At 35.4% G+C, this 57,106-nt stretch overlaps 2 protein-coding genes across 3 annotated transcripts in view; both read left to right on the top strand.

Annotated features, from left to right (window-relative positions):
- Positions 1–33,700: 33,700 nt before the first annotated feature.
- On the top strand, positions 33,701–43,626 carry LOC142634028 (G-type lectin S-receptor-like serine/threonine-protein kinase At1g11300). 2 transcript variants are annotated; one of them, XM_075808293.1, is made up of 8 exons: positions 33,701–34,191; positions 39,423–40,643; positions 41,809–41,916; positions 42,001–42,209; positions 42,278–42,488; positions 42,738–42,975; positions 43,069–43,219; positions 43,330–43,626. In XM_075808293.1, the coding sequence occupies exons 1-8, from the start codon at positions 34,122–34,124 to the stop codon at positions 43,624–43,626; spliced, it is 2,505 nt and encodes an 834-aa protein (XP_075664408.1). In that variant the 5' UTR covers positions 33,701–34,121. The 2 variants fall into 2 exon arrangements, with proteins under 2 accessions (XP_075664408.1, XP_075664407.1); XM_075808292.1 differs by lacking the exon at positions 33,701–34,191 and having other exon boundaries at positions 39,323–40,643.
- Positions 43,627–56,220: 12,594 nt separating this feature from the next.
- LOC142633908 (G-type lectin S-receptor-like serine/threonine-protein kinase At1g11300) overlaps positions 56,221–57,106 on the top strand; it is a 3,639-nt gene continuing 2,753 nt past the window's right edge. The window contains exon 1 of the mRNA XM_075808167.1: positions 56,221–57,106. This exon is cut by the window's right edge and continues 565 nt beyond it. Within this exon, the coding sequence (XP_075664282.1) occupies positions 56,402–57,106 (705 nt within the window). The 5' untranslated portion in view covers positions 56,221–56,401.

The raw sequence follows: 57,106 nt of genomic DNA, 5'->3' as shown, positions 1-57,106 counted from the left end.
TAACTAACCAAAATGCAATTCTGGCATAAGGATATTGATCCCAACCCCAAAAACAAGAATCCCAAGTGTCTTTCTTGAACTCCAATATGAGTTATTTTAAACATCCCAAGGTATGGATTACACTGTCAATATCCCTTGGATCTTTTAGATTCAGGAAACCTTGCCTTGAAAGAAAACACAAGAAGAACGGTCATATGGGCGAGTTTCCAACTTCCCTCTATTGTGAATGGCTCTTTTGGCTAACTAATCTCTAGGATTAGAATATAGTAACCATCTTCGAGATGGAGGGATTGTGCAATACCCAAAACGGTGTCATTCTATCTTTTTATTAAATCTTCAGCTTTGCTAAAACGATGTCGTTTAGAGACCTGGTGATGAAAAAAGTCACTTACTCGAAACAACACCGTTTAGTTTTTTTTTTTTTTTTTTATCAGAATCTTGTATTTCCTTTGTTACAAACGTCATCGTTTCAAATATAGCCGTTAGGCACAATGCTTCTTCTTTCAAGAAGAAGAGGAACAGAGAAGGGGAAGGAGAGAGCAAAAAAACAGATCTTTTTCAAATTTCAACCCATAGAAATAGAACTTCACCCTCTTTGTTGTGGTGATTTATTCTTGAAAGACAGGTTTTCAGTCGGTGGAGAGAGACTGTATGAAGTAGGAGCTTGTCTCCCTTTTCTCTCTTTTTGTCATTCGGCCTTTTTTTTTTGGAACATTTCATAGAATGTCCGAGTTTTCGGTCTGAGAATGCACACGAAAAAGAAATTGAAAGTGTGACGGTTTTAAAAAATTGTGATTTCAAGTCCCAATTTTAGTTGTTCTTAATTAGTGTGTGTAAACGAGTGAAAGTACGTAATAGCTTTTATCCTTTCAGCTATTGCGATAGATTTCAAATACATGTTTGGGAAAAGAAGCACATATAGCAATAATTGCTCATTGCATTCAAAATGGTGATCCTCACAAACCAGACAGAATCTTTGTTCAGAATTTGACTCTACCACAGACACCATTACATCTTTTCAACCCATCAAAGACTCTGACTACATAATCTCTAATGGGAGTGGACCAGTGGGTAGCTAACAGAGACATTTCTATTAGAAATCAGAAAAGCTTATGAAAATGATAAGAAGAATTTTGGGAGAAATCTCTATTATTTATTGAAAAGTAAACTTGGCTATTTTATAGCCTTACAAAGCTTGAAACAGAAAAGTAACAGCCCACGTTTTACAATCCTAATAACGTGGTAAAGACTGATTCAATCAAACAACTATCCCTTAACAATAGGGATTTATTGACAGAGTGGTAACAAACCACTAAAAACAACCTACCTTCTAGAATAACAGATCTTAACAATTCCTCCCTTAAACTGAATGCTACAATCACTCAGTTTATATCCATCTCAGAACAAACTCCCAATAGCCTTCGCGGGTTCAAGAAAACATCCAACTTAAGTGGTTTAGTCCTCACATCAGCCAAATATTCTCGTGTCCCACAATGCACTAGCTCCACTGTATCAGCCTTTGTGAGATCTCAAAGAAAATGGAAACGTACATCTATGTGCTTACTACGACCATGCATTACTGGGTTCTTTGAGAGTTTGATTGCAGAACTACTATCACAACGAATAATAGTTGACTTGCCTTGATTCTGACCCAGCTCTCCCAACACCCTTTCCAACCATACTACTTGGCATGCACACGAAGCTGCAACAATAAACTCTGCCTCTATGGTAGATAGACTTACTACTGGTCGTTGTCTTGATGACCAAGATACTGCTCCTGAACTCAATAAAAAAACATAGCTTGAAGTACTCTTTATGTCCTCCAAATCTCTAGCATAATCACTATCAATGTACGCAACAAGTTCATCATCTCCTCCCTTCTTATAGAAAATTCCAAAACCAGTTGTTCCTTTCAACTATCTCAGCACCCTTTTTGCTACCTGTAAATGGAACTCAGTAGGATTCTCCATATATCTACTAATAAGACTCACCACAAACATCATGTCAGGACGAGTAGCTGTCAAATACATGAGACTACCCACAATCTGTTTATAGCAAGTATTTTCCACCTTAACTCCACCTTTATCCTTCACAAGCTTAAAGCCAGGAACAATAGGATTATGAACAGAATTACTTTTTTCCGTTCCAAACCGTTGCAGCACCTCCAATGCATACTTCTTTTGACTGATAAAAACACCATAAGATCTTTGCAAGACTTCAAGACCAAGGAAAAACCTCATCTTACCAAGATCTGTCATGTCAAACTCATGCTTCATGGAATTTTGTAACTCTGTAAACATCAATTCATCATTTCCAGTAACAATGAGATCATCAACGTAGAGACTTACAATTAATACTTTGCCTTCTTTGCTTGTCTTGATGAACAAAGTATGCTCGTAGTCACACTTCTCAAAGCCTTCTTTCATGAAATAGGCCTCTATACGGTTGTACCAAGCACGTGGGGCTTGCTTAAGCCCATAAAGTGCCTTCTTTAACTTGTAAACCTTTTGTTCATTTCCCTTTTGCACATAACCACAAGGCTGCTCCACAAAAACCACTTCATTCAACTTACCATGTAAAAATGCAGACTTCACATCTAATTGGTAGATAGTCCATCCTTTTTGAGCTGCAAGTACTATTACCAAATGAATTGTCTCCATGCGTGCCACAGGTGCAAATACTTCAGTATAGTCTACCCCATGTTGCTAAGTATACCCTTTCGCTACAAGCCTAGCCTTCTATTTGTCCACTTCTCCATTTTCATTAAACTTGGTCTTATATATCCATTTCCCTCCAACCTTCTTTGCTCCCTTAGGTAACTCTGTCAATTCCCACGTATCATTGTTGTTTATTGCTTCCATTTCAAATCCATGGCTCTCCTCCATTTGTTACTCTTCACAACTTCTTTAAAGTGAATAGGATCAATAGTTGCAAACATGGCCAAATAAGCTTCATTATCTTCTTCAGAGATACCTTCTCCTGTTTCATAGTCTCTCATCCAGATTGGTGGTCTCCTATTCCTCCCTTCATTCAAGCATGGAAAGTTTTTTTCGGTTAAGGAATCTGAGGGAAAATTCTCTTCGGCTGCATCTACATTAGCTTCAGGATCAGATTCAAATTCGCTCCCCTCTTCATTGTCATCAAACATAGCTACTTCCTCCTCAAGATCACCCCATTCCAAGTCACACACAATGGATTCTTCATATTTCTTATCCCAATCCCAATTCTTGTCTTCTTTGAATACAACATCCCTACTTGTTATGATTCTTTGTGAAACTGGATCATAGAGCCTATAAGCCTTGGACTCCTCACTAACTCCCAACAGAACACAACTCAAGCTGTTATCATCCGACTTAGTTCTTTTACTATCAAGCACATGAACATGGGAGACATATCCAAAAACTCTAAAATGCTCAACCGAAGGCTTAACTCCGCTCTAAGCTTCTTTTGGAGTCTTGTTTTTCACTGCCACTATTGGACTTCGATTCAAGACATGCACTGTCCAATTGACTGCTTCAGGCTAGAAAGTTTTTGGAACTTGCTTTTCGGAAATCATACTATGAACCATATTCATAATAGTTCTATTCTTCCGTTCAGTAACTCCATTATGTTGTGGTGTGTAGGCAACTACCAATTTTCTTTGTATTCCATTTACATCACAAAAATTGATGAACTCTTGTGATGTAAACTCTCCTCCTCAATCAGTACGTAACACTCTAATGAATGAGTTTGTCTCCTTCTCAACATGTATCTTTAAACTCTTTAAATCAACTAAGGCTTCTGATTTTTCTATCAAAAAATAAATCCATGTTTTTCTACTAAAGTCATCAATGAAAGTAATCAAATACTTCTTCTTGCCATTTGAGATGGGCTTGATTGGTCCACAAATATCAGCATGCACTAATTGAAGAATTTGTGAAGCTCTCCAGACACTTTTCCTTGGAAATGAGAACCTCTATTACTTCCCTGCTAAACAAGCCTTACATAGCCTTGAGAGAGACTTAAACTGTGGTAAACCATTCACCATCTACTTTCGCTAAAGAGTCTTTAAGCCCTTAAAGCTTAAGTGTCCATATCTATAATGCCAGAGTTGCACCATATCTTCTGTGATTGTGTTGAAACAAGTAGATGCTATTGGCTGAGATATAGCATGCAGTATGAACATTCGATTTGAAGCCATCTTTGTCTCCATTATTAAACCTTGAAACAGAATGTTAAGCCCTTTTTCTTGCAATTGCCCAATACTTAGTAAATTTTTCTTTAGCTTCGACACATAAAATACTCCTGTGATAATCTGTGATCTTCCATTAACTTGTAGCTGTACATTGCCATTTCCCATTACAACCATACTTGAGTTGTTCCCTAGCTTCACAAAAACTCTGAAACTTCAATCAAAATTCAAGAAGTATTTTTTCTTTCCACACATATAATTGCTACATCCTGAGTCAAGAAATTACATATCTTCTCCATTGGCCTTATTCATATCAACACAAGCCATCAGTAACATCTCTTCTTGAGTCTGAGCATAGTTGGCTTCCTTTTCCTTGCTTGGACACTCCCATTGAAAATGCCCAAGCTTATGATAGTAATAGCACTCTACTGTGGCCTTGTCGAAGTTTTGTCTGCCTCATCCCCTTCCTCTTCCTCTAAAACTTCCACGTCCTTGACCCCTTCCTCCAAATTGATCTCCATGAGTAATCTTCAAAGCATGTTCTTCTTCCACATGAGAACTCATGCGTTGTTCACGCACAAGCAGGCTTCTTTGCAACTCATCAATGGTTAGGGTGTCTATATCCTTAGACTCCTAAATGGAACACAAAACATAATCAAACTTTGGAGTCATGGATCTCAAAATCTTTTCAACTATAGCAAAATCTCCCTTGTCCTCACCATTTGCTTTCATCTTGTTGGCTATGGCAAGAGTCCGAGCAAAATACTCATTCACAGATTCCCCTGCCTTCATGTGAAGAATTTCAAACTCCTTTTAGAGAGCTTGCAAGTGAGCACGCTTTACTAGTGTTGCTTCAAAGAATCCCATATGTTCTTTGTTGTATCCTTGTCTCTAGGACCGAACGATCTATTGCTTGAAATAAATAGTTATTTTCTTTCAAATCTTTCAACTTCTAATCTTCAATATTCTTCCTCTGAGCATCTGTGAGACCTTTTGCTGGTGCAGGAATCCCATTCTCCACCAAGCCCCAATACTCCTTAGAACGCAAGAAGTTTTCCATGAGCATCGCCCAATGATCATAATGCCCATTAAATTTCGGAACTACTAGCTGCTCAAAAGAACTTTCTTCAATCACTACACACGTAGAAGACTGCTGCTTCTAATTTTAACCAGGTCCCATGACAGGGCTCTGATACCAAATGTTAGAAATCAGAAAAGCTTATGAAAATGATAAGAAGAATTTTGGGAGAAATCTCTATTATTTATTGAAAAGCAAACTTGGTTATTTTATAGCCTTACAAAGCTTGAAACAGAAAAGTAACAACCCACATTTTACAATCCTAATAACATGGTAAAGACTAATTCAATCAAACAACTATCCCTTAACAATAGGGATTTATTGACAGAGTGGTAACAAACCACTAAAACAACCTACCTTCTAGAATAACAAATCTCAACAATTTCCCCCTAAACTTGTAGAGCTGAAGAACTGAGGAAGGAAGAAAACTATGTGCAGGGACTGTGCAATACCCAAAACGGTGTCGTTCTGTCTTTTTATTAAATCTCCAGCCTCTTAAAACAATGTCCTTGAGAGACTCAGTGATAAAAGTCACTCGTTCAAAACGACGTTGTTTGGCCTTTGATGTGGTGACCCTCTTCAATGTGGTGATTTATTCATGAATGAGAGATTGTCATTCGGAGATAGCCAAAAGGCCTTTCTTCTTCTTTTTTTATTTTTTATTTTTTTTCTTTTTTCTTTTTCTTTTTCTCTACAGTTTTCTTTTTCTTTTTTTCTTTTTTTTAATTTCCTTACTTCAATTTCACGGAGCCAAAACTTGAAATTAGGAGACGGCTTTGTTATTAGTTATGTGCGGCTAGCGGCTGCTCTAGTCTCTAGCTCTGTTGCTTAACCATTAAGGTTTTTATTTAATTAATTAACTATATAGTTTCGTTTTTTATATGTTCATTTGCTATTGGGTAAGGACAAAATTTTTATGTTTAAAATTTTTTAAAGAGCTAAGTTGTTTGTTTTGGGTAAAATTAGTTGATTGACTTTAATTGTTTTTAAGCTATTAGTGTTTTTTTTTTTTTTTTTGAGTTAATTTTTTTAGGCTTGTATATTTTGTTTTAGATTTTAGGTTTATAAATTTTTTTATGCCCTTTAAAATAAAGAAAATTCTAGAGTTACATGTGAGTCCATATGTAAATTAATAAGAATTTACTATTTCAATAATTTGTAAAAATATTATAGAAAAGTTTGTGACTATAATATTACTCTTAAAAAAATCAATTATATTGTTAAAGGGGCAAAGTATAATTTTATAAAATATAATTATTAAAATTTATACCTATATATATATATATATATATATATATATATATATATATATATATATATATATATACATACTAATATTTTTTTACAAAACAATTAGGGGAGCCACTGCCCCATGGTCAAAGTCTCCCTCCATCCTTCCCTTATTCCACACGCACAAGGAAGAGACGAAGACTAATTGGATTGGTGTGTCTCTCTTCTCTCCTTTTGTCAAGGTCACGAGGGAGTTTGTCTCCCCTCAACAGCTAAGATGCGTCAATAATTGAAAAAAATGTTTGGAACCGTCTATAAACACTAGAAACTGGGAAGTCCAGGTTTTTGGTTCGAGTAATATTTATTACGCAGATTGTATTACATAAAAATAAAATAAATAAATAAATAAATAAACAACTGAAACACTTTCTATTGTTTTTTCTTGTGTAAACGTGTGAAAGAATGTAATAGCTTTTATTCTTGCGAGAGATTTCAAATAAATGTTCGGGAAAACACACAAATAAAAAGCAATAACCGGCCAACGAATTGAAAATTTTGATTCTCAAAAGCCAGAATCTTTGTACAATATGCATGGGAAAAGAAGCAATGACTAGTATTGTTGTGGATCAAATCTCTAACATGCACCAAACATAATTTATTAATTTTTAAAGAACACCCCCACCTACCATGTGCGGCCCGTAGCCATCTATAAACAATGGTTTGGATATATTGGGTATCAGTGTATGTGCATCCCCACAAAACCGCTCAAACAAGAAGCATTGAACAAGTTATGGGACTTGTTCGAAAATATTTTACTAGTAAGCGACCCATAAAAGCAATAAATAAAAGCAACGTATGCAGGTTAGCCAGTATAGGTGAAATTTTCAGACCCAGGAAGGTATATATGGCCAGTTGGAGTTGACCAGTTGACCAAATCTTTTTCTGAATCTCTAATCTATAACCCCTTTGATTACTAAAATTTTCTGACAAGAACTTTCATAATTATTTTTTTTCCTTAAATTTATTTTTCAAAAGTTGTGGGTAGCCTTTGTCTCAGATAACTACCAATCCAAAGTTGCAAACTTTTAGAAGAATTGTATAATTCATGCTTATCAGGAATTAAAATATGAAGACTATCAACAATATTGTCAAAACAGATAAACACTTTACCATTATTTATTACAACATTGTCTTTCAAGATAACACAATATCCATGTTTACCTAAATAAGTTGTAGAAATTAAATTCCTACGAACATTAGGTACATACAAACAGTCTTCCAACATTAAAACTCTAGACTCAAAGCATAAATTAATAACTTCAACAACTACAACCCGAATCCTACTCCCATCAGTCAAAGTAAGAAACAATTCTCCTTCATTAAGTTTTCTGGTCTTCTGGAACTCCTGCAAAGAATTGCAGATATGATTAGTACAACCTGAATCCATACACCAGAAATCTGTGAGATTTTGTACTAAACATATTTAAGGAGGAATGAACTTTTCATACCCTTATTATTGGCAACCTTGAATTTTGGACAATTCCTCTTCCAATGTCCTTTCTTACCACAATGGAAACATTTTCCTTTGATCTTCTTTCCTTTGTCGGCAACTCCTAAGGCAATTTGTTTACCATCTTGCTTGGTGAAGTCCTTCTTCTTATTCTTTTTATCCTTGCGTTTCGATTTAGGTTGAGAAGTAGAAACTTCAACCATATTGGCATTAACACAAGAAGTACCAAGTATGCCTTCCGCCGCTATCAACTCATTCATTAATTCAGACAATGAATAAATCTTTTTGTTCATATTATAATTGAGTCTAAATTCCTTGAATGATTCCAGTAATGACTGGAGTATCACATCCACTTGGGATTCTCAATCAATATCGGCATCTAAAACTTCCAGTGTATTCAGATTAGAGATCATTGTAAGACAATGCTCCCTCACTGAACTGCCTTCAGCCATTTTGGTATTATAAATTTGCCTCATGGTTTCTTGCCTTAAAGAATGGCCTTACTCACCAAACATCTCCTTCAAGCATAATGTCTGAAGCTAGTTCTACATCCTACATTTGATACTGTAGAATATTTGAGATAGAAACTAGGATGTAGCACTTGACCATCTCATTAGATTTATGCCAACGATCATATTGCTGTTTTTCCTTAGAAGGAGCATCTAATTAATGAATTAATGAAGGAAAGTTAGGACAAGGTTGAGTAAGCACATATTTGTACTCTTTAACAGTAAGAACAATGTCCAAATTTCTCTTCCAGTTAACATAGTTGGATCCAATCAGTTTTTTTTTATTAAGAATAGCAACAAGTGGGCTAAATGATGTCATGATTTAAATCTAAAAACAATAAACATGAATATAATAAGTAAACTGGACATTATCAATTTAGCATATAAACATATAGTATGGAACCTTAATAAAACGATAATATAATATATATGCAACGACAATCTAATCTCATATTCAATATCCCTCAGCATAGAGTGAATATTAAATATTATCATTAATTGAGAATTATTTTCATTATTAGTACTATCATGATAACTCTTATCAAATACTAATAACATGCCATTTTACATTTGACCTCTAAATAATAATAGTAAGAACTCAGCATAGAGGATACTATAATATTTAGTCTAGTGTATACCATTGTCTAGAATCATGTGTAGCCACATTTCATCCCCTTAACAAGCTTATTTTGTAGTACCATGACACAAAACACCCTTCGCATGGAATGCAAAGCTCGAGACTAAGACAAGATGTTTGATCAAACTACTATAAACCTGGAAATTCAATCTTGTAGGACCATGAAATAAATACTTTCCGCATGGAATGCTAAGCTCAAAGCAAAGACAAAATATATATTTCACACTACTATGAACCAACAATGGAGGTCATAAGATGCAACCCTTGTATCTCTCTCCCACTAGATGTTTTAAATTAAATATTTTTATTTTGTATGCATGTGTAATCTAATCACACACAGCCTTGCACTTTATACATTTGAAAACACTTAAAAAAAAAATTCAAAATTCCTTTCAGTGGCATTTTCGCGAGAATCTCACAACTAAGCTCTTCCCGCGAAAATGAGTTAAGGAAAATAGTGAAAACACAAAATTCAAATAGAAACTTTTGCGATTGTCTCGCGACTGTTTCGCAATTGTCTCGCGACTATTTCGCAAGTAAAGGTTACCCGCGAAAAGTTTTGTGCTTCAGTGGCATTTTTCGCGAGTAACTTCACGAGAAGGTAACCTGCGAAAAACCTGTGTTTTCAGTTTTTAAACGGTAGATATATACAGTTTTCAACGGTTTTTATGAACAAACAACCACCATATGAACATAATAGATGGGATTTAATATCAAAACTGAATTCCATTGATGCTATAGCCTTAAAGATCAATTTAACATACTTAAATTCAAATTTAAACAATTTCATAACATCAATATCAATTTTTATCAAACCATAGTTTCAACAACCATGCAGAAAATTAAATACATATATAATCTTCTAAAATCATGAAACTATTATTTCTAATTCCAAAATATACAAAATATGTTATACATATTCGAAATTGAAGACCGCTATAATACCATTTGATGGAAAAATACATGTTTGTATTGCATACAAAACATATGCAATGGAAAATTAACGGATCTACCTCATTCGCAATTGTTAACATGTACTATGCAAATTTCAGAATTCAAGAACAAAAGAGCGTACTTTGATGCGGTGAAATTCAAAACAAAAATCAGAAGTACTCGAGAACACTTTTAATCTTCACTTCAATTCCACTTTACGCCCAAGAAGTGTGATCTCTCAATTAGTTTTCAAATGGAGAATAAGAAAGTGTCTCACACTCATATACACACCATTTCATATTCTCTCATCTTAAAATTTTGTATGTTTCTCCCTTATAACTGATTATCTAATTGGGCTAGCTTTTTGGGCCTTCCCAATTGGGTTTTAGTGTGTGGCTTGAAGTGGGACCAAAATAGACCAATAAGACTAGCTCCAATGGGCCTTGGGCTTTTCTGTCAAAACTTGACAAGTCCAAAGTTACCATTAACCATATTTAATACCACTATATAAATATAGTTGCACTCTAGGCCTTATTAATAAATTATATCACAAGACTTTATTATATATGCAACCCCTTCATAAAATATTTGTAGTAATACAAAGTCATAAATGTAGACTGCTACTTTGTAAATAAATACATCTTAATCCTTGAGTATCTGGTTTAATCTTTTAAAGTTATTCATCATATATTTATGAAATCCAATTTCATAAATAAATACTTCAATAACTATTTACTAAAGTAATTAGGCCTAACATTTTGAATAACATATCCATTAAACTTATCTTAAGAGAATATTTTGTATCTCCATTTAGAGACTATAAATTTCATCTTAAGAATATATGTTCCATCAACACTAAATGTGATTGCCCAACATACTGAGGTTTTGACCGTATCTTTAGATCTCACTCCTGATATAGCAAAGCAACTTATACTTCATGATCAGGTCCATTATTCTTTCAGGATTAAAAGTTCATGTAAATATAAGTCGTGAGATTTATTATTCATTTTACAGTCATTAGGAGAATAATAAATCTCACAGCGGTTCAGTTCAATATATTTTAACTCTTAAAACATATCAACATACCAACTAGAAGTCTCCACTTCCATTATTAAGACAAATCATTTTAGTTGATATGTTATAGTCTTCGTAGATGAATGCCCAATTTCATCACCAACTACGAACTAAAATTCTGAGTTTACAAAGAACTTGTGATTTATATCTTCTGTGACTTTTCACATAAATCACATACTATGCATCTCACGGACTATATGATAATGTCCGAATATTCATGTTACCATTATTTTATATAATAATAAACAACGTTATCAATCAGAATATTAAGTCATACATAATGTCATACTTAATATCATACATAACATTATACAATAGGATTTAAAGACACTAATCCTAACAGTAGATACTGAACAAACACATTGATTATAATAAATACTTTTTCTATCATTCTCAGGAATTTTATGTTATTGCTTCATGAAAATAGGTGTTGCAATATTTGTTTTACCTTTTTAAAATTTAAGTAATTTCCGCCAATTGCAAAAAGAGAGTTCCATAAAAGTCATCATGTTTTTCAATAGCCGTCAAATTTAGAAAATTGTTTTGGAAATCAATGCATTGAAATCTCCTTTTGATTGTACATGTGTCTAATTCCTCAAATACAAATGCAACTAAAATTGATATTAACCAGTCCATTCAATTTGCTGCTGCCATGAACATTGGTTGGGTTTACCATTTCAAGTACAAATTATTAAAGATGAAAGTACATGATGAAAGAGTAATTAATTATACATATTCCGATTGACCCTTACCAACCTATAATTATTTGTTAATAAAAATAAAAATGGCTTAAGGTTAAGGGTATTACTTGAAAACCAGAATTACAATCAAGAAGTACTATCATCATTATGATTACCATCATTATTAGTTTTAGTTGTTTATGTTTATATGTATTTTTATTAATAGTAACTAGTGGCTAATATGTGCAATGCATTGAAAAGTTTTATATAAAGATGACAAAACTAATTATGTCATACCAAAACTAAAGACAGTACAATATTTCTCAAGAATGCAAAAGGTAAGTTAGGGAAAATATTAATTTCTTAATAACAATTAGAGTAAATTGCAAATCATACCCCTAAAGTTTGGAGGTGATTGGATTTTACACCTTGAAGTTTCAAAATCTGGGTTTACCCCTTGAAGTTTGGTGATGTTTGACTTTTACACCTTGACATTTCAAACTTTGGATTTTACCTACTATATTTTAAGAGTGTTTGGATTTTACTCCCTAAAATTTTGGGGTATTTGGATTTTATACCCTAAAATTTCAGAATTTGGGGGTATAAAATCCAAACAACCCTAAACTTTAGAGAGTAAAATCCATGTTCTGAAATATCAGAATGTAAAATCCAAAGACCCCAAACTTTAGGAGGTAAAATCCAAATTCTAAAACTTCAGGGTGTAAAATCCAATCACCTCCAAACTTTAGGGGTGTAATTTGCAATTTACCCTAACATTTTGGACATTTTTTTCCTTATTATATACAATCCAAAACATTGAAAATGTATCTCAAAAATTAATAAAACTCAACAAAACTAATGCATAAAACCAAAGTGCAAAAAGATTTACTTCAACACCTTTTATGTGACATTAGGATTGAAGTTGGAATTGGAGACAAGAAGAAAGAATAAGGAAAACAATTTTAGTATATTTCAAAATCCTTATGCTTTTTCTCATTGAGAATATATCATCTATAAGCAACAAATAAAACTGAATTAGGAAATATAATTTATGTCGCACGCAAAATTGCAAGAATGCATAATTAAGTTCAAATTTTTTAATAAGACTTCGAACCCACACACTAGAAATAGATGGTTGAACCCAAGTAGAAGTGTTAGTTGTACAATTGTAACTCTTTTCCCTTAAAAAATTATAAATAAAAGGTAGGGAAAAAATTTAGAAATTTTTTTGTAAATACTATCATAGTCTTATCAAACATGTGAATAATGAATAGATAAGTAAATAATTTTTGTCAAACACAAATGAATTTATTTTCTCAGAAATCTCAAAGAAAACACCAATGAAACAAGGAAGACAAGGACCAAAAAAAAAATTCATAAATACTTTAAACAATCATTCAAACATTTAGTAATATCAAGTGGCAAAGCCATAACAATTTGTAGCTAATTTTTCCAAAAAAAAAAAAGTTAAAAATAGAGAAAGGAAATCACACAAAATTAATTTGTGAAGACCATTTTCTTCAACTAAACAAACTGTTTCTCACCAATTTGTTGTTTTCTAAATAAACTAAAACCTAACAACAGCACAAAATAAAACATATTCCCCAACTCAGATCAACAATAAATACCATTCTCTAAAAGCATTCAAAATTTTAAATAAAATGACAAAACAAAAATGAGGGTGCAAACCTCTTGTAGATCTATAACATGCTTGATAACATGGAGACAAGGTTACTGCGCATGGACCATGCACACAAAGGAAGAGTACCAACAAAGAAATTTACAGCCATGGCTGCAGCATTTTGGAGACTTTTCTAGCGATGAACCGTGGTACACAGGCATATGGTCCTCGATTTAACAAATATATTTACTCATTTCTATCTGAATCAAACTATATTAATTACCCATCTTTTTCTTCTAATGATATTTTATCAGTAAATCGCTTTGCTTGTAATTATAATTATGCATTTATCTTTACAGATTCTAATTTTTCCGTTAAGGACCTAAACACATGGAATACACTTTCCATGGCAAGAGTGGAAATGAAGTCTGTCCTATTTTTTTGGGTCTCCTTCTCCAAGTCTTCTGTTGCGATTTTTTTTAATGCTTTTATTTATTTAATAGTTGCAGATTCACGCATAATAAATAATTATTTTGTAGTTATGGCATAATATATAATTTTTTCTTTAAATTTTGTGAAAAATAATCTGTTTTCCCCCAAAAACTTAAACAATTTCTAAAAATGTTTTTCATTTATCTATCTTAAAAATTATATCATCATTTTATTATTTGGATTTGTTTAGTTGATATTACCACTTTAAGTTTCAAATATATTATTTAAATTTCTCATTTTCTTAAAAAAGATTATCATGACAATAAAAAATTATCTCAAAAAAACACTTGATATTATTCAAATAGTTGATAGCTCGTTTTAATATATAGCAAAGATTTATTTTGATATAAATTCAAATTCTCACTTCTAAAGTAACTTTAGTATTATGTTAAACAAAACTCAAACAAAAGCTATAAGAGGGAAATAGAAGTATTGTGATGGAAAATTCAAAAAGCACACCACCAAATCGTATTAGTGTTATAAAATGAATACAATAATTCATCAAAGTTAAAAGTAGTGAAGAGATGAAAATGTAAAAATGAGAGGAAATGTTGGAGGAAATATAACAGTAAGATACAAAATTAATAAGAAGAAGAAGAGTAAAAAATAAGAGGTAAATTATTGGATATAGATGGATTATGTGGCCATTGATATGGCTCAATAAGAACGTAACAACAATAAATACAATAAATACAATACTTCAACTTTTTTACATAGAATTTTCCGTGGATCACTCAAAGTTACACCTTCCATTTGACATTAATGTTTACAGCACCTTTTTTTTTTTTCTTTTTTTCTTTTTTCTTTTTTCCAACTATGAGTTAGTTGTATTAATTTAAATAAGTCTATCAATGAATATGGAAAGCAAAAGATCATGCCTTTTTAGAAACACACGTCCTTTAGGAAAGGGTCGTGAAGTATATTTTAATTGTTTTCGTCTAAACTGTCATTTTCTTCGGGTGTATGTACTTCACCATGTACCTCTATAAGGTTCCAAGTCAATGACGGAGGCATTCATTGACCAAGGGGGGCAGTGGCCCCCCTAATTTAAAAAAAAAAAAAATTATATATATATATGCATTAATTTTAGCAATTTTGTTCTATAAAATTACATTTTACCCTATTAACAATATTATTGAATCTTTTTAGAGTAACGTTAAAGATACAAATTTATTTACAATATTTTTATAAACTGTTGAGGTACAAATTCTTATTGGTTCGCATCTGGGTTTATTACTTGCATAACTTTTTTACTTATCAATAATCACTCACTATATTATCAATATACTTCTAGCACTTTTCTCATTTTAAAGGCCATTAAAATTTTATAGATCTAAATCTAAAACAACATATACTAGCCCAAAAACATTTGTGCAACAACAAAAATCACCAATAGCAAAGCTAAAAAAAATTAAGTCTAATTAACCAATTTTACTCAAATAAATAATTGCCCTTTAAAAAGTTTTAAATAGAATAATTTTGTCTTTACCTAGCAAATGCACACATTAAAAATTAAAAAAAAAAAACCTCCACGACTAAGAAGCTGCCAAACTAGAGGTCTAAGTCGCCCCCTTAACTTAAAATCCTGGCTCCGTCCCTGTTCCAAGTATTACTTTTATTAGAAGCAAACTTGTGGGATGCACCAAAAAAATTGATGATTTATTTTTTTAGTAAGTAAAAAATGAAAATAATAGATAAAATTTTATAAAAGTTAGTCCCAAAACTTTCTTAAAATGATATGATTATTTTTTTAACAAAGTATAGTTGTAGAATATATTAGATTTTCTAAATTAAGTTATTTATAATTATTCTTTGAAAGTGTTTTAAATTAAAAATAAAAAATAAAAATCAAGGAAACATCTGCCACTGCCACCTTATTGGATCAGGCACAAATACCAATATATAAATCATGGACTGATCCTTGGGTTCCTAAGTTCTATCCGTAGCTTCACTTCACAATTATCTCCACCCTCCCAACCAATCCTAAAAATCAACTAAGTAGTAGACCTCATCCTCCCTGCTACAAAGCAATGGAACAATGGACTTCTTTCCAAATATTATTTGACACCAATATAGCCATCCACATTCAAAACATCTAGTAAAAGATTCACTGAAAAGATTTCCGCATCTTCCAAATTCAAAACTGGTCTCCATCGCTGCAAATAAGGATGCAAATCCGTTCTCTTTTTAGAGGAGATGCCAAAGTTGTAATTGACGCTCTAATATCAAACCCATCTCGTGCCCAGCAGGCTAGTTCATTTGAACGCTCTTTATGGTATGGTCCACAATTGGGCACGTTGGGCCTCTCTTTCTATAAATTGGGAATTGTAAGTGAGTTACCCATCAACTCTATTCTGAATTGGGCTCTGGTCAAAGCCTATGGACAGGGTCACCTAGTCCCTCTTTTGCCTCTCTGAATAAAATTTATCCTTATTTACAAAAAAGAAAAAAGAAAAGAAAAAAAAGAGTAACAATTACCAACTTCGTTTTTAATGGAATTCAAAATACTAATTGGTTTAGCAATAGTTTTTTCAAATTTTAGTAGGAATGATAATATATTTCTCCACCCAAATAGAATAGTAATGTATTTGTTATATAAATCTTATAAACCGACCTAGAGTGCACTTTTGATTTTGTTGAGAACCTAATTAGGAAAAAAAATCTCTAAACTAGCCCATAACTACAAGGTTAAGAAAATATATTTTAGAAAATATGACACAAATAATTTATGTGGTTGGGCAATATGCTTATATCCACAAGAAGTGACAAAATAAAGTTTCACTATAATTTAAAAAATTACAATAATAACTTGAAGACACTCTCAGATAAACCCAAACTCCAAATACACTCTTAGTTCTGTCACAAATAAATAGAGAACACCTGTATTTAGACAAAAATTGTAGGACACTTTAGCTTCCCAGACACACACATGAAAGAAGCTCTTTGCTAGCTCACGTAGGAGCTCCTTGCATCTTCTCCCAAACTCACCATCTATTTATAACTAGATGTTCAGTAGGAGTTGAAATAGTTTGATCACATGAAAATAATACAAGAATTCTATTGTTAAGAAAGTCAACAATAGTGGCCAAGAATCCATGCAACATTTAATGCAACTGTGTAGTATTTCTTCACGCATGCTTATTGGCTGGATTGCAAATCTTTGGCTTGGTTAATATCAAGCCACACTTTCTGACGTGGGCATGCAAACATTTAATGGCTTGGCTAATGTCAAGTCTCTTTGTTGGCTAAGTTTGACAATTCAAGCCATCCCAACTTTATATCTATCGAATTTCATTGTCGATGAATTTCACTGGATGTGCTAATGTTACATTGAGTCTTCATTATTCAGTTTTATTTGAAATATCATTGGATGGAGGCTTATGGATATTTCTTAAAATCACAATCACAATCACAATCACAATCATGAAGTATTATTATTATCATTAGTTTTAATCTTAAAAATAAATATTTCAATAAATAACTCTTAATAAGACATTCATTCAACAATCAAAGATAAATCCACCAACAATTGGAAGTTTAGGAAAATCATTAGTTTTTATCTTATGTTGATTTTTATTGTTATTTTGTTTATGTTTATTTGTATTGTTATTGGTAACACTATGCCCCCTAAAAAGTACTTATTAATGATATATATCACTGATAACAATAGAACTAACCATAAGAGTAATTCATGTCTCAATGCAAAATATTTCATGCTTGACTAGAGTTTGTCCAAGTGTAAATAGAAGAAAAAAGTTCAATTTAATTCCTAGGATTGTAAAAAAAAAAAAAAAAAACAAAAAATGCAATGGTGGGAGTTTATGTGGGGGTCATTTGTGGAGATGCATCAGCCTCGTTAATATTTCTAATAAAATGGCTCTTCGGTGTCATTAAACTCCTCTTGGCATCCTTCATATCGAAGAAGCCGCAAAAGGGGAAGCAGACAAATGCCTAGGTATTTCATAATTTCCTATTCATTTAGGCAATTCTTATTTTGATTTTATCGTTGAAAATTATTACATCATTTAAAGCAACCATGATGGAGGCTTCTATTATACATAAGGCCTCCACCCATGACAATAAGTTCTCTAACTTTAAAGATGGTATATAGAGTGTAGTCATCACAGTCATAAGCCTAGGTTCTTTCTTGTTATTTGCTTTTTTCATGGAGATGCCTCCCTGGCAAACAAAATATATTTTTCTAATTAATAAAAACATATTTTCATATAAACTTGGCCCAAACAAGGCCTGAAGATTGCCATGCATTTCAAGATTAGATCAACTGAACCGATGACTTCTACCATGTTATGAAAATTGGGGTTGCAATATTTGCTTTACTGTTTTAGAATTCAAATAATTTCTACAATTTACAAAAGAGAGTTCTTTAAAAATCATCATGTTTTCCAATAGCAGTCAAATTCAAAAACTAGTCTTGGAAATCAAAGCTTTGAAATCTCCTTTTTAATTGTGCATGTGTCTAATTTCACAAATACAAATGCAAGTAACATTGATGCCAACCAATCCATTCAGTTTGACACTACCAAGCACATTGGTTGGGTTCGCCATTTCAAGTCCAAATTATTAAAGACAAAAGTACATGACAAAAGAATAATTAATTATACATATTCTGATGCACCCTTGCTAACCTATAATTATTGGTTTAGAAAAAAAATATAATGAAGGCTTAAGGTTAAGGGTATTGCTTGAAAAACAAAATTACAATCAAGAATTATTATCATCATCATCATCATTACCATCATTATTAGTTTTAATATTATGTTGATGTTTATTGTTATGTTGTTTACATTTATATTTATCGTTATTAACAGTAACTAGTTTCTAATGTGAAATGCGCAAGAATGTTTTATATAAAGATGGTAAAACAAATTATGTTTTTACCAAACCTAAAAACAATTCAATATTTCTCAAAAAATGCATATGGTCAGTTAAGGGAAATATAAAGTTTTACTATCAATTATTTATATCATTTTGGACACCGTTTTGTTTTCTTCCTACGATCCAAAACACTAAAAATGTATCTAAAAACTTAATAAATCTCAACAAAACTACAATTTAAAACCAAAAGTGCAAAAAAAAAATTTACTTCCGCACCTTTTAAGCAACATTAATACAAAATTTGGAATAAGAGATGATTAGAAAGAATAGGGGGGAAAAGTTTAGTATATTTTGGAATCCTTATTCTTTTTCTCATTGGAATATATCATCTATAAACAACAAATAAAACTAAATTAGAAAATATAATTTATGTTGCGCTTGATCCCAGACATAAGTGTTGGTTGTAACCTGTTGGAGCATTTTTATATTATGTAATTAAAATTGATTTATATTACAACATAAATGTAAAGATATGAGAGTTAATATGAAAGATGAGAAGTTACTGAAAATATTTAATCTCACATTGAAAAAGAGAGAGACTATTTTATTTTTTTTAATTGTGGCGATTAATGGGTTAATATGAATTGATTCAGATGTTGGGCTATATATGTGTGCATGGGAAAGGTGAAGAGAGGAGGTGTCAAAATAGAAATGAATCAGCCTCTTGGATCCTCCTACTTGACAGTCGATTCAAAATAATTACTATATCCAATGGTGAGTAAATGACCCAAATGAATACTCCATTTTTATTATGGAAAATGAAGAGTCATTAACCCACTTCATGGACTATCTGTTTGGGCCTTTTCATTCTTCAAAAACTCATTATTTCATCCATTAATTGAATCAGCCTCTTGGATCCTCCTACTTGACAGACGATTCAAAATAATTACCATATCCATTGGTGAGTAAATGACCCGAATTATTACTCTATTTTTATTATGGAATATGAAGAGCTATTAACCCACTTAATGGACTATCCGTTTGAGAATTTTCATTCTTTAAAAACTCCTTATTTCATCCATTAATTGTGTAACCCTAGCCCATTAGATTAATATATAGTAATTAATCTTGTAACACCCACTACATCAGAATAATAGACCTAATTAATCAGATTAATTTGGGTAATAATTTTGTGAGGCCCATTGGTTCTATAAATGGGCCTATAAAGAGACTCATTTAGACCCAATACCAATTACAGCGTTAACATACCAAAAAATCCGACAATTGCATGCATTCTTATAGACTTAAGAATAGAAAGGTTCTTGGCAAAGGAGGGTGTTCTTTTTGGTGGAGCTTTGGGCTTGAACACTTTGTGCAAGGGTTGTTCTAGCTATATGACATTTGTTAAGCTATTGTATCTTGAAGGAGACAAGTTAGAGAAAATTTGAACCAGTTACAAAGTTTAGCCAACCAAAGGCTTGAATATCCTTAAAAAGAGCGAGTGTTGTGCCTCGGTCCAAATAGTGTTGTGTATTCTCTAATATTTGATTAATAATACTCAGAAGTATTATTCAATTTCTCTTTATATTATTTCTATGATTGTTGTGTTTGCACCAACAATTTTAAGGATGTTAGGACATATGTGATTGAATGTTAGGAACATATGTCCACATCTTATGTAATTGGCTAATCCTTTGATAAAACGCATTTTACTTGTAATTGGGTAGATCTAGGATGTGTCTAATACTTCAAGGAACAAAAGTTCAAGTCCAAGTATTGAAGTCATGCTAGTTTGTCCAAGATTCAAGTGTGAAAAGTGTTGTTCATTAAAACTCGACAGCTAGCATCTATCGAGATTTAAAGAGCTGTTCTAGCCCATGGCTCAACAGCAGCTCGACAGCTAGGGTATCTATCGAGGTTTATGAAATTCAGTTTTTCTAGACTGTTTTTCATCCAATCTGTGATTATGTGTTTGGGCTCTCTTTTCTCACAATCCTAAATATATATATAAGGATTATTTTAAGGGCCGTTTCAGGTAACACAGCTGAGAGCACAATTGCATAAGAGCATAACTCTTTAAGTGTGACAAGAAACCTAGTTTACCCTAGTTCTTGAAGAAGTTACTTTGTTTGTATATCATAGGGTTTTGTGACCAAGCAACTTCACGATCTTTTTTCTGTTGAAGAGTAGAAGAACTTTGCAACCAACATTCTTTTCAAGTTGGTGATTGAAGTCATGTATTGGAATCCGCGCAATTAGTTAGTCACGTACTGAAAGCCATGCAATACAAGGAGAGATTGTCACTACAAAACAAGTCCAATTAGGTATTGGGGTAAGAGTTCAACTGTAGGTTGGTATAAGGTACTGAGATTCCTTTACTTGTAACCCCTTGTTTTGATAATAGTGGATTCTCGGGAGTGGTGATCTTAAAATCACCCGGTAGAGTTTTTGCCTTGGAGGTTTTCTCCATTCGTAAACAAATCACCGTGTCAAATTTAATTTCCGTTGCATTTAGTTATTTAGTGATTTGTTTGTGCTACCACGCTCATTGCATGTAATTGAACCTAATTAATTCACTTGACTAATTAATTGGTTAATTTATTACAAGGGGTCAATGCATTTTTGGCTTATCAAAGGAAATTAACACATGAAACCTACACAAGAGAAACCAAATAAGACTGTTGGAGATCTCAACAAGCCATTTTGCTTCAAGGGAGTCCACTTCAAGAGGTAAAAAGAAAAGGTCATCTTCTATTTAAGTCTTCTCAAAGTCGCCTACATCCTCACTGACAAGAATCCTTCCAAGGTTTCTACTGATGAAATGAGCGATGAAGAATTTCATCTCCATCAAGAAAGAATAGATAAGTATACAAAAGATGAATACAAAGGTAATTACACCACAAAGGTAAACCTTATTTCAGCCAATAATAACATGCCCAAAAATTATTTTCTTAGAAATGGACAATTGAAGCCTAAAAAGAGAGTTTTCAAAAATAATAATAGACCTCAAGGAAGGGGCAACCAGAATAAAAATTATAATAAGAACCAAGGACCCCCTTCACAAGATCAATTTAATAAATCTTGTTTTGTCAGTGGCAAGAGTAGGCATATTGCTCGATTTTGCAAATTTTGAAAATATGAATCTGTTCCGTAGGCTAATGTAACCAAAGACCCTTTAGTGACTATGATTACAAACATCAATATGGTGTAATATGTTGAAGGGTGGTGGGCGGATTTTGGTATTAATAGGCACGTCTGCTATGACAAAAATTTGTTCAAGTTGTACACTCCCTTTGAAGAAGAAAAAAACAATTATGCTTTGTGACTCTAGCAAAACCAAGGTTCTTAGGAGTGGTGAGGTTGATATGAAATTCACATCTGGACATGTGTTTACATTGAAAGATGTACTTTACACTTCGTCTTTAAGAATTTGATGTCATTCTTTTTGCTTAACAAGGCTGGCCTTAAGTAGACTATGGAATCTAATAATTATGTAATCACTAAAAAGTGATTATTTGTGGGCATGGGTTATGCTTGTGATAAAATGTTTAAGTTAAATGCTGAGAATTATAAAGCATTTACCCGTTCCATTTATATGTTTTCTTCTATTAATTTTTAGCATACTCGTTTGTGTCATATAAATAATAGATATGTGGGAGCATAAGTAGTTTAGGATTAATTCCAAGACTGACAAAATATTTTGAAAAATGTAAAACTTGTAGTCAAGCTAAGATTACAAAAAGACCTCATAAAAGTCTTGTAAGAAATAACAAATTGCTTGAGTTAATTCACTCTGATTTATGTGAATTTGAGGGAATTTTAATTCGTGGGGAAAATAGATGTATTATCGCTTTTATTGGTAATTTCTCAAAATATATACAACTGTTTATTTGTTGAAAAATAAAAGTGATGCTTTTGTAAAATTTCAAGATTTTTAATAAGAAATTGAAAATCAATTCCGTAGAAAAATAAAAAGAATAAGAAGTGATAGAGGTCATGAGTATGAATAAACTGCATTCAACTTATTTATTTAGTCTTAGGGAATTATCCATGAAACTACTGCTCCATATTCACCTGCTTCTAATGGTGTGGCTAAAAGAAAAAATAGAACTCTAATTGAGGTAACAAATGACATGTTAATTGAATTAGGTGCACCTTTACATTTTTTGAGTGAAGTTATTTTAACTACATGTCATGTTTTTAATAGGGTGCCACATAAAAAGTTACATACCACACCTTTTGAGATGCGAAAATGACATAAGCCAAATTTGTAATATTTTTGAGTATGAGATTGTCTTGCTTATATAAGGTTTACTGATCCTAAAATACCTAAATTAGGTATAAAAGCTACTACCTGTGTTTTTCTTGGTTATGCGATTAATAGTGCAACCTATAGATTTTTTTTTATCATAAAAAAATAATTTTTGAATCAGATGATGCAATTTTTCATGAAGAAAAATTTCCTTTTAAATTGAAAAATAGTGAGGTGGAGAAAATATTTTGTCACAAACTAGTTCTTCTACTTCTCATTTACAAAATCAAGAAAATTTTGAAATAGAACCTAGGAGTAAAAGAGCTAGAGTTGAAGAGGATTTTAATCCTAATTGTTATGTTTTAAACATTGAGGAAAATCTCCAAAATTTAAAAGATATTTTAACATCACCTGATGCTATATTTTGGAAAGAGATTGTAAATGATGAGATGGAATCTCTAATTTCTAATAGAACTTGGAAATTAGTAGATCTTTCACCGAACTGTAAAACCATAGGTTGTAAATGGGTCCTTAGAAAAAGGTTGAAACTGGATTGATCAATAGATAAGTTTAAAGCTAGACTTAATGCAAAAGACTTTAAACAAAAAGCTGATATTGATTTATTTGATACTTTTTCTCCGGTAACAAGAATTACATCTATTAGATTGTAAATTACTATTTCTGCAATTTTAAATTTGAAAATTCATCAAATGGATATAAAAACTTCTTTTCTAAATGGGTACCTAGAGGAAGAGATTTATATGGATCAACCTGAAAGCTTTGTAGAGCCTACACAAGAAAGCAAGTTATGTAAACTAACTAAATCCTTATATGGCTTAAAATAAGCACCTAAATAGTGGCATGAAAAGTATGATTCCTGCATGATTGAGAGTGATTATAAATCAAATGAATGTGATAAAATTTATTTATTTTAAATCATGGAATAATTTACATGTTATTATTAGCCTCTATGTGGATGATATGTTGATTTTTGGCTCAAATATGCATGTTATAAATGAGACAAAAAATATGCTTAAAAGCTATTTTGATATGAAATATCTTGGTGAGGCTAATTTTATTTTGAGCATGAAAATTACAAAAACATGAAATGAAATATTTCTTGATGAATCACATCATGTTGAGAAAATATTAAAAAAAATACAATTTTCATCATCACAAAAGTGTAGCTACTCCTTTTGATTATAGTGTTCATTTATTTCTTGTGAACAATGATGATGAGTTTTTTAATCAGAAGGATTATGATAGCATCATTGGTAGTTTGTGTTATACTACTGATTGTACTAGACCTGACATTACATATGTAGTAGGAGTGCTTAGTAGATTTACTAGCAACCTTAGTGAAGATCATTGGCTAGCTATTGAGCGAGTCATGAGATATTTAATTGGTACCAAAAGTTATGGCTTATTTTATAAATAGTATTCTACTATGATTGAAACTTTTAGTGATAACAATTGGAATTCTTTATTAGGTGATTCTCTCTCTACTATTGGTTATATTTTTACCTTAGTAGTGGTGCTATTTTTTGGAAATCTAAAAAGCAAACAATAATTGCTAATTCAACAATGGAAGCTGAATTAATAGCATTATCTTTAGATAGTGAAGAGGTAAATTAGCTTAGAGATTTGTTATATGAAATTCCACATTAGGAAATGCCAATTCCACCTATATTGATTCAATGTGATAGCACTGTCGCAATTGGTAGAGTTAAAAACCGTTATTACAATGGTAAATTTAGACCTATAAGAAGAAAGTACAGTACCGTGCGATCTTATTTGAGTAGTGGCATCATAACTATGGATTATATTAAATCTAATAATAATCTTGCAGATCCATTTACTAAGGCCTTAGCAAAAGATAGAGTTTATAATACATCGATGGGGATGGGACTAAAGTCCATAGATTCATGAGCCATGTATGAGGATACCTAACCGAAGGACCATAGATCCTGAGAATCGGGTTCAATAGGAAAAACGAATCATATGATGGTCTTAAGAAATGTACTATTTATTTATTTTTAATTATTTATTTTGTAAATAATTTTTTAATTGTTCATCCCTATGATGTAATGTGGAGAGATTGAGTAAAAAACTCTTAATGAAATTTGTAGCTCGTATGAGTGGGATGTCAGAATTACAAGAGCACTCTTGACAAAATTTCACTTATGCAAGTGGGAGGGGGGGGCGGGCGCTCCCTATGAGATTTGGACTTAATTTCAAATACACTCATGAAATTAGGATCAGCACACAGCTGTAAAGTGCTAGCTATAAAAGCTCATGTTAATACCTGAGTTGTTATGTGTAAGTAGTGACGCTTAATTTTCCCAAAGCAATCCTGGTTCAAATTAGAGACCACTATGACTCTGGAGTTGAGATTACTATTTTACTAAGCGAATATTCAATGCAAAGGACACCCTTCATGATGCATAGTGACTTGTCTTTGCCTGGTAATATCTTTTTTACTAATAAAATTTAATATTAAAATGAGTAGAAGATTGTTGAAGTATTTTAATATTATATAATTAAAATTGATTTATATTACAACATAAATGTAAAGATGTGAGAGTTAATATGGAAGATGTGGAGTGAGTGAACATGTTTAATCTCACATTGAAAATGAGAGTGACTATTTTATTCTTTTTAATTGTGATGATTAATTGGCTAATATGAATTGATTCAAATATTGGGCTAGATATGTGTGCAAGGGGGAGGTGAAGGGAGGAGGTGTCGAAAATGGAAATGAAACGGCCTATTAGATCCTCCTACTTGACAGCCCATTCAAAATTATTACCATATCTGTTGGTAAGTAAATGGCCCGAATTAATACTCCATTTTTATTATGGAAAATGAAGAGCCATTAATCCACTTAATGGACTCTCTATTTGGGTCTTTTCATTTTTCAGAAACTCCTTATCTCATCCATTAATTGTGTAACTCCAATCCATCAGATTAATATCCAGTAATTAATCTTGTAACACCCACTACATCAGAATAATAGACCTAATTAATCAAATTAATTTGGGTAATAATTTTGTGAGGCCCATTGGGTCAATAAATGGGCCTATACAGAGACTCATTCAAACCCAATACCAGTTACATCGTTAACATACCAAAAAATCTAGCAATTGCATGCATCCTTATAGACTAAAAAATAGAGAGTTTCTTGACAAAGAAGGGTATTCTTTCTGATGGAACTTTAGACTTGAACACTTTGTGTAGAGATTGTTCTAACCATACGATATTTGTTGGGTTGTTGTATCTTGGAGGAGACAAGTCAGAGAAGGTTTAGCCAACCAAGAGCTTGAATTTCCTTGAAAAGAGCAAGTCTCATGCCTTAGTCCAAATAGTTTTGCGTATTCTCTAATCTTAGATTAATAATATTCAAAAGTCTAATTCAGTTTCTCTTTGTGTTATTTCTCTTGTTATTGTGTTTGCACCAACATAACCTTATACATGATAATTGTAACTCTTTTTCCTTAAAATAAATAAATAAATGGTATACGAAATTTTTCGAAAAATAAATTGTGCAAATACTGTTATAGTTTAATCCATTAAGTGAATACTGAATAGATAAATAAATAATTTTATTTTACATAAAAATGAAATTATTTTCTTAAAAATTTCAAAGAAAACTCTAATGAGATGAGGAAGAAGAAGACAATGAGGGTACAAACCTCTTGTAGATCTATAATATGCTTGATTAGGGCTCCTTCAATGTTTAGTTATAAACATTAACTGAATTAGATGAATGTGTAAAGACAAAGTTAAGTTTATAGTTAAAACTGCTCTAGATGAATGTGTATAGTCAATATATTCATATTTTAAATATTTTCAAAAAAAAAAATAAAGGAGTAAAAAATAAATAAGAAAAGGAATGGTTATGTGGCTGATGATGTAGCATAATTAGAGTATCTCATCATTAAATACTACATTTCCATTTTTATATAGTACTAGTCACAAACCCACACAATTGGGGATGACAATTTAGCCCCATCCAGCCCTATCCCCATCCTACCTCGCATTGATAAGGCTATAATTGTAAATTTTCATACCCTAAATCCCTAATATTTAAAAAAGCAAATAAATACTAGCTTATTTAAATGCATGGATATTAAGTTTTTTTGTTGTAATATTTTCTTGTTAAGTACTTGGATAGTATTATTCAGTTATTGTTAAAAATTAGTTGATTTTATGTGATAAATTTAGTTGTAATTTAAAGTATATTTATTGTAATGAAACAAGTTTTATGAAAAAATTTGTAGTATTTGTGGGAAAAATTAACACAAAGTAGAATATTACAAGGCAGGATAGAGTCTCAAGGGGCAGGGATGGGACAAAGAAATTTTCCCCATCATATGAGGCAGGGTAGGGATGGAAAATGTCAAAACCATGCGAGGTGAGGGTGAAGATCCCATCCTTCGGCCTTGCCTCTCCCTATTGCCATCCCTTCGTGCAATCAGTGAGAAAATGTAATATAAATATTTTATAAGAACATAATGTAAATTATTTTGGTTAATTGTACTTTTGTTATTTAAAGGAATTTTTTATTATAAGTTTTATGTAATGGAACATATAATGTATTTTGCATTCAACAACAATAGATAGTTATATATGTATATGAAAAATGTAAATTAATAATAATATTTAAATTAAATAATTATAATATTGTTTCATATAAATGGAGAATATGTTCTTAATTTTTTTTTTTTTTTATAAATATAATATAGTTGGTTGACTGATTTGAACATATCCAAGGATATAAAAATAATAATTACACACTCATTACATGGAAAACATGTAACATGTTACCTTAAATTTAAATTATTAAATAAGTTTAGAACTATAGAATTTTTTTTTTCTTTCAAAATACAAGTATAATTCCTATATTATTGAAAATTGAATTTTAAGGTAATATTTTGAATATTAATAATTTTTGTTACTTTTTTTTTAGGTTCTATATTTCTAATTTCTAATACCTATTTTGTTTGTATTTTTAGTCCAAAACTAAATATTTTGACCCAAATAGAATAAAATCTCACACTTTTTAACTCAAAATTATTATTATTATTATTATTTAAAAGAAGATGGAAGTCAACCGAAAGGACCGTTTTGGACCGAAATGGACTGAATTAGACCATAATGAACAAATTGAATGGACAGAGCTATAAATTTAAAAGAAGCTTAAATGACTTCATATACTAATATATTTGGACAAATAATTAAATTAACGCATTTAATTATTTACTAATATATTATATAATTGAAATGGACCGAAATCAAAGTGGACCAAGTGGAAAGAATGAACCAAAAATATATGCTAATGTGGTGCAACAAGAGCATAGTAATAAAAAATGCTTAATTTTTCAACTTTTAGATGTTATAGAGATTGGATTCGAATGTTTCAACTTTCACGTTGTAGTCAAAATGGGAGGTGTCCAAATTAATGTTCCTGTTTTAAAGGACACCCTCACTGACCATGGATGCGACTTCTTCGAAATACCAACATACCAGTTCTTCTAGTCTTGCTATTTTGCTTTTGCTTAGATTTTGGCTTTGCCATAAACACCACTATGTCTTTACAATCCATCAAATAATTTGACTAAATAATCTCCAATGGGAGTGATTTTAAACTTGGATTCTTTAGCCCCGTAAATTCTACCGATCGCTACCTTGGAATATGGTTTAAAAACATTTCAATATTCACATTGGTATGGATAGCTAATAGACAGAAACCCTTCAAGGATTCTTCTGGGGTTCTTACTGTACTAGATGGACACTGCAGGAATTATATTGGAGATATAGTTTTCAACGTATTCTAATACATTCTTGCCAACGATGAAAATAAGTACTAATGTAATCACAGGTAAGAAAGTCCTGTTGACATCATGGACAAGCCCTTTGGATCCATCCGTTGGAAGCTTATCTGCTGGCATTCAACCCTCTTACTCGTAGTCTTCCTTAAGCATTCATTTGGAAAAATGGTAGCCCATATTGGCGCAGTTTTCAATTTTTATTTTTTATGTTTTTGCTTTCGTGTGGATTATCGCTCAAACTTACACCATTCATTTGGCACTAATGTAACCTTTTTTTATATCAACTTTGAGTTAGAGGTATTAATTCAAATAAGTCTATCAATGAACAAGGAATGCAAAAGACCATGCCTTTTTAAAATACATGTCCTTTAGGAAAGGGTCATGAAGTTGCTACTTTAATTTTCTTCATCTAAGATGCATTTTCTTCCGATGTATGGACTTCACCATGTGCCCCTATAAGGTTGCAAGTAATATCTTTTACTCGTTGTAGATATGTGCAATGCAGTAAAGGTTGACGATTTGTTTTTTTGTTAAATGAAAATGATAAAGAAGACTTATAAGTATTAGTCCCAAATCATTTTTCAAATAATGTGATTATTTTCTAACTACTTATCACTTTACAATATATTAAATTTTCTAAATTAAGTTATCCATAGTTGTTATTTGAAAATGTTTTAAATTTTATAAGGTTTTTATTTTCAAGGAAACATAATTCATTTGCATTTGATTATAATATAAGGTATAATCTAATGTAGGTGGATGAAATTTTTTTTCTAGTGCTCCTCACAAATGATTCATCCTCTATATGTCTTGAATGGTCTAAATGGGAAGCAAATATAAGTAAATCTATCACCTATTAGAAAAAAAAATATATACAAAACTTTAATAACATAATAAATGTGTAATTTTATTAAGATCTTCCAACATTACACTGAGAATGTGACAAAATTGTCAATAAAGCAATTCCTCTTTTTACGCAAACCTCTCATCTTAATATTATCAAAGTGGACGTAATGGACCAAAATGGAGCAGATGGACTGAAATGAATTGAATGGACCGAAGTGGACCTAATACATCAAAATGCATACTGATGTGACTCAGTAGGAGATTAGCAACATAAATTTTACACTTCAACTTTTAAATATTTTATTTATAGATTTGTTGATGATTACTCTAGATATTCGTAGATATATCCTTTTAAGAGTGAAGTATTCCATTATTTCAAAATTTCCAAGTCCCTCGTTGAAAAAAAAAATCATCAAAAATAAAAATTTTCAACTTAATTGAGGTGGAGAGTATGTTGACATTGCCTTTTAAAATTTTCTTTCAATTTTTCATCGCATTTCCTGCCTTCACACACCCAAACAAGGTGGTTTTTCCGAAAGAAAACATAGACACGTTGTTGATACTGGCCTCACTCTCCTAGCACAGGTTGGAATGGAAACTAGATTTTGGGTATAATACTACAATTGTGTTATTTATCTAATATATCGTTTACCAACTAAAGGAAGGTTGGACTATGTTTCCCCTTATGAAAATGATGTAGAAGTAGAACAGATATCAAAAACCTTTCCGGAGTAGCATTTTTGGAGCAGCGAAGGTGCCGAAAATCACGGTGCAATATCAAGGGGAGGTATTAGTAGAAGTCAACGGAGTGACAAAGTCAAAATTGCTTAAATTTGGAGGATTGAAGGGAAACGACATTCTAATTTAGGTGAATTCCCCCGTTAAGGCCCCGAAAACAATTATTTTGCTATTTTATGTTTTCCTTGATAACTTTTGATTTAAAAGTCAGAATTAGGTCATGTTTGTTTTAGGACATCTCTTAGAGACAATATTTTAATTTTTGGTAAAAACTACTATTTTGCCACCTAATTACGTGATTAACGCAAATTAAAGTTTTCTAGGCATTTTCCTTGCCGCCCTAGATTTTCTTTTCTACTATTTAAATGCATAGTGGCCTCCAAGGCAATTCAGTTCTTCAGATTAATAAAATTTCAGACTTCATCTATTATTTCTCTTTGGTGGATGAATCCTATATCACCTTGTAGATTCAAAGAACCCTTCATGGATTCATGGTTTTCATTCAGAAGCTAATGTATTTAGTTTATTTTCTATTTAGAAAACAATGTGTTTGCTTTCTTGTAACTTCTGTGACATCAGAAAATTAAAACTTGTGATTACTCAGACTTTTGTGTTTTTGGATGTGGATGCTTTCCTTTCCTAAAACCCTATAACAAATGCCAACTTGATTTTCACTTTAATCCGTGTGTGTTATTAGGGTATTTTTGTTGGAAAATATAGCTATTAAATAAGTTTTGATTCAAAAATATAAACCCTAAAAAATATATTGACAATAGAATCAAAAGAGTAAGTTTAGTAGGACCTATAGAATCACGTGAAAGTGTTGTTTTTAAAAGTTTATTTGTGCCACTCGGAGTAAAACTTGGTGTGATTGGTCCTCTTGGCAGAATAACCCCCTTAGGATTAGACTATAGCAATAGCCTTCTCAATGGACTTACACCCAAAGACGAAGGTTCAAGAACAACCTTAAAAAATGCATTTGCTTAATCATAAAATGATTCCCCAAAGGACAAAGTTTGGCTACAAACTTGGTTGTAGCTTAAGGCTGCAACTTCACTCAATATTTTTTTATTGGATGTGAATTTTGACAAATCACCGTTAGATTACATTTTCTTCTTATATCCTCCATGATTGAAAAATTTCTAAAAAATTCTAGATTAATAGTTATATCATCAATCAATTGTTTAAATTGCAAGTTTTTGTAGTATAAAATCATACATAAAAAATAAGTTTATGGATCATATAGTAAATAACTTTTAATTGACACAAAATTTGACTTACTTGTTAAAAGTATAAAAAACTTGTAATTCAATAGTTAGATTTTCAAAATATGTAACTATATTAATTTTTCAAGGAAGTAGTATATTTAGGCTATAACCAAATTTGTAGCCAAACTTTAGCCTCTCCAAAATCCAAATGCAAAACCCGCAAAAGAAACTGTGGATGAAGAATAGGACTAAAGAAGAGGGGAGAAGGCAAGAAGCAAATCTTTTCAACCCTTGAAAAACTATCTTTGATATGGTGATATTTTTTTCTTGACTGAGAGAGTGAGGGGCCTACGGCTAAAAGAGAGAGAAGAGAAGAGAAGGAGATGGCCGAAATGCCCTTTTTCCTGCTTCCTATCTTCAGCCTTTTTCTTTCTTTTATTTTTTTTTCAGCTCGTTTTACACGCACAAAAAAGAGACATTGACTAAGGGTGGGAATGGGTCTCTCTCTTTTTTCTCTCTTTTGTCAGGGTCACTTGGGATGAGCTTGTCTCCCACTTTTTCCTTTTATTTTATGCTTAGCAACTAAGGACGTCAACTGAGATAAGACAGCAAATGAAACAAAAGTTAAAGACTGTTTGGACACGTCCAACAATCTTCCAGAATAGGAAAGACAAGTAATTCAAGAAGGCATACACAGGTTGGAATAGAAACTAGGTTTTGGGCATAATATTTCAATTGTGTTATTTATCTAATATATAGTTTACCACCTAAAGGGCTGGACCATGTTTCTCCTTCTGAAAATTTTTTTAACCTACATTGCGATTACTTAGATTTACTTGTTTTTGGATGTGAATGTTTTCTTTTCCTGAAACATAACAGACTCCAACTTGATTTTCACTTTAATCCATGTGTGTTCTTAGGCTATTAATCATCATGGTTAATTTATGTAGTGATTTATAAAACGATTCATTTATATTATTTAAACAAGTCACATAATTTATTAAATAGATCATATGATTAAAAATATGAGTGAATTATTTTATTAATTGTCTATTGCATTCTATCTCATCCTATCACATTCTGTTTTGCAATATTGGAGAATCATGAAGAAGAATTTTATTTGGAGGTGAGCTTTTTCCATTTTATATATATATATATATATATATATATATATATATATATATATATAAAATATATAGAACTTTTAACTGATCATTCACACACTATTATGATTTCGATACAGAATATATGTAATCCCAGATTTCAATCCGATGCAATTTTGCAACCGAAACTCAATATGTTATTCCATAATTATAACTCACAAAGCCAACTGTATGACATTTTTGTTAATATGGGATCTAAGAATCCGTTTAGATACCGTTTATTTTGCTGAAAACTAAAAACAATAAAAAAATAATAATTAAAAAGTTACTGTTCACAAAACTTTTATTGTTCACATGCCTAAATGCATTGTTTATAAACAATAAACGCTCAGCTGAAAAAAAAAAAAATAAGGCCAAACGTGGCTGCAGACGAGCTGTCCCAACAAACGCAAATGTTTCACGTTTTTAGTCAATATGGGCGGGGTCTTCTTTTTTTTTTTTTTTTTTGGATAGGTGGGCGGGGTCTCTAAGCAATAGGAAGTCAAGTTTTTTTTGGCTCTTGCGAGAGATTTCAAAGAAGGAACCATGATTATTACATACCGGCAAATGCGGAGTGTGTGCGCCACGTCAGTTAAAACTGAAAGATATGGGAAAAGAATAAAATTTTAAGCAATAAATGCTCCCTTCATCCAAAATCATGATTTTCACAAACTAAAAGATATGTGGGAAAAGAATAACAGTGACTGATACTAGCGTCCAAAGTCATTGTTATCACAAACCAGAATCATTGTTATCCAGCTTTGTTTTTGTGGAGTCAAAATTTTTAGTGTGCCCTTTGTCCGTGGGTCCTATTAAAGGACCCGCCACCCACCATGGTTGGTCTATAAACAATGGTTTGAATAGATTTGGGTATCATCCCCACAAAACCACACAAACCAGAAGCATTGAACAAGTTACAATGGGACTTGTTCAAAATACAAGAATGTCAGTTCTTCTAATCTTGTTATGTCGCTTTTCTTTAGAATCTGGCTCTGCCACAGACACCATTATTTCTTTTCAACCCATCAAAGACTCTGACTACATAATCTCCAATGGGAGTACTTTCAAATTTGGATTCTTCAGCCCTGTAAATTCTGCCAATCGGTACCTCGGAATATGGTATAATAAAAATTCAGCTTTCCCTGCCCAATGGGTATGGGTAGCCAACAGACAAAACCCCCTGAAGGATGCTTCTGGGGTTCTTACTATATCTGAAAATCATCATTCTCACAAACCAGAATCATTGTCTAAACGCAGCTTTGTTGCTGTTTTGGAGTCAAACCTTTAACGTGCACCTTGTCCTCGGGTTAAAGGACACCCTCACTGACCATGGATGCGACTTCTTCGAAATACCAACATACCAGTTCTTCTAGTCTTGCTATGTTGCTTTTGCTTAGATTTTGGCTTTGCCATAAACACCACTATGTCTTTACAATCCATCAAAGAATTTGACTAAATAATCTCCAATGGGAGTGATTTCAAACTTGGATTCTTTAGCCCGTAATTTCTACCAATCGCTACCTTGGAATATGGTTTAATAACATTTCAATATTCACATTCGTATGGATAGCTAAGGACAGAAACCCTTCCAAGGATTCTTCTGGGGTTCTTACTGTATCTGAGGATGATAATCTTGTAGTACTAGATGGACACTGCAGGGACATTATATTGGAGATTTAGTTTTCAACATCTTCTAATACATTCTTGCCAAACGATGAAAATTAGTACTAATGCAATCACAGGTAAGAAAGTCCTGCTGACATCATGGACAAGTCCTTTGGATCCATCCGTTGGAAGCTTATCTGCTGGCATTCATCCCTCTTACTCTTAGTCTTCCTTAAGCATTCATTTGGAAAAATGGCAGCCCATATTGGCGCTGTTTGCAATTTTTATTTTTTATGTTTTTGCTTTCGTGTGGATTATCGCTCAAACTTACACCATTCATTTGGCATTAATGTAACCTTTTTTTATATCAACTTTGAGCTAGTTGTATTAATTCAAATAAGTCTATCAATGAACAAGGAATGCAAAAGACCATGCCTTTTTGAAATACATGTCCTTTAGGAAAGGGTCATGAAGTTGCTACTTGAATTGTCTTCATCTAAGATGCATTTTCTTCCGATGTATGGACTTCACCATGTGCCCCTATAATGTTGCAAGTATTATCTTTTACTCGTTGTAGATATGTGCAATGCGGAAAAAGTTGACGATTTGTTTTTTGTTAAATGAAAATGATAAAGTTGACGATGTGAAGTATTCCATTATTTCAAAATTTTCAAGTCCCTCGTTGAAAAAATTTTCATCAAAAATAAAAATTTTCAACTTAATTGAGGTGGAGAGTGTATTGACATTGCCTTTTAAAATTTTCTTTCAATTTTTCATCGCATGTCCTGCCTTCACACACCCAAACAAGCAGGTGGTTTTTCCGAGAGAAAACATAGACACGTTGTTAATACTGGCCTCACTCTTCTAGCACAGGTTGGAACGGAAACTAGATTTTGGGTATAATACTACAATTGTGTTATTTATCTAATACATCGTTTACCAACTAAAGGAGGGTTGGACTATGTTTCCCCTTATGAAAATGATGTAGAACAGATATCAAAAACCTTTCTGGAGTAGCGTTTCTAGAGCAGCGAAGGCGCCGAAAATCATGGTACAATAAAAAAGGAGGTATTAGGTGAAGTCAACGGAGTGGAGGATTGAAGGGAAACGACATTCTAATTTATGTGAATTTCTCCGTTAAGGCCCCGAAAACAATTATTTTGCTATTTTAAGTAATATATGTTTTCGTTGATAACTTTTAATTTAAAAGTTAGAATAAGGTCATATTTGTTTTAGGACGTCTCTTAGAGACAATAGTTTCAATTTTCGCAATTATTACAATTTTGCAATTTTTGGTAAAAACTACAATTTTGCCACCTAATTGCGTGATTAACGCGAATCAAAGTTTTCTAGGCGTTTTCCTTGCCGCCCTAGATTTCTTTTCTACCATTTAAATGCATAGTGACCTCTAAGGCAATTCAATTTTTCAGATTAATAAAATTTCAAACTTCATCTATTATTTCTTTTTGGTGGATGAACCCTATATCACCTTGTAGATTCAAAAAACCTTTCATGGATTCATGGTTTTCATTCAAAAGCTAATGTATTTAGTTTATTTTCAATTTAGAAAACAACGTGTTTGCTTTCTCGTAACTTCTGCGACATTAGAAAAACTTGTGATTACTCAGACTTTCGTGTTTTTAGATGTGGATGCTTTCCTTTCCTACACCCTATAACAAATGCCAACTTGATTTTCACTTTAATCCATGTGTGTTCTTAGGGTATTTTTGTTGAAAAATATAGCTATATAAATAAGTTTTGATTCAAAAATATAAACCCTAAAAAATATTGACAATAGAATCAAAAGAGTAAGTTTATTAAGTGCTATAGGATCACATGAAAGTGTTATTTTTAAAAGTTTATTCTTGCCACTCGGAGTAAAACTTAGTATGATCGGTTTTCTTGGCGGAATAACCCCCTTAGGATTAGACTATAGCAATAGCCTTCTCAATGGACATACACCCAAAGACGAAGGTTCAAGAGCAACCTTAAAAAATGCATTTTCTTAATCATAAAATGATTCCCCAAAGGACAAAGTTTGGCTACAAACTTGGTTGTAGCCTAAGGTTGCAACTTCACTCAATATTTTTTAATGGGATGTGAATTTTGACAAATGACCGTTGGATTAAATTTTCTTCTTATATCATCCATGCTTGAAAATTTTCTAAAAAATTATAGAATAATAGTTATATCATCAATCAACTATTTAAATTGCAAGTTTTTTTAGTATAAAATTATACATAAAAAATAAGTTTATGAATGATATAGTAAATAACTTTTAATTGGCACAAAATTTGACTTATTTGTTAAAAGCATAAAAAACATTCAATTCAATAGTTAGATTTTCAAAATATGTAGCCATATTAATTTTTTAACGGAAGTTGTATCTTTATACTATAACCAAATTTGTAGCTAAACTTTAGCCTTCTCCAAAACCCAAATGCAAAACCCGCAAAAGAAACTGTGGATGAAGAATAGGTCTAAAGAAGAGGGGGGAGAAAGCAAGAAGCAAATCTTTTCAACCCTTGAAAACTATCTTTGATATGGTGATATTTTTTTCCTGCTTCCTATCTTCAGCCTTTTTTCTTTCTATTATTATTATTTTTTTAGCTCGTTCTATACGCCCACAAAAGAGACATTGACTTAAAGGGTGGGAGTGGGTCTCTTTCTTTTTTCTCTCTTTTGTAGATGTGGCAAAACGAGCGGGTTGGGTTGGGTTTGGGTCGAGTCAATCAGGTTTGCGGGTCAAACTGATCGTGGGTCATTTTTAAACGAGTCAATCAGGTTGAGAGTTAATCGGGTTGAGAGTCGGGTTTGGTCAGGTTGACCTATATTTTTCAAACAAGTTTTTTTTTTCAATTACAAAAACAAATCAATGACAACTTGTTTAGAGAGAATGAATAAAATCAATTAAGGAAATGAATTGCACTTAATGCCACTTGTTAATATCCTTCCAATTCTGACAGTTTTGAGCATAACAAAAATTATTTATAGTTATAAATTCATGATGGAAAAAGTTTTCAATGCTAATAGTTCACTGTCAAAATGCATATAATTACAACTTTACATCTTCAAAAAGAGAGATCTTAAAACAAACAAAACAAGTAAGTCAATAAAGTAGCAAGTTATCGGTCTTTTTAAGTGCACATGTTCCTGTTGCATTTAAAATAACAGTAAAGTTAGATTACTTAGAAAGATAAACTAAACAAAAAAGATTTAAAAATAAACATAACATATTAAGTAAAGAAGAATAAGTAAATATTTTATAAGAATTACATCTCAATCTCAATCTACCCAATGTTGGTAGTAGATTTAGCATTACAAATATTCATACTTGTAAATTGTAGCTCAAGTTGGCCAATTTCGTCAGCATCTTCATCTACAATACAATATTTTAATATAACTTAATGTACCATGAAAGCAAATCAATAAAGAATTAAAATTATATAATTATGACTATAAAAAAATTAAATTACCTTCAAATCCATATAGCAAAGCAGTGGAGAAGGGCAAAGGCACAAGCTTTGACTGTTGTGAAACTAAAAAAGTGTGGAATGTGTGAAGAAGGGCAGAGGCAAAAGACGGCAAGAGAAAGAGTAGATGAACTGAAATTAGGAAGCTTTGGGGCCCTTTGTGGTTTGGTTTGTCACGTTTCAACTTTCAGGTTTGTGCATTGTGTGTACCTTTGGCTTTGGACAATGGATCACAACTAGTATTGAATGAGATTTTTTTTAAATGGCTGTCTTGACAGCCTTGTGTTGTCTTGTCTCATTACTCATTCTCTCATGTCATGTCCGTGATTTGTGAAGCTTAGCTTTTATTGGTTGTGATGAAGCTCAAATAGTCTTCAGCCAAAAAAGAAAAAAAAAAGAAAAAAACTCTAATAGTCATTCTCTTATGTCATGTCTTGGCAACAGTTTTACTTGTTTATAACTTTATATCTATAATATATTGACTATTTGTTTTGATACTTTGTGCTTTATGTAACTAGTATTATGACGTAGTTTAAATATTTTTTTAATGAATTTTTTTTAATAGGTCAACCTATTTTTGAATCCCAATAGACGATGTAATCCCAGACTTCAATCTGATGCAATTCTGCAACCGAAACTCAATATGTTATCCCCTAAAAATTTTATAACTCACAAAGCCAACTGTATGACGTTTTTGTCAATACTGGATTTAAATGTTCCACGTTTTTATTTAAAAAAAAAAAAGTTCGGTTAATATGTACCTTAAAACATTCATTTTTAAAAATGTTTTTTCGAGAATTGAAAAAATTATCAATACTTTTTCAATTTTTGAAAAATATTTTCTAAAAATAATTAATTATTATGTACCTTTAAGGCACACATTAGCAAAAAAAAAAAAAAAAGTTTCACATTTTTAGGCAATATGGGCGGGTCTTTCTTTTTTGTTTTTGTTTTGTTTTTTGTTTTGTTTTTTTTTTTTTTGATAGGTGGGCGGGGTCTCTAAGCAATAGAAAGTCAAGTTTTTGGCTCTTGCGAGAGATTTCAAACAAAGAACCATGTTTATTACATACCGGCAAATGCGGAGTGTGTGCGACCCGCAGTTAAAACTTAAAACTGAAACATGATGGCAATGTGTATAGATGTGTGCAACAAATGTTTAGCTTCCAAAAGAAAAAATATGGGAAAAGAGTAAAATTTTAAGCAATAAATGCTCCCTGCATCCAAAATCATGACAAACAGTGACGGGTACTAGCGTCCAAAGTCATTGTTACGACAAACCAGAATCATTGTACATTTGATTTGAAAACCTGTTCGTTTGTCCAGCTTTGTTGTTAATGTGGAGTCAGAATCTTTAGTGTGCCCTTTGTCACCCACCTTGGGTCCTATTAGAGGACCCGCCACCCACCATGGTTGGTCTATAAACAATGGTTTGAATAGATTTGGGTATCATCCCCACAAAACCACACAAACCAGAAGCATTGAACAAGTTACAATGGGACTTGTTCAAAATACAAGAATGTCATTTCTTCTAATCTTGCTATGTCGCTTTTCTTTAGAATCTGGCTCTGCCACAGACACCATTACTTCTTTTCAACCCATCAAAGACTCTGACTACCTTATCTCCAATGAGAGTACTTTCAAATTGGGATTCTTCAGCCCTGTAAATTCTACCAATCGGTACCTCGGAATATGGTATAATAAAAATTCAGCTTTCCCTGCCCAATGGGTATGGGTAGCCAACAGACAAAACCCCCTGAAGGATGCTTCTGGGGTTCTTACTATATCTGAGGTTGGAAATCTTGTCGTTTTAGATGGACAAAAACAGATAATTTGGTCATCGAATGCCACAAACTCTGTTGTCAATTCAAATGCCAAGCTTTTAGATTCAGGGAAACTTGTCTTGCAAGACACTAATGGGTCAATCATATGGGAAAGTTTCCAATTTCCTACTGATACAATGTTGCCCAATATGAAAATTAGTTCTAATGCAAGAACTGGTAAGAAAGATCAGTTGACACCATGGAAAAGCCCTTCTGATCCATCCATCGGAAGCTTCTCGTGTGGTATGAAACCTCGAAGTCTTCCTCAAGCATTTATTTGGAAAGACGGTAGCCCATTTTGGCGCAGTGGCCCGTGGAACACTCGGAACTTTATCGGAATACCAGAAATGTATTCTGTATATCATCATGGATTTAGTCTCGTAGATGATCCAGATGGAGCATCATCTTTAAGTTTCTTTTATGTGAACTTATCTTTGTCACATTTTGTCCTGACTTCGCAAGGAAATTTAGAGCTAAGATATTGGGATGATGAGAAGGAGGATTGGGAGGTACGATGGAAAGCTTTGAAGAGTGAGTGTGATGTTTATGGTAAGTGTGGTGCATTTGGAAGCTGTGATTCCCGGAGTTTACCAATTTGCACCTGCTTAAGGGGGTTTGAGCCAAATAACACAAAAGAATGGAGTGGAGGAAATTGGAATAGTGGATGTGTGAGGAGGACGCCCTTGCAGTGTGGGAGGGTGAACACTACTGGTGGTGAAGCCAGCAAAATGGATGGGTTTTTGAAACAGAATATGATGAAGGTGCCAGACTTTGCAGATTGGTCAGCTGCTCATGAAGATGATTGTAGGCAGCAGTGTTTACAGAATTGTTCTTGTATAGCTTATGCATATGATACTGGCACGGGGTGTATGTCATGGACTAGAAGCTTGATTGACACACTCCAATTCTCCAGCGGCGGAGTTGATCTTTACATTCGTGTTGCCTATTCAGAACTTGGTGAGTTATTTAGTTTTCTGTCCAAATTTATCTTAAGCTTCAAATCGTATGTACTGCTTGTCCATCTGGTAAAAGACAAGTTGTTTTACAAAAAGAGAAGAAAAGAAAACATATTTAGTAAATCTATTTTGTGTGAATTATGTTGGGGATAAAAAAATAAAACCAAAAACCAAAAATCCCACCTCATGGCGAGAGCAAAATCTCAACCAATATTTTTAATCACGTGGGAATTTTCCAAGGGTCGAGCTTGGAATTAGTGTTCAAGCATATTAGTGTGATAAAATTAATCTTTAATCAGTCTTAATCTTAGACTTTTTAGTTGTTTAGCATGTACATCACCAATATGCTTATAGTTTATGGTATATAGCTATCCATTAATATGGAAAAGGAGATCATAAATTAATTGGAGTAGGAGTCCCGCAAAGGTATCAGGAGCTGGTCCCAACTGATTTTCAAACTGGTTGCCATGTGTCTATCTCACGGGAGCAAATCTTAATTTCGCTTGAGCTCAAAGCTCTTATCAGCAGCTGCATTTTAAGCACATGAACCTCTATCCCATTACAGTAACCCCACAAAAAACAATGTATTGAATTGAGTTACATACAAATCTGGCACGGAATTAAGCTAGGACCAATACAAGATTCAACATTTATAAATACTGGTGAAGAGCTGTAATTAACACTAATTGTTTTATCACGCAATTTCAGCATATACAACAAACTTTAAAAAATATAAGATTTTCTCTAGGAGTTTAACAAAACTCACTTTCATTGTAATTAGGGGCTGTTTGGTAACGTTATTTGTATTTTTTAGAAATATATGTGAATAAAAAAAATGTGTAAAAATACACGTAATATTATTTAAAAACTAAAAACATGTGTTTAAATATATATACCAAACAAACCCTAGATCTCCCAAACAACTTTTTGAAAGAAACCCAAATAACAGGCTTGCTTCAATAGGGTAAAATGGCCATGGAAGAATTTTCGCGCCCAAGCCCTTGTCTCTCACCATTGTGTATTTTCTTAGTTACAACAGCCCAGCAACTTTGTTTTAAAACCTTGAGAACTTGGGCCAAAAAGTAAGCTAATAAGCCCTTATGGTTATACTTTTTTTCTGATTTAAAAGGCCCAAAAATTAGTGTAATACTTTTTGCTGTTAACAGATAAAGAGGGAGATACGAAAAAAATTATCACAATCACAGTGGTAATAGGAACAGTTTCCATTTCAGTCTGCACTTTCATATTGTGGAGGTGGATAGCTAAAGACAAAGGTAATATTCTGACAAAAATTTACACAATGGACTAGGACGTTTTGCTACATATTAGAGATTTCTGACAATTGTTGTGGAAATCAGCAATGAAAAAGAAAGCAAAGGGAATCTCGTCGTTCAACAGAGAGGAAGCACACAAAAAATTCCCCAGTGAAAACATGCTTGGAGACAACCTGAACCAAGTTCAGGTCCAGGAGCTACCGTTATTCAATTTTGAGAAGCTGACGATTGCAACAAACAACTTCCATCAATCTAACAAGCTTGGGCAGGGTGGTTTTGGTCCCGTATACAGGGTAACATTCTAGAGGATTTTTGTCTAATAATTTGAATATCTAGTTAATGATTTGGTGTTTGTTTATAGGGAAAATTGTCAGATGGACAAGAGGTTGCAGTAAAAAGACTCTCCAAAACTTCAGGACAAGGGTTAGAAGAATTTATGAATGAGATGGTAGTAATTTCTAAACTTCAACATCGGAATCTTGTTAGGCTCCTTGGCTGCTGTGTCGAAGGAGAAGAGAGGATGTTGATATATGAATACATGCCAAACAAAAGTCTAGATGCATTCCTCTTCGGTTAGTTAATTTTGATACCATTTTTTGTTACAAAATGCTATACTTTTTATAAAAAAAATTTATTTTGTTGACAGAAATAGTGTATTGTAGACAATGGATCAATATTCTTTGTTGTGGTACTTCACTTGAAACAATGTTTCGTTGACTTCCACCAAATGAACTTCGTTTGAAAACTTTGTGTTCACTCACCTTGTAAGTTTGATACTAACTTTTTTCTCTTGTTTCTTTACTTTTATTTAAATTTATTAGATCCACACAAAGAAAAACTGCTAGATTGGAGAAGACGCTTTAACATTATTGAAGGAATTGGTCGAGGTCTACTCTACCTTCATAGGGATTCGAGATTAAGGATTATTCATAGAGATCTAAAGGCAAGTAACATCTTGTTGGACATAGAGCTAAATCCAAAAATATCAGATTTTGGTATGGCTCGGATTTTTGGAGGTAATGAAGACCAGGCCAATACTAATAGGGTCGTCGGAACTTAGTAAGTACCTTTTGGTTTGGTTAATTCAATTTGATACTAATATTGATATGTGAGATGACAAGATTTGGTTGTTTTATGTTTTTTGAAATTTAGTGGCTATATGTCTCCTGAATATGCAATGGAAGGGCGATTTTCAGAGAAATCAGATGTTTTCAGTTTTGGGGTTTTATTACTAGAGATATTAAGTGGAAGAAGAAACTATAGCTTTAATAAGGATGAGCAGTCCATGAGCCTTTTAGGATTTGTAAGTCATAGTTATCTCTCACTGCCTTATTTTAGAAAACCTCCAATGCTTGTTTCTTTAATGTTTTAGTATTGATGATGCAAATTTCAATCTTGTTTTCTTGTTTCCAGGCATGGAAATTGTGGAATGCAAACAACATTATGGCCTTAATTGACCCAATGATATCTGAACCGTGTTTTGAAATGGAGATTTTGAGATGCATACATGTCGGCTTGTTGTGTGTGCAAGATTTTGCCGAAGATAGGCCGAATGTATCTATTGTTATCTCCATGCTTAAAAGTGAGATTGTTGATCTTCCTCATCCAAAGCAGCCTGCATTTACTGAAAGGAAGATTGCCTTAGATACAGACTTCTCTCAAAGCTGCTCTGTTAACAATGTAACAGTTACAAAGGTTCAAGGTCGATAGCTAGCATGTTTTATTTAAATAATCATGTGGTGGTTACATATGCATTTTGAACTTTTTTGAAGAGTTTTAATAAAGTGTGAATAATGATTCCTCTATTCCCTCTTTAATGTCCACGATTAGCTCTGTAAGTGCACACTTGCACCTGGACCCAAAGATTATTATGGGCTCAGGCCCAATGAGTCTTAAACAATGAAATTTGTAGAGTGTGGGCTTGAAATCTAGATTAGAAGTACTGAAAACTTGATAACAGGCTATGGGGTGCAAACACTTGTAAATAATGAATGATAATTGCAGGTGGACCTCCTCGGACGTGAGCCGATGACTACTTCTATATTATTTCTCTTTCTTTCTTAAAGATTACAAATCTTCCTCCTTTTTTTGGTTCTTCCCTCCTCCTTAAATACTTCCTTTCTTGATGCTTTATCTACGTGTTGCTCAAACCCCCTCCCCCTTAGATATTTCTTCTCTCAGTGCCTTTGAATAGTGACCAGAAGTTTCAATTCTACTGTTCAGGGGTCACTTCCCCATTAATGCGGCCAAGGAGGTAGGTGCTGAGTCTTTAATGTGGAGGTGACAGCTTTTGCTCTTGATATTTTTCTAACACCGGCGTATCTAGAAGGTTCAGGGTTTCCCCCTTTTAACCAACAGTCTTTCCAGAATTCTGCCTTGACCTTCGTAGTGAATCTCCGAATTCTCTTATGTCTGTCCGAGGAGAAACTCACCCTCGGATGTGTCCTCGGACCCTTGGCGTATGGGCCGATTCGCAGTGCTAACAAATTCTTAGCTCAAGGACAGATTGACCCTCCTTGCTAGAGCCCAAAGGCCCAAATGCCAGCTTGGGTCCTTTTACTCTCCACAATAGCCCCTCAAAACTCTATTTTTCAGCATCTGAGGAGAAAAAGAGGGTTTTGATCCAACGAGAACTTACCCCACACATTTTGTAAATAACTGCGCGTGTGGAGTTCGTTTCGCGTTCCAGAGGATGCCACTTGGCGGTTTTAATTTCAAAAATGCGCGCATTTATTACCGTAAGTTACACCTTGTCCCCCACGTTCAATGGTGAGATGAGCATCCAACGGCCCCTGTTACCCCCCGAAAATTTGGGCAGGACGAATACAATTTCGAGGCTGCTTCCCGCACGTCGTGACGCTTTGGGAACCTGCGCCTTCATTTATTATTTCAGAGGCTAATCCCATCAAAACATCAATAATCACCTTTTCTCTGCAGAAATTCGTGGAAACTCGCACAACTTCAAACTTGTAAGTTCCTATTCTTTTTCTTTACTCCATTCTCCTCGGATCTCATCCTCGGCTCCCATTTTAACCGTTCTCCCTCTTAAAACTTAGTCTTTCGTTCCTTCCTAATGGGTAAATTTAAGTGTTTAGTTGACACCGCCGCTGGGATGGAAGGTTTCAAAGCCAAATACCACATTCCCAGCGACGTAGGTTTAAGATACTGTCCGGCGAAAGCCGTAGCTGGGTCTAGGAAAACAGAAGAGGTTATCATCCCCATGATTGCCTTCATAGAAGGTGGGATGACCCTCCCTATGAGAAGCGTGACCAGGGAATACCTCCGCAACCACCGGTTGTGTCCTGACCAGTGTGCTCCCAACGTCTTTAGAGTCTTAGGAAGCGTTGATACTCTAAATGAGCAGATGGGTCTGAACCTTACCTGGCATGACGTCGCCTTTATGTACGAATGCCACAAACTCATTAGGGTAGGCTATTATATCAAATCCCGCTCTAGCGTAGTTAGGTTGATCTCCTGTCTGCCCAAGTCCAATAAAAGCATGAAGGACGACTACCTCATCGTCTCAGGCAACTGGCACGACGGCCTCCGCTGCCCTGTTGAGTGGGGAGATCCAAGTGCGACTCCTTAGGATCTAACTTCCCACCCCATAACTCCACCTAACATCTAAAAATGTGCATTTGCATTTACTTAAGTGTCTAACTTTAGTTTATTACATGTCCTACAAATCTGACCATGTTTGTTTGTTTTGGTATCTTTCTTTACAGATAAACAGCACGTGCGCCCTCGCTTGAGCCATTGTAACGTCACGGATTTGAACCGAGTGCTACGCTCAGAGGTGTTCGTGAGTAAAGACTTACAACTTAGGGTGGCTCATTTGATATTAGGGTACGACCCTATCTCCTCGGACTTCCAGGAGATTAAGAACGCCATCGTTGCGGGTGACTGGAGGCGAAGAAGGATTCACGTAGCCAGACCGCACTTCTTAGCCGACCACGACATTCCTGATGACCCCCACACTATACTGTACACACAAACCAATGCGGCAATCCCCCTAGCCACGCATTCTCAGGCAACAGTTGTCCCAGAGGAGCAAGTGTCTTCGTCGAACACGTTGGACGAGGAGATAGATAAGTTTCAACTTGAAGACGCCCAAAGGCCTCGTAGAAGCCCATTTGTCGTCCTTTCCGACGCGGAAGAGGAAGCCGCCGAGACCTCTGGGATAGCCGGTCTAGTGATAGCACGTCCAGACGACAATTCTATTGAAGAGGACATGGACATACTTTAGGACCTCCTGACCGCGAGAGGGGAGAAAGTTGCCAGAAAGGGGACGAGGGGATCCCAAGCTCCCCCTGCCTTGCCACCACCCCCTCCTCCAACCGACCCCAAGCCTCCTGCCGAAGATCCGAAGAAGAAAAGGAAGGTGGAGGCCGAGGGGGATGGTGGCGAGAAGCAAAAGAAGTTGAAACAGCAGCCACCGCCGGCTCAGCAGCAGAAGCTGGATAAGGGAAAAGGGCGCGCCCGTTCAGTTGAAAGTGGGGAGATCAAGGACAGGGCCAAGGTTCGCCGAGCACCAGCTATGTGGTCTCCCGAACTGAGATTGGATGGAGCGCCAATTCCCCTCCAGTCCAACATCAGGCTGTTCCAACAAGGCCATGCCCTCCACCTAGCCGAGGCGTTGGAGCGTCCTCTTCTGCTGCCCAAGGACATGGAAGCCTTGGAGAAGATGAGCCAACCGCAGCTGTTCCTTTCATTGAAAAAGGATTTAGCTCTGGTAAGTTCCACCTCACACTTACACTTTAGGTTTATTTGTAAATACTTTATCACATTTAACCCCCTAACATTTTTTTGCAGGCCATCCAAGAAGTTTTCGCGGCCGAGAAGTTCGTGGAGGATTCTCGGAAGTGAGCTGGAATGGAGCAAGAGCTACGACAAGAGACAGAGAGGTCCCTACGCCAGGCCCTAGCAAAAAATGGGAAGATCACATCGCGGATGCCCGATCTAAAAAGAGAGAAAGATGGTGTCGAGGCCAGCTTAAAGACGATGGAGAACCAAGTGGAGGGGCAGCGTAAGCTTCTTCGCCAAAAGGACGACGAGCTCTCCCAAGTCCAACGGGCATGCTCTGACTTGGAGAAGGAGCTTACGTGGATGAAGGAGGAGGCTCGCACCCACAAGCGCTCATTGGAGGCCGCTAAGCAGGCCAGCTATCAGGAGGGAGTAACTACAACGCAGGAACAGTTGACAGAAGCCTTCGCGGCCTTGTGCCGAGAGTATTGTCAACAGGTCTGGGGAGAGGCCTTGAACGCAGTCGGGGTTCCTCAAGCTTCCGAGCTGAGGAAGCCCGAGAACGTTTGGCTTCTCTTAGACATACAAGAGATAGAAGACCCTCCTGTTGTTGCCTCTCCTGCCCCTCCATCCCTGGTGCTAGAACTCGTTCCTGATCTTATAGAACCTAAAGGTTCCCATAAAGAGAAGGACGGGTGTGAAGCTGCCGAGTAGGAGCCAAACCAGAACGTGGAGCCCATCCTTCCTCCAACAGACAAAGGGAAACGAGTCTTGTCTGCCTTTGAGTTGGAGCTGAAGAGCACAGAGGCTGGCAGCAGCTCCCTCCAAGACCCCCCTCCTAAAGCTTAGGGCCTAGCATAGGATTTTTTTTCCTGTACTTTGCTGTTTTCTTCAAGTAATGATGTATTATGTTTATAATTAATGAAGAAAAATTTTTATTCAACTTTCATTCATGTTGTATTTATTTTAATTTGCTCTTTTTGTGCTTTGTCATGAAAGTTCTCACTAACACATAGTTAAAGGAAGAACAGAATAAATAAGTTTAACTCCAACAGTCAAATAATTATAACTTCTAAACAACCATATGCAAACTTGCTTTGCAAAGTATATCATTCAAGAATCTGGCAAAAACTAACTTAGCTTAGATATATGCAGTGCCTTACTTAGAAAGCCCACATGATAGTTAAACTTTGTAATCCGAAATGTCAATTTCAGTAGAGTATAAGGTTCGAAGATCATACCTTACAGAATCTTTGTTTCGATATTTACAATTGCTTACCTTAAGATCTAATTTAACAAATGGTAAGGCATTTGACTTCCACAAAATATGCGATAAGCATAAGAATAATGTCTGAATAATAAGATATCAAGGTTCTGTTTTAACAAATGATAAGGTATCAATTTCCACAAGGTTTGTGGTCCGAGGACCATACTTAACCAAGTTTCTGTTTGACACTTAAGCATAGTAACTTCAAATGTTAATTTTCCCAAAGTAGGAGGTCCGAGGACCCGGCATAACTAAGGTTCTGTTTAACAAATGATAAGGTATCAATTTCCACAAGGTTTGTGGTCTGAGGACCATACTTAACCAAGTTTCTGTTTGACACTTAAGCATAGTAACTTCAAATGTTAATTTTCCCAAAGTAGGAGGTCCGAGGACCCGGCATAACTAAGGTTCTGTTTAACAAATGATAAGGTATCAATTTCCACAAGGTTTATGGTCCGAGGACCATACTTAACCAAGTTTCTATTTGACACTTAAGCATAGTAACTTCAAATGTTAATTTTTTCAAAGTAGGAGGTCCGAGGACTCGGCATAACTAAGGTTCTGTTTAACAAATGATAAGGTATCAATTTTCACAAGGTTTGTGGTCCGAGGACCATACTTAACCAAGTTTCTGTTTGACACTTAAGAATAGCAATTGCAAGCCCCTGAGGTATTTATAACTTTAAACTGTTAACTAACAAAAGCACATTTTATTAATAATAATACCTTCGAAGGTTATTTACATTCTATGGGTGTGGTACAATTCTTTCATCTAGGTCAGCTAGCCGATACGACCCTATGCCTACTACTGAAACAATGCGATAGGGGCCTTCCCAGTTTGGTCCTAGCTTACCCCAAGCTAGGTTTTTAGAAGTGCCCACAACTTTTCTTAGTACAAGATCCCCAGGTGCGAGTGGCCTTAGCTTCACGTGGGCATCATATTCCCGTTTAAGCTTCTGTTGATAATAAGCCATTTGGACCATAGCTGTCTCGCGCTGTTTCTCAACTAAATCAAGACATTTCTCCAGGAGGCCATCTTTATTCTCCGGGCTAAAAGAACTCGTCTTCATGGTGGGAAAACCAGATTCCAGAGGTATCACCGCCTCGGCTCCATAAGTCATAGAGAATGACGTTTCTCCCGTGGACCTGTGCGGTGTAGTCCGATACGTCCACAGAACATGTGGGAGTTCTTCTACCCATCTGCCTTTCGCATCATCCAACCTTTTCTTGAGCCCACTGACTATGACCTTGTTAACGGCCTCGGCTTGCCCATTTCCCTAAGGATTAACTGGGGTGGAGTATCTATTTATGATGCCCATATCACCACAATATTTCCTAAAAGTCTTACTGTCGAATTGAACGTCATTGTCCGAGATAAGTGTGTGTGGTATACCGAATCTAGTGACGATGTTTTTCCAGACAAACTTCTTGGAATCAACGTCTCTGATATTTGCTAAGGGCTCGGCCTCAACCCATTTAGTGAAGTAGTCTGTCCCCACAAGAAGCCATCTTTTGTTTCCTACAGCCCTCGAAAATGGCCCCACTATGTCCAATCCCCATTGTGCGAAAGGCCAAGGATTGGAGAGAGAGTTGAGAACCCCTCCAGGTTGATGAATATTAGGAGCGAACCTCTGGCATTGATCACATTTTCGAGCATAATCCTGAGCCTCCCTTTGCATATTGGGCCACCAATAACCCTGAGTCAGAGCTCTATAGGCTAAGGATCTTCCCCCGGTGTGGCTCCCACAAATCCCTTCATGCAGCTCTTCCAGAAGTGCTTCCGTTGATTCAGGGTGCACACACAACAAGTACGGTCCTGAGAAAGATCGTTTATACAGTTTCTGGTCCTCGAACAACCAGAAACGTGGCGCCTTTCGACGTATCTTATCTGCTTTAGACTTGTCTTTAGGAAGGATATCGTTCTTAAGAAAAGATACGACCGGGTCAATCCAACTAGGTCCAGGCCTTATCAGATGGATGCGAGCTGCGTTAACAGTGATAAGAGTTGGCTTTAGCAAATCCTCCACAAGGATAATCCTGGGCAAACCCTGAGCCGAAAACGTTGCTAACGTGGCCAAAGAATCTGCATGGGTGTTTCCACTCCTAGAGATGTGAGACAAGACAAAGGAATCGAATTTAGCTTGCTAACACTTGACCTGGGCCAAGTATTCTTGCATTCTTGGGTCCCTAGCCTCCATAGTCCCCATGACCTGGCCGACCACTAACTGGGAGTCTGAGAACGCATGGACTTCCTTTCCACCCATCCAATGTACCATGTTCATACCCACCAAGACTGCTTCGTACTCGGCCTCATTATTAGTAGCCAAGAACGACAGCCTCAGAGATTTTTCGAAGACAATTCCCTCAGGGGATATTAGGACAAGTCCGATACCAGACCCTCTCTGATTAGCTGCCCCATCGACATACACTTTCCAAGTCAGAGGTGTTGCGGCTGTGATCACACCAACTGATTTTTCATCCATGTGTGCTTCTTTCAGAGTTTCTTCTAGCAATGGTTCGGTAAATTCTGCCACCAAGTCAGCAAGGACCTGGCCCTTCACCAAGGTGTGAGGCTTGTATTTACCGTCAAAGGCTCCCAAAATGGTTCCCCACTTTGCCAACCTGCCAGAGTAATCGACGCTGCGTAACACCGCCTTGAGAGGCAATTGAGTCAGAACCACCACAGTGTGGGACTGGAAATAATGAGGAAGTTTCCGCGTAGCATGAACTATGGCCAAAAGTGCTTTCTCCAAGAGTAGATAGCGCACCTCAGCCTCATTCAAAGACTTACTAAGGTAGTAGACCGGTCTTTGCACCCCGCTTTCATCCCTTATGAGGACCAGGCTGACCGCGTGGACGGCCACTGCCAGATAAGCAAACAAGACCTCGTCCGCCTCGGGACGAGACAAAATGGGTGGCCGAGAAAGATATTGCTTAAGCTGTTGGAAGGCTAACACGCAGTCCTCGGTCCATTGAAACGCTTTCCATTTATTCAACAATTGGAAGAAAGAACGGCACCGGTCAGCTGACCGAGAGATAAATCTGCTCAGTGCGGCAATCATTCCAGTCAATTTCTGGATTTCTTTTGGGTTTCGAGGCGACTGCAAATCCTGAATAGCCTTGACCTGCACTGGGTTTACCTCTATGCCTCTATGAGTAATCATATATCCCAAGAACTTTCCAGATCCCACGCCAAAGGAGCACTTTAAGGCGTTAAGACGCAACTTGTACTTTCTTAGCACCTAGAAGGTGTCGGCCAGATCTTTCACGTGTGAAGGTATTGTTTTACTCTTCACCACCATATCATCCACATATACCTCAATGGTCTTCCCTAGTTGCTGTTTGAACATTCTGGTCATCATTCTTTGGTAGGTAGCCCCAGCATTCTTCAACCCAAACGGCATGACCTTATAGTGGTAGTTTCCTATCGGAGTAATGAAAGCAGTCTTCTCTTGATCCTCCAATGCCAATGGAATCTGATGGTAACCCTAGAAGGCATCCAAAAAACTCATACGAGGATGTCCGATAGTGGCGTCCACAAGCTGATCAATACGCAGCATTGGGAACGAATCCTTGGGGCAGGCCTTGTTCAAATCTGTGAAGTCCACACATACTCTCCATGTTCCATTCTTTTTTTTGACCACAACCGTATGCGCCAACTATTCAGGGTAGAAAACTTCTTTAATAGCCCTAGCCCTCTTGAGTTTGAGCACCTCCTCCTTGATAGCATCGGAATGTTCCTTGGAAGAACGCCGAGGTGGCTGCCTTCTCGGAACAATGGCAGGGTTGACATTTAAATGATGACAAATGAAGCTCGGATCTACGCCTGGAGCCTCATATGGGTCCCACACAAAAACATCAATATTACATTTCAGAAAATCCAACAACTACATCTTCTCCTGGTGTGGTAAACGTATGCCAACTTGGAAGAACCTCTCTGGGTCATCCACTATTAAAAACTTCTCTAACTCCTCACAAAGAACCTCCTCTCCTGTCACCACTCCAGGTACATCCGGAGCTGTTAATTGCTATGAGTCTTGGATGAGCAAAGCCGATGACTCGGCTTCTGTCTGATGAAGCACTGCGGCCGATATGCATTGCCTGGCCACCGACTGGCTGCCGAGGATCTCTTCAACATATTCCCCAGAGGGGAACTTAACCTTAACATGCAAGGTGGAGGAGACGGCTCCTAGAGCGTGCAGCCATGGCCTGGCGAGGATGGCTGTGTATGGGGAGTACGCGTCGACCACAAAGAAATCCACCTCAATCGTTTCTGAGCCGGATTGAACGGGCAAACGAATCTATCCCTTCGGCACAACGGCCCTTCCTTCAAAGCTTATGAGTGGCGAGTCATAAGGAGTAAGATCTTCCAGCCTCAACCTTAGCCCCTTAAATAAATCAGGGTACATGATATCTGCACCGCTGCCCTGATCAACCATCACCCTCTTCACATCATAATTCCCTATCCTGAGAGTGACCACAAGAGCATCGTTATGGGGTTGAATGGTACCAACCTTATCCTCCTCTGAAAATCCCAAGATGGGTAAAGTCACCTTCAACCTCTTCAGCCTGCAGCCTGCCTCTTCGGCCTGAGAATGGGAAATCGTCATCACCCTAGTGGGACCTGAGCCGGTCCTACCAGGCGCAGCGAAGATAACGTTAATTGTTCCCAATGCCGGCCGAGATTGATTATTCTTCTGATTGTTTGAGCCGAATTGACTGCCCTGCCCGTTAGGTTGACACAGGTGCTGCTTCAGTTTTCCTTCACTGACAAGCTGCTCCAAGTGGTTCCAAAGGGTCCGACAATTCTCGGTAGTGTGGCCCACGTCCTGATGGTACTGGCAAAAGAGGTTCTGATTCCTTTTCGCGGGGTCTCCTACCATCTTACTAGGCCACCTAAAGAAGGGCTCCTTACGAACTTTCTCCAGTAGCTGGTGTACTGGTTCTCGGAACACAGTGTTCACGGCCTGAGATGCTGCCGAGCCGGACTGCCCGATGTAATCTCTCCTCGGCTTGTTGTTGTGGTATCTGTCCGACCTGAAATCCCTTCTCTCCTGCGGGATAACCTTCTCCTTACCCTTTCCTTGCTGCTGGTCTTCCTCTACTCTTTTGTATTCATCAATTCGATCCATGAGGTGACGTACGCTGCGGACGGGCTTTTTGGTCAAGGACTTCCTCAAATCGTGATCAGTAGGAAGACCTACCTTAAAGGTATTGAGCGCCACCTTATCAAAATCACCATCTATCTCGTTAAACATCTCCCAATACCGGTTGGAGTATGCTTTCAACGTCTCCCCTTCCCTCATGGTCATGGATAACAGCGAGTCCAATGGCCGAGGCACTCTGCTACACATAATAAACCGCGAAATGAATGCTCTAGTAAGCTCCCCAAACGAACCTACAGACCCCGATTTAAGGCCGTTGAACCACCTCATAGCAATAGGTCCCAAGCTAGAGGGGAAAACTTTATACATCAGGGTCTCGTTATGAGAGTGCACCGCCATCCTCTGGTTAAAGTGACTTACGTGCTCCACCGGATCAGTCCGGCCATTGTAGATGGTAAAGGTGGGCTGGGTGAATCTCCTGGGGAGCCTCCCCTTCTCAATCCTCCGTGAGAATGGAGATTTGGAAAGTTGGTGCAATGCCCGACTCATAGCATCGTTCCCCAAGCCCCTAGAAGGAAGTTTCTTGTGTCTGCGAGCTGGCGGGTCATCCTCCTCACAAGAGGACATTGCGCTGGGGGGTGAGTATGACCTCGAGCTGTAACTACCTCCCCGAACCTCCGCTGAGGAAGGATTAGATGAGGACGGTGAAGGTCTACGTCTGGCGCGGCGCAGCTTTCTTTTCAAACGATTAATCTCCTTCTGCATGGCTTTAGCACCATCCTCGTGGGTGGTGCTACCCCCACCATGAGTATGGCTAGCCCTAGGGTATTCTGTATGGACGCTTCCCTCTCGACCCAATCTATGCTCAAGACGCTCGAAAAGATCCTCCGGTTGTGATCCCTGTGATTCTGCATGGTGAGAACCTAGGCCTGCCATCGTATCCCAGCTCCTTTCAGACTAGATTCCCACAGACAGCGCCAATTGTAAGTGCACACTTGCACCTGGACCCAAAGATTATTATGGGCTCAGGCCCAATGAGCCTTAAACAATGAAATTTGTAGAGTGTGGGCTTGAAATCTAGATTAGAAGTACTGAGAAATTGATAACAGGCTATGGGGTGCAAACACTTGTAGATAATGAATGATAATTGCAGGTGGATCTCCTCGGACGTGAGCCGAGGACTACTTCTATATTATTTCTCTTTTTTTCTTAAAGATTACAAATCTTCCTCCCCTTTTTGGTTCTTCCATCCTCCTTAAATACTTCCTTTCCTAATGCTTTTTCCACGTGTTGCTCAAACCCCCTCCCCCTAGATATTTCTTCTCTCAGTGCCTTTGAATAGTGATCAGAAGTTTCAGTTCTACTGTTCAGGGGTCACTTCCCCATTAATGCGGCCAGGGAGGTAGGTGTTGGGCCTTTAATGTGGAGGTGGCAGCTTTTGCTCTTAATATTTTTCTAACATCGGCGTATCTAGAAGGTTCAGGGTTTCCCCCTTTTAACCAACAGTCTTTCCAGAATTCTGCCTTGACCTTCGTAGTGAATCTCCGAGTTCTCTTGTGTCTGTCTGAGGAGAAACTCACCCTCGGATGTGTCCTCGGACCCTCGGCGTATGGGCCGATTCGCAGTGCTAACAAATTCTTAGCTCAAGGAAAGATCGGCCCTCCTTGCTAGAGCCCAATGGCCCAAATGCCCGCTTGGGTCCTTTTACTCCCCACAAGCTTAATTTAAGAAGTCTTCTTGGTAGGAGGGGAGAGAGATAGTTTGGAGTTAGAAAGGTGATATTCTGTAGTTTTGAAAGCGTGAAAGATAGGAAGAGCAAAAGGAGAAGAAGGGGAGACACAAGGGGGTTAGCATTAAAGACTATTCGGCTTGGGTTTGGGCTTTATGATGGACAACATTAATAGCATTAACATAAGATTGGACTTTATGATGTAGATAGGGTGGGAAATCTTTTTTTTAATAGTATTTTAAAATTATGGGAAAATTTTAGAAAAAAATATTTTTAAATTATGGAAGAATTTTAGAAAAAAATGGGGTAATAACATAACTGCTGATGTGACTCAACGGAAGCATAGCAACATTAAATGCTATGCTTGGACATTTAGTATTAGTAATATATAGATTGGATTTGAATGTTTCAACTTTCACGTTGTAGTCAAAATGGGCGGTGTCCAAATTGATGTTTCACGTTTTATGTGAAAGAAGCAATGACTGCTCCTGGCATCCAAAATCATCATTCTCACAAACCAGAATCATTGTCTAAACACAGCTTTGTTGCTGTTTTGGAGTCAACCTTTATCGTGCCCCTTGTCCTCGGGTTAAAGGACACCCTCACTGACCATGGATGCGACTTGATTGAAATACCAACATACTAGTTCTTCTAGTGTTTGCTATGTTGCTTTTGCTTAGATTTTGGTTTTGCCATAGACACAACTATGTCTTTACAATCCATCAAAGAATCTGACTAAATAATCTTCGATGGGAGTGATTTCAAACTCGGATTCTTTAGCCCCGTAAATTCTACCAATTGCTATCTTGGAATATGGTTTAATAACATTTCAATATTCACATTCGTATGGATAGCTAAAGACAGAAACTCTACAAGGATTCTTCTAAGGTTCTTAAGAACTACCTTTAGTGTTTTATCACTATTTAAAAAATATTTAATAATTTATCACCTTTTTTTTAATTTAAATTTTTGAAACTCAAGCTTCACATATAACTCGAATTTAAAAAAATCAAATCGAGTACTACAAAAAATGCCACACGGAACTTGATTATGATACTCCAATTTATGATACTCGAGTACCATGTAAGAACAACCGCAATTCCCACAGCACTCAAACGGTCAACAATTGTGGCTGTGTGATTGCAATCACAGTCTACAATTGAGGCTGTGTGATTGCACTCACACAGTCAAATTGTGACTGTGGGTTTCTCATTTTTCTGTCTATTGTCAGGGTCACGTGGGAAAAGATAGGGAAAAAGAAGCGAAAGAGTTTGAAACAAAAGTGAACTTCTGTAAGATACTCAATTTCCGTAAACTTTTGTTTCATGTCAAACTTGAGTATCAAAAATAGTATATTATTAAATATGTAAAATATTAATAATTTCAAAAAATAGTAGTATTTAAATATTTTTGCCAGGACAAAGCCTTGACTTACTGCGATGTTAGAGTAGACTCACGAAAGTCTGGAGTAGCTTGTCTGTTACACACACTTTACCTAAGCCACTTTTGCACAGAAATCATAATTTCCAACTTTGTGATGCAGAGAAGAAATAAAAGCAGATTCACCATGGATGGGTAGATAAAGAGGGCCTCCCTGATCCCTTTACTGAATTCTCACACCAAGTAGGTTCAAACGAATCTATGGGACTTCTTAACTTCTTGTCTGTCCTTTGTTGCCTTTGTTTGAACTTATGCGTTGTTGCTGTAGACACCATCAGATCTTCTCAATCCATCAAAGACAAAGACAATGACTACATTATCTCCAATGGAGGTGTTTTCAAAATGGGATTTTTCAGCCCAGTAAATTCTACCAACCGCTACCTAGGGATTTGGTATAACAACATTTCTGCATTCACAGTCGTATGGGTAGCGAAAAGACAGAAACCTCTCAAGGATTCTTCTGGGGTTCTTACTACATCTGAGGATGGCAACCTTGTAGTATTAAATGGACAAAAGGAGATTCTTTGGTCATCGAATGTTAACAACTCTGTTGCCAATTCAAGTGCCCAGCTTTTAGATTCGGGGAACCTTGTCTTAAAAGAAAACACTATAGGGACAATCCTATGGGAGAGTTTCAAAAATCCTTCTCATACAAGCTTACCCGAGATGAAAATTAGTACTAATGAAAGAACAGGTGAGAAAGTGCAGTTGACATCATGGAAAAGCCCTTCTGATCCATCCATCGGAAGCTTCACTGCCGGAATCTATCGTCAAAGTCTCACTCAGTCATTCATTTGGAAAGATGGTAGACCATATTTCCGCAGTGGTCCATGGAATGGTCAGATGTTCATTGGAATACCAATATATCCTGTATTTCACGACAGATTTGGTCTTGTAGATAATCAA

This window comes from Castanea sativa, chromosome 5, assembly GCF_040712315.1.
Source record: "Castanea sativa cultivar Marrone di Chiusa Pesio chromosome 5, ASM4071231v1".
NCBI lineage: Eukaryota > Viridiplantae > Streptophyta > Magnoliopsida > Fagales > Fagaceae > Castanea > Castanea sativa.
Note: the sequence above shows the minus strand (reverse complement) of the source record. Positions and strands in the feature narration are given on the sequence as shown.

Excerpts from the sequence above, each read along its gene's own strand:
- LOC142634028 (XM_075808293.1), top strand. The coding sequence starts at position 34,122 with ATGCGACTTCTTCGAAATACCAACATACCAGTTCTTCTAGTCTTGCTA. Across the intron at positions 42,210-42,277 it reads GTTTTGGTCCCGTATACAGG|GGAAAATTGTCAGATGGACA; the intron begins GTAACATTCTAG and ends GTTTGTTTATAG. Across the intron at positions 43,220-43,329 it reads CCATGAGCCTTTTAGGATTT|GCATGGAAATTGTGGAATGC; the intron begins GTAAGTCATAGT and ends TCTTGTTTCCAG.